The sequence below is a fragment of the Leucopleurus acutus genome (genome assembly GCF_964270905.1).
Source record: "Leucopleurus acutus genome assembly, chromosome: 1".
Taxonomy (NCBI): domain Eukaryota; kingdom Metazoa; phylum Chordata; class Mammalia; order Artiodactyla; family Delphinidae; genus Leucopleurus; species Leucopleurus acutus.
This window is the reverse complement of record NC_139142.1, coordinates 39,251,564-39,323,652: the sequence shown is the minus strand read 5'-3', so window position 1 is coordinate 39,323,652 and position 72,089 is coordinate 39,251,564. Positions and strand designations below refer to the sequence as shown.

The following is a 72,089-nucleotide window of genomic DNA, read 5'->3' as shown; positions in this document are numbered from 1 at the left end:
TGGTTTGATGAAACACCAATACCATAGAAGAATTAGGTGCCCAGTGCTTCTGATGGAGCAAATTGCAGGGTTGGAAGACACAAAGGTTTAGAGCCCACCTAAAGGAAATACATCCTGAAGTTCTCGCAATAAACTGCATTGTGCATTGACATCAACTAGTTGGAACAAATGTTAGCGCAGCTCTTTTTCTCACTATTATAATTCGAACCACCCATAATATCATAGCAAATATGATTACCTTTTCGGAAAATGTAATGTTGATAAGGAACAGTATGTGAGCCTTCTAGATGGCTTTCTGAAATAAACTAACAAGATTTGTACACCTTTTCTTTTTTTTTTTTTTTTTGCGGTACGCGGGCCCCTCACTGTTGTGGCCTCTCCCGCTGCGGAGCACAGGCTCCAAACGCGCAGGCTCAGCGGCCATGGCTCACGGGCCCAGCCGCTCCGCGGCATGTGGGATCCTCCCCGACCGGGACACGAACCCGTGTGCCCTGCATCGGCAGGCGGACTCTCAACCACTGCGCCACCAGGGAAGCCCCCTGTACACCTTTTCTTATATAATTCATTTTTCAGAAAGCAAAGGAGACAAATTTAGCAAAGAAGATCAGCAAACACAAAAAACAGCTTATGTACTATGGTTTGAATTTTCCAGTAACTTTATGAAGCCTCATTTCAACTTCAAGTGAAATTGTGATAAATATGCAAATTTAGCGACCTTTACTGAAAAACTGGAAATAGTTTATTTTATTTCATTTTTATTTTTTAAAATTTTTGGCTGCACCATGTGGCTTGCGTGATCTTAGTTCTCCCACCAGGGATGGAACCTGTGCCCCCTGCAATGGAAGCACAGAGCCCTAACCACTGGACCTCCAGGGAATTCCCAAAACTGGAAGTACTTTTAGTTGGTTGAATGAGGAAATGGTTCCAAGGTATGCAGGAGTTGATTGAAATAGATGGATTACTCACTGAGAATAAGCTTAGTGTTTTTCAGATAGTTTAAGAAGTCAAACTTCTTACCAGAAAGCAAGCTAGAGCAGCATGACTCAAGGGCCAAAATCCAGGAAAAAAAAAATCCATTGTTTTATAATCCCACATGACATTTTGTTAGTAAAATTCTCCACTTGTTTAGGCAGGAACTCCAATTCTCTAAAGTATTTCTGAGAATCCCAGAGGAATATCTCACATGCATCAACTAATTAGTTCAGGTCGTTCACTTTCCATACTATGGCTATCCTCTGCCATGCTGGAGCTCTGCTGTGGTTAAATGCCAGCTGGAGATCTGCTTAAATGCTGTTGCTTAAATCTGCTACATTGATGTTCTATACCAGATCCTTGCCAACACTCCAGCTACCAGTGCCCTCAACCCTTGCTGAGTGTGATAGTACAGCAGCAGTGAGCTGCAAAGTGAGAAGGAAAACAATTTTCTCTCTGTATTATGCTGTTTGAGGGTCTCAAAGCAACATTCTTAAACTCTAATGTGTTTTCTAAAAATCTAGAAAAGCTCTCTTCAATCTCTTAGCTTATATTGCTAAATCCAACCCACACCAGACCTTTCTCCCTATAGGGTAATTTGTATTTGAGATTCAGGTGTCCCTTGATTGTAATTTGCTCCCGTTGCTTCATAATCTATAGGTGCATATATATGCCTGAAATCCAATATTAACACTCATCCAAATTATTTTTCCAAAAGGTTTATCAGCATCTGTTTAAATCAAATCAAACAAAATATGCACAAATAGGTGCAGGTAGAAAGGAAGTTGCCTATCTCTGCCCATAGCTATATCTGAATTTCAGTTTTGGCCCAGCTAGGATGCCCTAGTACCTTCTCAAAGGAAATGTAAAAGTTTTTCTGGACAACGTTTTACATATATATGTGGAAAAAACTAAAACTAGGATTCAGGATATCTGGATTATAATCTTATCTCTGTAACTAATTTTCTTTGTGATCTCATGCCATGAACCTATTTCTTAGTGAATTAAATTAGTTTCGTAAGGTGGCTTTGACTATCAAATAGGATGATGGATGTGAAAGTGCTTTGAAAATATTAAATGTACTAGTGAAAGATGAAGGATTCTTATTCTTATTAATTAAAATTTTGGTCTCTGACTTTAATTGTCCACCTACTAAGTTATGACATTCACTCTGTGTTCCTCAGTTTTATTCATTTGAAGATGTGAGATAAATTATTTTAGATGAGCTTTGTCATAAAATGTTAGAGCTGGAAGGAGGGACTTTGGAGATTCTATAGCTCAAATCCCTCATTTTTCAGATGAGGAAATTGAGTCCAAAGAAGGGCAGATTATCTAGATAACAGATGGGGTAAAATGTCAGGCACCCAAGATACTGATGCATATAGTACTGATTTCATCACATCAAACAAGAGTGCTCTCGAGACATTATGTCTTCTTTTTCAGAAATTATTCATTGAAGAGTTGTCTACCATGCTTATTGCCCAGACCTCCAAGTAAGATATATGATATTTATTCACACCACTCCTTATTCCCAGAGCTTTCACAGACTAGTGCTCATGGAGCCCAGTTTTTAGGAGGTCAACAAATTGGTATTTTTGACTTCCTTTTCTGTTCTGGGCACTAGTCAAGGCACTGAAGATTTAGCATTTAACAAGACAGTAAACCACTTCCAGAGATTATATTCCACTGAAATACTAAGCATAAAAATGATACATGTGTTAAAAGTAACCTGTTCTCTCAAGCTTGTAGGAGACACAGCTAATACTCTTTTTGGCAGTGTATTCCTTTAGTTGGAAGACTCTGTTGAATCACTGCTTCTCCATATTGGATTAATACTCAAGTTTCAATCTTCCTAGAGGTAGTTTCCAAGTCCTTAAACTGTTAAGAATATGTCTATGCCCATTTATGATAAAAACCCTCCAGAAAGTAGGCATAGAGGGAACTCACCTCAGCATAATAAAGGCCATATATAACAAACCCACAGCCAACATCGTTCTCAATGGTGAAAAACTGAAAGCATTTCCACTAAGGTCAGGAACAAGACAAGGTTGCCCACTCTCACCACTATTATTTGGCATAGTTTTGGAAGTTTTAGTCACAGCAATCAGAGAAGAAAAAGAAATAAAAGGAATCCAAATTGGAAAAGAAGAAGTAAAACTGTCACTGTTTGCAGATGACATGATACTATACATAGAGAATCCTAAAAATGCTACCAGAAAACTACTAGAGCTAATCAATGAATTTGTTAAAGTAGCAGGATACAAAATTAATGCACAGAAATCGCTTGCATTCCTATACACTAATGATGAAAAATCTGAAAGAGAAATTAAGGAAACACTTCCATTTACCATTGCAACAAAAAGAATAAAATACCTAGGAATAAACCTACCTAGGGAGACAAAAGACCTGTATGCAGAAAACTATAAGACACTGATGAAAGACATTAAAGATGATACAAATAGATGGAGAGATATACCCTGTTCTTGGATTGGAAGAATCAACATTGTGAAAATGACTCTACTACCCAAAGCAATCTACAGATTCAATGCAATCGCTATCAAACTACCAATGGCATTTTTCACAGAACTAGAACAAAAAATTTCACAATTTGTATGGAAACACAAAAGACCCCGAATAGGCAAAGCAATCTTTTTTTTTTTTTTAAAGGAAGGTTGTTTTTTTTTTCCCTATAGATTTATTTATTTATTTATTTATTTTTGGCTGTGTTGGGTCTTCATTTCTGTGTGAGGGCTTTCTCTAGTTGCGGCAAGTGGGGGCCCCTCTTCATCGCGGTGCGCGGGCCTTTCACTGTCGTGGCCTCTCTTGTTGCGGGGCACAGGCTCCAGATGCGCAGGCTCAGTAGTGTGGCTCACGGGCCTAGTTGCTCCGTGGCATGTGGGATCTTCCCAGACCAGGGCTCGAACCCGTGTCCCCTGCATTGGCAGGTGGATTCTCAACCACTGCGCCACCAGGGAAGCCCTAGGCAAAGCAATCTTGAAAACAAAAAATGGAGCTGGAGGAATCAGGCTCCTGGACTTCAAACTATACTACAAAGCTACAGTAATCAAGACAGTATGATACTGACACAAAAACAGAAATATAGATCAATGGAACAGGATAGAAGGCCCAGAGATAAACCCACGCACATATGGTCACTTTATTTTTGATAAAGGAGGCAAGAATATACAATGGAGAAAAGACAACCTCTTGAATAAGTGGTGCTGGGAAAATTGGACAGCTACATGTGAAAGAATGAAATTAGAACACTCCCTAACACCATACACAAAAATAAACTCAAAATGGATCAAAGACCTAAATGTAAGGCCAGACAGTATAAAACTCTTAGAGCAAAACATAGGCAGAACACTCTATGACATAAATCACAGCAAGATCCTTTTTGATCCACATCCTACAGAAATGGAAATAAAAACAAAAATAAACAAATGGGACCTAATGAAACTTCAAAGCTTTTGCACAGCAAAGGAAACCATAAACAAGACCAAAAGTCAACCCTCAGAATGGGAGAAAATATTTGCAAATGAAGCAACTGACAAAGGATTAATCTCCAAAATATACAAACAGCTCATGGAGCTCAATATCAGAAACACAAACAACCCAATTAAAACATGGGCAGAAGACCTAAATAGACATTTCACCAAGGAAGACATACAGATGGCCAAGAGGCACATGAAAAGATGCTCAACATCACTAATTACTAGAGAAATGCAAATCAAAACTACAATGAGGTATCACCTCACACCAGTCAGAATGGCCATTATCAAAAAAGCTAGAAATAATAAATGCTGGAAAGGGTGTGGAGAAAAGGGAACCCTCCTACACTGTTGGTGGGAATGTAAATTGATACAACCACTATGGAGAACAGTATGGAGGTTCCTTAAAAAACTAAAAATAGAACTACCATATTACCCAGCAATCCCACTACTGGGCATATACCCCGAGAAAACCGTAATTCAAAAAGAGACGTGCACCACAATGCTCATTGCAGCACTATTTACAATAGCCAGGACATGGAACCAACTGAAATGTCCATCAGCAGGTGAATGGATTTAGAAAATCTGGCACATATATACAATGGAATGTTATTCAGCCATAGAAAAGAAGCAAAATTGAGTTATTTGTTGTAGTGAGGTGGATGGACCTAGAGTCTGTCATACAGAGTGAAGTAAGTCAGAAAGAGAAAAACAAATACCATATGCTAACACATACATATGGAATCTAAAAAAAAAAAAAAAATGGTACTGATGAACCTAGTGGCAGGACAGGAATAAAGACATAGACATAGAGAATGGACTTGAGGACACGAGGGTGTGGGGGAAGCTGGGGCAAAGTGAGAGTCGCATGGACTTATATACACTACCAAATGTAAAATAGATAGCTAGTGGGAAGCAGCAGCATAGCACAGGGAGATCAGCTTGGTGCTTTTCGATGACCTAGAGGGGTGGGATAGTGAGGGTGGGAGGGAGGCTCAAGAGGGAGGGGATATGGGGATATACGTATGCATATAGCTGATTTACTTTGTTATACAGCAGAAACTAACACAACACTGTAAAGCAATTATACTCCAATAAAGATGTTAAAAAAACAAGAATATGTCTATGGAAGCCCACATGCAATATGAGAACCACCTTTATGTTTCACATCTACCTTGTATTGAATGAAACACATATTTTGCTTATACCCTTGGTGGCATTCATCTCCTGAACATGCAGCAGCACTTGGTTGAGCAGAAGGAGAAAAGAGCCAGCTTTTAACATCTGTGTCTGGCCATTTTATTTTCGCTCAACATTTTGGAGCAGACAGAATTCATTCAGCTATTTTATCCTCTGGATTCTTCTCCTCTGGGCCAGCTGACCATTAGCTGCTATATATATTCTTTTGGTTGGAATAGTGAAAGCAGGGTGTGTAAAGCTCTGAGAAATGGAGCTGGGACCCAGGAGCCAATGGGCCATAGACAGAGCTGAGATGAACAACTAAAGGCTAGGGTGTAGACAACATTCTGGTGATCAACTAATTGATGGGTGAAATATAGTCTGGTGAGAATGATACCAAGTAAAGCGTCAGAAGTTAGAAGAGTGGATCAGTGGACAGGTGGTGAGCCTCATTATGACAGTATAAATTTTTTTTTTTTTTTTTTTTTTTGTGGTACGCGGGCCTCTCACTGCTGTGGCCTCTCCCGTTGCAGAGCACAGGCTCCGGACGCGCAGGCTCAGCGGCCATGGCTCACGGGCCCAGCCGCTCCGTGGCATGTGGGATCCTCCTGGACCGGGGCGCAAACCCGCGTCCCCTGCATCGGCAGGCGGACTCCCAACCACTGCGCCACCAGAGAAGCCCTGACAGTATAAATTTTAATCAACTTTACTGAGATATAATTTACAAGCAGTAATATAAATCCATTTTATGTGAATTTGATGTGTTTTGAAATATGGATCTACTTGTGTATCCACCACGACACCAATATAATAGTTTTCAGTATGGACTCCTGTTTTCCCACCACATAATCTTCTCAGCTATGTCCTCCTGCAGGTCCTAGGATAGCCAAGCTCTGGGATTGTCTTTGCTCCAACAGAAAGTATCAAGGAAGTACGAGGTCAACAAGACCTTGAGATAAACTCTTGTCCCTGAAGCTAGTTGCCACAGATATTGCTAACAGGATTGAGAAAGGGCTTGGAGAACATCCATGAAGCAAGTATCATAGATGTTCTGCTGCTTGGTCACATGGGGAGTGTGGAGGGAACAGTCAGGTCATGGATCCGGATGCTTATCTGTCCAAATACAAACACTTTTAACAACTAATTGGATTGTTTTCCTGTTGTCCCTCACAATCCTGGAAGAGTGGACAGGAAACGAGAATGGAAGTGAGGGTCGGGACTAGAAGGTGTTGGTTGAAATAATGAGAGAAAATGTCTGTAATTCTCAAGATCCACCCCAAACCTTGGCACATAGTACATGTTCAGTATCCTGAGCCCTGATAATAAGACAATGCTGTGAAGCTTTGTCTTCCTTGGTATTGCCCTGTAATTCACACTCACACAGGAGAGTAGCTAACCTGTCTTCGCAAGTCCATGCATTATATAAAAACCAATTTCTTGCGACTGCCTCTGCTTTTTCATAGGCAAGTTCTGACACACTTAACCAAAGAACCTTTATAAGTTTTCCAATATGAGAGCCAAACAGCTAATGTTTCTGCATTACCCACAAAAAATCAAAGGGAAAACATCATCCACCCAAAGTTTGGAAAATATGAGTTGCCAGTATCTTAGCACACATGGAAAGAAAACCAAGCTAGAATAAATAGTCAGTGTAAGATCCTTCTTCTCTTTCTGCTTTAATTTTTCTGTCACAGTTTTTCAATTAAAAATGCCTATTCTATCTTAAAAAAAAAAGGTTCTGAAGAACCTAGGGGCAGGACAGGAATAAAGACGCAGACGTAGAGAATGGACTTGAGGACACGGGGAGGGGGAAGGGTAAGCTGGGACGAAGTGAGAGAGTGGCATGGACATATATACACTACCAAATGTAAAATAGATAGCCAGTGGGGAGCAGCCTCATAGCTCAGGGAGGTCAGCTAGGTGCTTTGTGACTACCTACAGGGGTGGGATAGGGAGGGTGGGAGGGAGATGCAAGAGGGAGGAGATATGGGGATATTTGTATATGTATAGCTGATTCACTTTGTTATACAGGAGAAACTAACACACCACTGTAAAGCAATTATACTCCAATAAAGATGTTAAAAAAATGCCTATTCTAAAATAAATAAATAAATAAAAATGCCTATTTTTTAAAATCCCTGTATAAAAAAAAGATACAACTTGTAGTGGAAATTATTATTTAGGAGAAAAATACCTTTTAAATGGCGTGTTCACTGGCATTTTAATGTTCTGGTAGTGTTTTCCTCCTGATAGGAAGCACAGTTGTTTTGGAGAGGATGACTATATTGCACAGTATCTAAAAGTAAGCACTTCTGTCATAAGACTTATTTTGGGATTCTCTCACCTACCTTCAGTCATCTGACTGCCTGAATTACTATATTAAAAAAAAAAGTTTTCCTTGTAGCATTGAAACAGAGTTGGATGGAGTTGCACAGAAATTCTGGAAAGTTACAGTCTAGCAGGAGCTATCGTTTAGCAGGGTTTGGGCAGAACTTCAGCAGACTGTATATAGAACTTGAAGATTTTCTCCTCTAGAGATGTGTGAGCAAATCTGAATTTTGGCCCCAAATAAGGAATAATTATATAATATTAATTCATATCACAACTATAAATGCTCAAAATCTAGTAATCGAATTCTTAAAACTCCTACTTTAGAATGCTTAGATTCATAGAGTACTTTATACCCTTCATTTTCATAAAAATCAGAATGAGCTAAGCTGGTTTGAACCAGATTTTGAAATTGTTAGTTATTTACAATGAAGAGGTTTCATATCCTTGCAGCTGAAAAATAGAATGTATGATATGCAAAATCAGAGTAGTTGCTGTAGAGATAGTAGGACAAAGGAAAGAAAAAATAATTTTTTAACTGGTTAGAATAGTGAGTATAGGTAGAAAGCGATTTTCTCTATTTGTAATTCATTTAAGGTTGATAGCTTTCACAAACAGAAATTGACATGGTAGCGTTTTCCCAAAGCAAACTATAATATAAAAGTTTGTCTTTCCAGCTGTTGAATGTCTCTGCTAACCTAGAGAAACCCAATTTTATTTGTAATCAAATGTAAAAGATCTTTTTCATAGATATTAACGTTACATTAGTTTTACTTTAAAATTCTTGTGATTTTGCATTCTGCTTCGTTGTACATCTATTTATTATAAATATTGAAATTATTAGATCTATACAAATGGATAAAAAATAACCTACAAACAATTTTGTCACATGGAGTAAATTCGATGGGTGGACAAAGTCTATACTATTCCATCATTTGTACAAAAAGGAAAGGACACAAGACAGAATATTTGGTATATTAATTGAATATCTCTGGGTAGAAACAAATAATTGGTAACAGCAGTTCCCTCTACAGAGAAAGAAGAGGGAAGAGAAGTCAGAAGAACTTTTTTATATTTGCTCATTTGCTGTATTTGATTTTTTTCTAGCCAAATGCATAACATATCCACAAACACACACGTAGTTATATTACTCAACTTTTCCTCATTCTAAAATTGATACTATGCTTTTGTCCTCCCCACCCCTGACTTCCACAGCTTTGAGCATTCTTTGCCACACGGGTATCACAGTTTGAATAGCATAAAGGAGTGGCATGGTTCCACTGATTCTTAGCTTTGTGACTTTGTATTTTTAGCTCTTTGACCATAAGCTTAGTGAGCCATAATAGGACCACCAGAATATCTATCTCATAGGGCTGTCCTAGTGCTTAAATGAAAGAGCACACCTAAAAATCCTAAGCACAGTGCTTAGAATAGGGCTGCTGTTCAAGAGATGATTGTTCTTGTGTACTGGTTAGCATCCTACATTCTGGGGCTGCCAAGATGAAAGTTCCTGTCCATCAAAACCTCTCCACACTCTATAATGGCACACAAACCTGCATATTAAGCAAAAAGTATATGTCTGGCCCATAATAGAATGGCTACAATATATATTGAATCAGTGAATGAAACAATGCTATATTTTAACTATGCTAACATGTTGGTGTGGTCTGGGATGGGGGCTAGGAAGTGGGCAAGACAGATTCTTAATAAACATCTTTCTTCGGTTTATTAAGGTACCAACTTATATACAGATGAAAAAAAGTTGAAATCCTGTAAGTAGTTATTTGGATCAGGAGGTAGTAGTACCATTAATTTTCAAAGACAAGACTATTCTTTTTTCTCTTATGTCTTTCCTTTCTAGAAATGAAAAACCTTATGAAGCTGTGGCTTTTCAGAATCTTTCAACTAACTTTGATGTTGGAAAAATATCCAAATATCACGTTCCTTTCTATTCAAAGGGATGCTTCATCAAGGTTCATTGCTACAAATTAAAGCCTTTTGCTTTGTTGAGGAATATATGAAAACTTGACTTTGGAAGAGTATTCCCTTTTTCTCTTATAATTAATAGACTATTTCTTATAGTAGTTTTAGGTTTACAGAAAAATTAAACAGAAAGTTCCCATATACTCCCTCTTCCTCCACCTACAAACCCAGTTTCCTCTATTATTGACATCTTGTATTGGTGTGGTACATTTGTTATAATTGATGAACCAATATTGATACATTATTAACTAAAGTCCACAGTTTACATTAGGGTTCACACTTTGCGCTGTAGATTTCTATGGGTTTTGCCTAATGCATAATGTCATGTATCCACCATTAGGGTATCATACAAAATAGTTTCACTGCCCTAAAAATCCTCTGTGCTGCACCTATGCATCCCTCCTCTCCTCCCCCTAATACCTGGAAGCCACTGATATTTTTTCTGTCTCCATAGTTTTGCCTTTTCCAGAATGTCATATATCAATAGCTAGAATCATACAGAATGAAGCTGTCCCAGATTGGCTTCTTTCACTTAGCAATATGCATTTAAGGTCTTCCTTAAACATGCATTTAATGTCTTTCGGTGGCTTGATAGCTCATTTCTTTTTAGCACTGAATACTATTCCATTGTCTGGATGTGGCCTAGTTTGTTTACCCATTCACTCATTGGCAACTTTTAGTTGCTTCCAATTCTTGGCAATTTTGAATAAAGTTGCTATAAATATTCATGTGCAGGTTTTAGTGTGAACATAAGTTTTCAACTCATTTGGGTAAATATCTAGGAGCATGATTGCTGGATTGTATGGTAAGACTATGTGTGCTTTGTAATAAACAAACAAACTGTATTCCAGCATGGCTCTACCATTGTGCATTCCTAGCTGCAATGAATGAGAGTTCCTAGTTCTCCATGCGCTCAACAGCATTTGGTATTGTCAGTATTCTGGATTTTGGCCATTTTAAGTGTGTAGTGGTATGTCATTGCTATTTAATGTGAAATTCCCTAATGATATATGATGTTGAGCACCTTTTTATAAGCTTGTTTGCCATTTATATATATTCTTCGGTGAAGTATCTGTTCAGAAATTTTATGCAGTTTTTAATTGAGTCATCTATTTTCTTATTGTTGATTTTTAAGAGTTCTTTGTATATTTTGGATAGAAGTACTCTATGAGATAGGTGTTTTGCAAATATTTTCTCCTGGTATGTGGCTTGACTTTTCATACTCCTAGCAGTGTCTTTTGAAGAGTAGAAGATTTTAACTTAATCGAGTCCAATTTAGCTATTTTTCTTTCATGGATCACACTTTTGGTACTGAAGCAAAGGTCACCTAGATTTTCTCCTATGTTATCATCAAGAAATTTTATAGTTTTGATATTACATCCAGGTCTAGGATCCATCTTTTTAAAAAATATTTATTTATTTATTTGGCTGCGGCAGGTCTTCGTTGCAGCATGTGGGATCTTCATGGAGGCACGCGGGCTCTTTTGTTGAGGCGTGCCAGTTTCTCTCTAGCTGTGGCATGAGGGTTTATCTCTCTCTAGTTGTGGCACACGGGCTCCAGAGCATGTGGGCTCTGTAGTTTGCGGCAGTCGGGCTTTCTCATTGAGGCGCGTGAGCTCAGTAGTTGTGGCACGTGGGCGTAGTTGCCCTGCAGCATGTGGGATCTTAGTTCATCGACCAGGGATCAAATCTGCGTCCCCTGCATTGTAAGGCGGTTTCTTTACCACTGGACCACCAGAGAAGTCTCTCTAGGATCCATCTTGAGTTAATTTTTATGAAAGGTGTAATAAGGTTGGAGTCTAGATTCATTTTTTTGAAAGTGGATGTCCAGTTATTCCAGCACTATTTGTTGAAATGGCTATTCTTTCTCCATTGGATCGCCTTTGCTCCTTTGTGAAAGATCATTTGGTTATTTTTGTGTGGGTTTATTTCTGAGGTCTCTATTCTATTTCATTGTTCTATTTTTCTACTCTTTTGACAATACCACTGTCTTGATTACTGTAGCTCTATAGTAAATCTTGAATTTTGGTAGTGTCAGTCCTCCTACTTTGTTCTTCTTCAATATTGCATTTGCTGTTCTGATCTTTTGCCTTCCCGTATAAACTTTAGAATCAGCCTGTTGATGTTGTAAAGTAACTTGCTGGGTATTTGGATTGCATTGGGTCTATAGATCAATTACGGGAAGAACTGACATCTTAACAGTATTGAGTTTTCCTATCCATGAACGTGAAATCTCTATTTATTTAGACCTTTGATCTCTTTCCTTAGAGTTTTATAGTTTTCCTCACATAGGTCTTGTACATATTAAGTTAGATTTGTACCTAAGTATTTCTTTTTTTTTTTTTTTGGAGCTAATGTAAACAGTCTTTTGTCCCCACAGCCCCCCTGCCCCATTTTACTGAGATATAATTGACTTACAATATTATGTAAGTTTAAGGTGTGCAATGTAATGATTTGATACATGTATATACTGCAAAATTCTTATAACAGTAAGGTTGGTTAACACATCCTTTACCTCCCATAATTACCATTTTGTTGTTGTTGTTATTCTTATGGTGAGAACATTAAAGCTCTACTCTCATAGCAACGTTCAAGTATACAATACAGTATTATTAACTATAGTTCATAATGTTGTGTGTTTTTAATTCAAATTCCAATTGCTCATTTCTTTATTTAGGAAAGCAATTGACTTTTATATATTAAACATATCCCACAATCTTGCTATCATTACTTATTCATTCTAGGAGTTTTTCTGTTTGTGTTGTTGTTGTTGATTCTGTGGAATTCTATTTATTGCCCTTGTTCTTTGTTTCTTTTTTGTCTTCCACTCTCTTTCTGCCTTCTTTGGTTTTAAAAAGAGGCTTTCCAGATGATTCATTCTATATGATTACATTTTCTCTCCTCTCTTGGCATATCAATTATACTTTAAAAAAATCTTAGTCGTTGCTCTAGAGTTTGCAATATACTTTTATGACTAATCCAAGTCCACTTTCAAATAACATTATACTGCTTCACCAGTAGTGCAAATGTCTTTTAATAGGGTTTTCCCAATTCTTCCCCCCATCCCTTTTAATAGTGCTGTCACTCATTTCACTTATCTATAAAGTATAATCATCAACTATACTTTTACTATTATCTTTCTGAACAAACTGTTATTTGTTATCTGTTAAACCAAAAATAAGAAAAATTTTTAAAAATTTATTTTACCTTCATTTATTTGTTCCATAACACTCTTCTGGTTTTTATGCAAATTTGAGTTTCTAACCTATATTACTTTCCTTCTTTCTGTACAACTTCTTTCAACATTTCTCGTAAGGCAGATCTACTGGCAACAAATTTTCTCAATTTTATTTCTCTTTCATTTTTGAAGGATAATTTCACGGGGTACAGAATTCTAGGTTGGTGGTTCTTTTCTTTCAACAGTTTAAATATTTCACCCATCTTTTCTTGCTTGCATGGTCTCTGAAGAGAAATCCAATGTAATTCTTACCCTTCCTCCTCTATAGGTAAGGCATTTCCACTACAGCCCTCTGCCCCATGACTTCTTTCAAGATTTTCTCTTTTATTTTCTGCAGTTTGAATACTTTTTGATATTTTTCCTACTTGGTATTCTCTAAGCTTCCTGGATCTGTGGTTTAGTGTCTGTCATTAATTTTGGGTAACTATCAGCCATTATTTCTTCAAATATTTCTTTGTTCCTCTCTCTCTCTTCCCTCTCCAGTATTCCCATTACAGTTAGATTACATCTTTTGTAATTGTCCCACAGATCTTATTCTTTTCCATCTTTTTCATTAATTTGTTTTCTTTGCATTTCAGTTTTAGAAATTTGTATTGACATATCTTCAAGCTCATTCATTCTTTCCTCAGCTATGTCCAGTCTATTGATGAGCCCATCAAAAGCATTCTTTATTTCTGTTACATTGTTTTCAGTTTCTAGTATTTACTTTTGATTCTTCCTTAGAGTTTCCATATCTCTGTTTACTTTACTCATCTGTTCTTTCATGTTGTTCTTTTTCCATTAGCACCCATAGCATATTAATCACAGTTATTTTAAACTCCTGGTCTGATAATTACAAAATCTCTGCTATATCTGAGTCTGGTTCTAATGTTTGGTTTATCTCTTCAGATTATGTTTTTTGTCTCTTAGCATGTCTTCTAATTTTGTTGTTGAAAACCAGACATGGTATATTAGGTAAAAGGAACTTAGGTAGATAGGCTTTTACAATAAAGCTTTATGTTTGGCTGGTGAGGAGATAGGCTATGCTACTTTTTGCTGTAGTTGTGGTGTCTGAAGCTAAAATTTTCTCTAGTGTCCTTGTTTTTGTTTCTCTTATTGTTTTCGGATATCCCTAGTGATTCTTTAAATAGGGTCTGAGTCTTGCAGTTCTTTTAGCTCTAATCCCCTGTTATTACCCAGGAGCCTTACTGATGTGGTGGTATGGTATGGTAAGGTGTGGACGGAGGGAATGCGTTCTATAATCCTATGATTAGGGCTCAGCCTTTTTGTGAGCCTGCGTTGAGTATTTCCCTTCTCTCATGTTGAAAGCTAGAAGGGGCTGGAGTTGAGTGTTCCCTTTCCCTAAGGTAGGTTAGGCTCTGGTAAAATAGCTTCCCTTGAGGACAGATCTTGTTAAGAACAGAATGCTCTGAAAGTATTTCAAAAAGGTAATTTCTTCTCTAGCTGTGCAAAAAGCAAGAGATTTTCCTCAGACCTTCACAGTGATTATCTGTTAGGCTCCTGGAGTTGAAACTCAAGAAAGTTGTGGGGCCCCTCTAAGGCTGAACCCCCTTTGTAGTTTTTAACTCTCAAGCTGGTCCACACAGAGCCTCCAGCAGTTCCTCACTTGCAGTTTAAAGTGTTCCTACTGATATTGGCTCCAACTGTGATGTTGACTTCAGCTTCTGGCTTCCGCTCCTGGTAAACTGTGATCCTCTGGTAAGCTTTGATTCTCTATATCTGTCTATCTGTTCCTCCAGGTTTCAAGGCAGCAGTTTGCCCTGTGACCTCATTTCCCTGGTGGATCTAAGAAGAGTTGTTGGTTTTCAGTTTGTTAAGCTGTTTTTTCTTATTGCAAGGATGGATTCTTCCAAGCTCTTTTTCAGAAACTGAAAATCCTTTGTAAATTTATGCTTAAAATGTCTATCATAACTGAAAAGTGCTAGTGTCAAAATTTCAGTCTATTCTTATTCTCCAGAAATTCAGACAAATATACATATTTATTTTCTGTTTTGATCCTTGAAAGAAAAAATAAAAGACTTTTAATGTCCATTATCTGCTAAGCACTTCCTTCCAAATGATATGCTTTTTTGTTGCTCTTATAATAGAATAGATCAAGATGGAGGAGAGGAGGAGCACTAAGGATAGTAATGAATCAGGAATTACTTATCGGGCTTCCCTGGTGGTGCAGTGGTTGAGAGTCTGCCTGCTGATGCAGGGGACACGGGTTCGTGCCCCGGTCTGGGAAGATGCCACATGCTGTGGAGCGGCTGGGCCCGTGAGCCATGGCTGCTGAACCTGTGCGTCCAGAGCCTATGCTCCGCAACAGGAGAGGCCACAGCAGTGAGAGGCCCGCGTACCGCAAAGACAAGAATCACTTATTGACCACTAGGTCTTCTTATATAGTTTGATACATTCTAAATTATCTGAATCTGATGTGTTTCACTCTTTAAAAGGCTCAACGCTCTATGTTATTTAGTACTAATCTAGATTTCAAGTTTTACCCTGCCTCTTCCTGAGTCACTGCCTAACTTACTCCTATAAATATGGGTTAAGGGTCAATTGAGTCATTCGCAAGTAATCTTTCAGCCTACTTAGAAAGTTCTGCAAAGTGGCTTGGAATGAAATTTGGACACTTACAAAGATTAGAAAATAATTAAGTAAGGTTGTTCATTAAGGTTTATTCACATTATAATAACTTAAATGCATTTATTAATGGGTGTTTATAAGGAGGATAATTTAAAATTTTACCCCATAGAAAGTTTTGCTTTTTAGAATTCTGTTATTTAACAGGATTGATTGAATTAGGGAACACTATTTAGCTACTTTGTAATTATGTGAAAACAAGTTGAATATTACCACTTTCCATGTTCATATGTGTGAGTATACACATATATATGTCTACATACACACATAAAATACCATATTTTATACATTTTTCTGAAAGCAAAATTGAACTTTGAGGCAAATGTAATGACTATTCAAAAATATCTTTTGCTGATCGGATTATCATTCCGCTTTAAACTTTTTTAAATGACTTAGATTTGGTATTACAAAAGGCTCACTTTTTGTTGTTGTTGTAATAAACACTATACACGTTAGCTATAATCACTGGCCAGAGAGAATTTCTCACCAGCATAATGAGAGGAAATGATTGAAGATCTCTGCAATCATGCTCATACACAAGGGTGGGAACATTATGGGCAGTTCCACAGTTGAAAACAGAGAATATATGTGAATTTATATTAACATAATTGGCATTCTTAGGAAGTTAAAACTGGCTGAACTGTGGTAGAAGCCCAAGTAATTATCACTAGCAGAGGCACAAATTTGGGGGTAATAATAATGATAAGAATAATGAAAACAAGACCGCCAACAATACTAATGGCTAACATTTGATAGCTTACTATGTGCCAGGTATTGTTCTAAGTACTTTACATGTATTATCTCATTTAATCATGCCCAGATTCTATGGCATAGATATAAATTAGTAAACTGAAGCACAGAGAGGTTAAATGACTTGTTAGAAAGTGTCAGAGCCTGTACTCAAGCTCACTCTTGACTCGCATCAGTGTTCTTAACACTGAGTTTTCAGAATTTTAAATTAAAAGGTTTTTAACTTACAGAATTATTCTTTCCACAATAAAAAAAAAAACCATGAATAATTGTTTATGGTCCTTTCCTTTTTTCAGGCATTTCCCATGTTACTTTTCAAGAAGACTTATCATTCAGTGTTGTAGATCTGGAAAAAAAAAAGTAGCATTAAGATCAATCTTTAACCATATCTCTGGATCTGCTGACCAGTTAAGAGGTGCTATGTGAATTGATTTTTGTCTTACCAGAGTTTAATGCTTATGCTACGTGGACCATTGTTTTTACATGACAATATAATTGAAATCTACTACAGATATCCACATTAATTTATAACCCAAAGCTAGATTGTAACAATATAACTAATAAGGCAAAGATGAGAAGTAAAATAATCTAGTGCCAGCTAGAGATATGTGTGCAGTGCTTCTTTGTTTGGCTCAAAACACGTTTCTTTTTCATTTAAAAGACTGACAGGCTTGAAATGTACGCTTCAAAAGCCAAAAAGTGATTAAGTCTTATCCAGGAGCTTGCAAAGTCATGCTAGCAAACAGGCAATAGTGGCTGCCACCATATCGAGTTGAGGTCCCCTGCTCAGGTCTCGGTGCGGGTTTTGGAGTCTCCTTTCTCTTTCCTGTCTACACAGTGAACTCACTTCAAGGTGGTAAGTCTCAATTCAAGGTGGTAAGTCGTCTTCCCCTTTTTCTAAATCCACCTAAGATTATTTTCCACTCTTTGAAAAGTACCAAGAAAATAAATCTCAACCTAAAACCATTTTTCCTACTCTTTTTTTCTTTTTTTCTGAAATTCGGGCTTATGCTCTTTTATTAAAGTCACATATCTATTTGTAATGCTTAAAATAATTTCAGATTTTAAGAGTTCCTGCTACCTTAACTACTTCCCTTGAGAGGTTTACAGCAAGAAGAGTTTATTTTATATTTTTACTCGTATTTACGCAGTAATCAAACTTCATCACTGAGAAACTTAGGGGACAAAGAGAGTACCCTAGTGTTCTATGGCAAAGGCTGCGGTCGGTGACATGGCCCATGGTTGGGTAACCTGGCAAGAAAGACCCCACCGTAACACAGCTGAGCAAAGGGACCAAGGGTTTGCTGCCACGAAGCGAAAAGTCTGCTTTTTTAAACTGAGACTTGGCAGAGCGCGCGGCAACCCTGCACGGCACAGCTGCCGGAGAAAAAGACAGCGGGAGACTTGCTGCTCCGAGAGCAGGAAGTGCGATGCAGGCTTGGGACCCAAAAACCGAAATCCCTTCTCAGCAGCGCCTCCCAAAGCCAGCCAGTGCTTTCCCTAGGAGAAGGCGCAGAGTCCCCAGACCCAGGCTGGCCGCACCCCCATCTCCTTTCTCTTTCCTCCGCAGCGGCACACAGACGAGCACGTGAGCTCGGCAGCTTGTCCCAGCTGTGCCTCAGCTGACCGCCTCCTGATTGGCTGAGACAGACGTGGGCTGGGGTGGGGACTGGCCGCCTGCGTCGCTTGCCATTGGCTCTCAGGGAACCCGCCTCCCCCTCAGGTGAGGCGGGCTTGCGTGTGCGCGCCCTGTGCTCCGCGGGCGGGCGCGCCCCCGACACTCCCTCCCACCCCCCGCGCGATCGCGCGCCCCCCCCGCGCGCCTCCGCCTTTGCCCGCCCCCTGCCGCTGCCTCAGCTCCTCAGTGCACAGAACCGCCTCGTCTGAGGGGACGCGAGGATCGCCCTCGCTGCTGCTTTCGCCAGTGCGTTGGGCCGGGCCCTGACAAACAAGCCCCAGGGGAGGCTCTTCGGAGCCGGACCTGGACCCCTGCGATAGCCGTCTGCTCTCCCGCCTCTGGTCTCACGAAGGGTTTCCCGCCTCGCACCCCCCACCTCTGGACGTGCCTTTCCTCCCCTCCTCGCGTGTGGAGGGAGCCAGCGCTTAGGCCGCAGCGAGCCTGGGGGCCGCGGGCAGTGAAGGCATCGCGGTGACCGATTCGCCATGGAGGGCGCCGGCGGCGCGAACGACAAGAAAAAGTAAGCCCACTCCCCCAGCCGGCCGCGTTCTCCGCCGGCCCTCCCGCCTGCCCGCCCGCCCGCCGCCGGGGGCTCGCTGGCCGGCCTCCGCGTTCCGGGGGGCCGCCTTTTTGTTTCTGCCTCTCTCCCCTCCCCTCTCTCTCCCCCAGCCTCGCCGGCCGGCCTCCCCCACTGTCCACGTCGCCATCTTGTCGTGGGGGGTGGGAGACGCGTCGAAAGTGCTTTCGGGGGCCGGGGGCCGGGGGCTGGGCCCTGCTCGCCTCCCCTCGCGGCCGCCCGGGCCTCGCACCGCCCTCCTTACCCGCCTCAAACCCCCAGCCTGCCCCGTGCCCCACTCCGGGTGGACTTCCCCGAGCCTGAAAACCCCGGGAAGAGAAATGAGCCGCAGCTCAGTCGCCGCCGCTTGCACCCGAGCTTCCGCTCCTTCCCGCCCCCATCCTCTCAGGTTCCATTGAAAACTCGGCCCCGGGGCGGCCCCTGCACGCAGGTCCTGGCTTCCCTGTGGGCTCGGGGCCCTGGGTTTCCGACCCAGGGACTCGCGTGGTTGGATGATCTTGCCCCGCGGTTGTCCGGCTAGGCGTGTGTCTTTGCCTTTGTGCATTAGGGATTTGCCGCGATGGCCTGGGATGCTAACTTTTTAGTTTGCACGTGCAGGTTTGGTTTGGTTTGGTTTGGTGTGGTTTTAATCGCCTTGAAAAACTTGCCTAGAGCGAGAGTCGGAGTAACAGGAATTTAGGGGAATGGCAACATTTTAATGAGAACATAAGAATTGGATACTTTCTGTCACCTGTCAAGAGAGCCCAGACTTTATAAGTGAATTATATGCTTCATTTATTCTTGGAAATATTTTAGTGAAAACGTAGCGGCTGGCTAAATTCAGGCAGACACTTTTAATGAGATTGAAAGAAAAGTATATGATCAGAGCAATTGAAATGCAGTAGTAAAATGTTGCAAAGTTTTTGGACAGACCTGCCTCATTTTCCTGAAATTGAAGTATATTAAAATATACCCGAAGTAAATAATCATCCTGTTAGAACTTAATGCAAGTTTTAAAAACACCTTGAATTTTGAGTCTTAAGTGGTACATTATAGGATGAAGAATTGTGAGTCCAACCAGTGGAATTAAGTGACCCACCTCCACTCCCACCTTTTGGTCCACTCTGGTATTTTAACCTTTGAGGAAATTATTTTAAGGAATTGAAGATTTATGGTAAGAGTTCTGGTTAGTAGGCTGGCTTTACTGTTAAGTCCTCCCACTCGTCTGGGAGAGATTAACTGCCCTAATCAGCATCAGCAGAAGATAAACTTGTTTATGTTCTTGCTATTTTGTGGATTCCTTTTTGGTCTTTATCTAATGGAATGATAAGTTTGCAGTTTGTATACACCAGAGGAAGCACGTATTAAATTCAAAAAGTGAGAAAACAGGTCTAGATTTCCATTCCAAGGGTTGCCAGGAATTAATTGCAATTAATTTTGTAGAAGTGATTACAAGGTTTTTGATGAAATGATGAGGCTGCTATATTGTAAACCTAAGGCATATCATCTCTATGTATTGCCAATATTCTGTCCTTATATGCTGAATCATATTTAATATTGTGCATGAAGTTATGCACCAGTCACTCCCTTTTTGTATGCAGTGTTCTACTTATTTCTCCTTTGCAGTTCATCAGTTGAGAGGAGCATAAGCAGCTTTAATATAAATGAGTTAATTAGCTACTGTGCTTCACTCCCAAGTCTAAACTAGTTCTTAGATTTTCCTCAGTCACATTTGTTATTTTCAAAATATTCTCATTTGAAAACTTAGCAAACTTGGATCAGATTTAATGTTTCTTAATACAGAGGTTCTTAAAACTGAAAAATTAAGTTAAACAATAAATGGTAGCTACTCAACAACTTTTAGATGTTGTTTGTTAAAGATGTCTTTTTTTTATCCTTTTCTAACTAATAATTTTAAAACTTTTTGAAAAGATAACTGAAAGATTGAGGGGCAGAGATTTTTCTCCTTAGAATTTTTCCATTTTAAGTGAGCCTGTAGAGTGCAGGTGGGGAGACAAATTTGTCATTTTTAAAGGAGGGTTAGGAAATTCAAAAGCTGAAGGATTGGAAAAAATCAGAACAGAGGTTGGGTATGGTCATAATAGATTTAACATAGGGAATTTCATGTTGATTCCTTAATAGTAGGGATTGGACTTAATTAATAGCACATTAATGTTGATTTTTAGATTTCAGTGGAATGTCAAGAGGTTCATTGTTCTCGCTTTCAAGTTTCAGGCCAGACTCCTTCAGTGTTTTCCAAAACATAGTTATTGGATCATTAAAATCTCAGAGAATGGACTTTTCTTAACTTCCTTCTTTAACTTTGGTCATTAAAAATCAAGAAGCTCTCATTTACTAGTAAACTTTTTTCTTGTTACAATTTTACTTTGATTTCCTCTTGAAACTCTTGAAGAGGTTGCCTGGTGGTTAAGAGCATAGGATTTATTTGAACCTGACACCTCTGAGTCTAGCCTTTTCACTTGTTAGCTTTGTGAGCTTGGGCAAGTTACTGAATGCTTGTGAGCCTATTTCCTCCTTTTGAAATGATGATAATAATAGCAACCATCTTAGTGGTTATTATGAAGATTAAATGTGATAATGCCTAGTGCTTGGTTTAGGAGTCTTGGTAACATTTTATACTTGAAAATAGGTGTTACCTGTTAAAGTTTTAGTTTAAACTTCCACAACACTTTAAAACTCTTTTTTGCAAGTCCTTCCAAATGTTTCTTTGTGTTAGTTCTCCTTCTCCCCACTTTCTTTTCTATATCTCCTAAAAATGAAAAGACTCTCATTGGATCCATAACTTTAAAGGGGATTCTTTTCAGTTAAAACAGTATATCCCTGGATTATGTTGGCATCTAGCGTCAATTATTCTTGAGCATCTGATCTACTGTCTACCTTAGGCCCCCTTTTTTACATTTCCTTACTCCCTTGTTTCCTCCCCAAACAGGCTACTAAAAATTTCCTCTGGACTTTAGAGACTAGAGTCATAAACACATATACTAGTCAGACAGTTCATTTCAGCAGGGTATGTGCAAGGCACTGCAGTCTTAGGAATGGCAGTAACTTAAAACATTTTTATTTTGTCTTGATGCCACAGTTTGGAGTAGAAAATTTTATAAATATTAATCTTTGCTAAATATGATGACTTGATAAAATACTTGTGGTAAAACATATGAGCCTACATAGTAGAAAAACTGTACTTTACTTATGAATTTCTCCAGAGGTAAGATCTTAGGCTTTTACCTCAAGGCAAGGCTTCAAGCCTGTACGGTTTGTCTGATTTTTGTAGCTTGATTTGTATAAAATTTATATTAGTGCACTCTTCCATGTGTATGTGTTTACTGAATTATCATGTTGTTTTAGATTATGTGTGGTAGTTTATTCCTGCGGTCCACTGCAAAGCATTTTGTGCAGTTTAGATAACATCCAGTCTTTCTACCTATTGACTTCCATTGTCTTTGCAGCTCTAATGGTGTTTGGGCTCAAGGTAAAGATTTTGTGGTTACATTCTATTTTATGTTAGGAATGGTGTATAGGAGGCTGAGGAGGATTAGTCTCGACTGATTTTTTTCAGAAGAACTCATAATAGTTTACTGTGTTTGGTGGTGAAATAAAAAACTTACCATGCATGGATGTTAAAGATTTGGGTTAGATTACTGTGCTTTATAGACATGTCCTCTTAAAATATAATTTTAAAAAATTTACATATTTAAAATACTATATTCTTTTCTTGTCTGAGATGGTTAACATAGGTCTGTTTTTCAAGTAGGAGAAAATAATCTGACTTAAATGTGTTGTTGGATTAGTTTTCTATTAAGATATTGATTTTAATTCATAACAAGAATGCTCTTTTTTCTTGTTTCTTTCTCTCTTTTTTTTTTTCAACATTGGGACTAATTATCCAGTTGGTGGATTTTACCCAGCCTTCTGCTATTTGTGATGTATGTATGTATGTATGATATATGTGTTGTGTATGTTTCTGCTTAACTAGAGGGTTCGTAAAAGAATTTGTAACTAAGACGAGCCAATCTTCTTGTTGCTCAGTATTTTCGGTGAAAATATAGTGATAATTTTTAAATCTACTATAGGCCTTGGAATTTTAAAGATAATTGTATCCGTGTCTCTTGGCGCATCAAAAATTAACTATTTTGTATGTGCATTGAGTTTTATATTAAAACTTGTATTTTCTGCAGTAAAAAGTAATAAACCCATATCTGTTTGCCAGACATGACCCTTTTAGGAAAATATAATGTATAAAATCTAAATCTATAAAAACAAACTTTAATGATTACCTCATGACTTTTTTTTCCTCCATAGCTTTTGAAGTGATTGTAGGGTTTTTTTAAGTTGTGGTTTTAAAAAACAACATAAAATTTCCCATCTTAACTATTAATAACTGTACAGCTCAGTAGTGTTAATTCACATTGTTGTGTAATCAATCTCCAGAGCTTTTTCACCTTGTAAATTTGAAACTCTGTAACTATTAAACAACTACCTCCAATTTACCCCTCTCCCTACGCCGCCCCCCCCACCCCCGCCGGCAACCGTCATTCTACTTTGTTTCTATGAGTTTGACTACTAAATACCTCATATAATTAGAATCATACAATTTTTGTCTTTCTGTGACTGGTTTATTTCACTTAGTATAATGTCCTCAAGATTCACCCATGTTGTAGCATATGTGAAAATTTTCTTCCTTTTTAAGGCTGAATAATGTGTATTAGATTTTATTTATCCATTCATCTTTCGATGGACACTTAGGTTGTGTTGACAAAAATAATCAATAGACAATCTATAATAGAAATAGGAAAGGGTTTTCTTTGAACCGAACTGAGGACTATAGCCCAGAAGACAGCCTCCCAGATTACTCTGAGAAACTGCTCTGGAGAAGCATGGTTTTAGCATAGTTTTATGACTTGTCAGAACAAAAAACATCAAAAACAAGTCAGAGATACATTCCTTCAAGGTTTCAAAAAAAGCAGATCAGCAAGTACACAGCGAGTATGGCCTTGGCACCTGGGATGGGAGTCTTATCATCGAAGGAGTACCAGCTTTGGCATCCCAGAAAGGGAGGCATTTAATCTTTATTTTTAACATGGACATTCTTTACTTCTGGTCACTGTGCCCTTTTCTGTAATAATTAAAGCAGATGTACAGTGTATATTTTGTAGGCCACAGTCTGTTCTAGTTAGCATAAAATTCAAGTTAACTTATGTATAAGCCAGAATGATTTCCCCACACCTCAACATGTGAACATTTCTTTTGTCAGTTGCTTCCATTTGTTGACTATTGTGAATAGTGATTCTATGAACATGGGTATGCAAATATCTCGTTGAGATCTTGCTTTCACTTATTTTGGATGTATACCCAGAAGTGGATTGCTGAATCATATGGTAACTTAATTTTTTAAGGAACTGCCCATACTGTTTTCCATAGTGGCTGCACCATTTTACATTTCCACCAACGGTGCACACGGGTTCCTATTTCTCCACATCCTTCCCAACACTTGTTATTTTCTGTTTTTATGGTAGTAGGTATCATAATAGATTTGTTGAAGTGGTTGTGTTTTTAAAGGTTAGTTTGTGAATAATTAAACTTAAAACCAACAGCAGAGAACAGTTGCCACTGGAAGCTTTATCAGAAGTGAGATTAAACAACTCTAAAATGAGAATTAAGTTTTTCTAGTGACTTAGAAAGATTTGATGTGCCAGTACTTCTTCAGAAAAATACTTACTGTTTAAAATGGTCTCTACCTGTTCTATTGTTGATAAAGTCCCATTTCATTAGTAACTTTGTTTTAAAGAGCTTAAAACTATAATTGAAATGACTTATTTTTATAAAATAACTGTTCCCAAGATGTTATCTTTTAGTTGTTCTGGTGATCTCACCTGTTATTTATGCGTGTCCTCATTTAAAAATTTCACTTGGTTATAATATTAAACATAAAAATTATTTCCAAGTATGATTTTCAAAATTTATTGTTTTGTAAATGGGACAAAAATTAGTGATGGAACATAACTTACCGTAGTTCTTGTAGTTCCACCAGTTGTTTTGAAAGTTACAATATATTTAAAGTGTCTCCTAGCTAATATTGCAGTTTTCACTCATTAGTGACAGTTCCCTGTGCTTCTCCACTTTTCCTAATAGTTTGTGAGAATTTCTTTTTCCAACTGAATAATAGTATGGTAAAAATAAACAGAAGGTTTAAAGGCAGAACATTTAAGTCTTTGAGTTGGAATATATTTCTATTCTTATATATAGATCTTTTCTCATGATTTCAGATGCTAAGCAAATTTATTTAAAGTGACCCCTTCCCCTTTTTTCAGTTATAAAATTGAAACATGTTTCAATGAGCAAGATCACAAATAGACTGAATTTGAAACTTGTGATGGAGAAGAGATTACTGGCATACAGTGACCTCCTAAGTATTTGAATGAATAAATGAACAAAATGAAAGGATAATTGAATGAACAAAGAAAGCAGAGGACGATTTTAAGATTTTTAAAAGGATTTTTTGGAAGTCATTATTGCTCTTCTATGTTGCACTTTTGATAGGAATTTTTCTTATGCTGGGGCATCTCTTGTGCTACTTTAGAACTTTCTTGAATCTCGAATTGTAATTTTTCATCACTTAAAAACATTTATAGTATCTATTAAAACCAGGTCAGAAAACACTTTTATTAATAAATATAGCTAGGTAACATGTACTGGCCTTGAAAAGATCTCAATACCCTATTTTAAGGTATGTTAAAGGTTAGTGCCTGCCAATTCTATGTACTTAGAACACTGAGTAAAAAGTTTACTAAGAGGCGTGTATGGCTGGGGAAAATCAGCTAGGCAAATGTGGAAAATATCTTTACCCTTGTTTCATCTTTAGCAAACATTTCTTAAATCTACTCTAAACTTCCAGAAAGTTTAGACCAGTTTACATTCTCTAGCAGTATTTGAGAGTGCCCTTTTCTTGTACTTTATCATCATTAAAGTTTGTTTTTAATATGAAACACTGGCAGTTTGTAAGTGTATTAGGATTCTTTTTATTGCAAGTGATGAAACACAGCTCAAACTAGTTTGGGGGGTGTGGGCTGGGAGGCTGTTACTAGCTCACACAATCTAGCTTTGGTTTAAGGGACAGTTAGATCCAGAGTCTTAAGTGATGTCCTTAAAGTGTAATCTCAGGCTTTCTCTTGAATATTACTTGGTTTATATTTTGCTTGATTTGCATGTTGGCCTCATTCTGCCATTGACAAGCTATTAATATGGTATGAATTATGGCCACTAAGCATTCCCATGTCTGCATCCATACAGTTTGTGATGATAAAAAAAAAAAAGAAACTCCCTCTGTCTTCTAGTATCCACATATCAGTCTCTTGGATGAATGCCCGTTTCCCTGCTTGGACTATTCATTTTTAAATGTCAATGGGGTTCCCTTATTACATGAGTCAAATGTCTTTTTGTAGATTATTTGATTGTCTTGATGTAGATTATTATCTCCTTATACAGGACTCTTGATCAATGCTGGGCTATAGGTTTTTGTTGCAAATCACCAGAATTCATATTCTGCAGAGTTCTCTATCAAATCTAGTTGGTCTACAATTGTTCTTGCTTTGGGAAAGCTTAAAATCTCTTCTCTGGACTAAGGCTTTCATTTCTTTAAGAAAGATGTAGTAATGAATGACTGATGGCTAAGAGGTTTGGCTCTAGAGGCTGGCTGCTTACTTTTCCACTTAAGCTGTGTAATCTTGCACAAGTTGCTTTACCTCTTTAGGTCTCACTTTGTTTATCCGTAAACTAGGGTAAGGGTAATTGCCTTATAGTATTGTTGTGGGGACAAAAGAGATATTAACCCATGTGGAACACTCATAACAATTCTTGGCACAAAGTAAGGGCTTAATAAACTAGAAACCAATTATATCCATATTATTATTATATTTATTAAGTTGTTTTCAGAAGAGTTTCACTCCCTTGAAGTCTCATGGTATTATTTAGAATCCTTCAAACCTTCTTTAGGACAGTCTGACAAAGGCTGATGTCCTTTTGAGCCAAACCATCAGTGAACTTATAATAGTAGTAGAATAGTTGGTAGTGCTTTTCCTCTACATTGCTATTTTTCCATGAATGTCTGGCCTTTGAAAATTAAGTGAAGATACTTGTTTTTTTGTGTAGACAGGTTATTCTAAAATAATCATTTTTTACAGTGATAATAGTAAAGGAAGAAGAATATTCTCAAGGGTATTTGTGTGGTTGTTACAGGATGGGAAATTAAGAAAGCCTACTTTTCATGCTCTTTTGATGTCAGAACTTCATTAAATGTCTATTTAGTCTGTTTGCAGAGGAGAGTTGGAAATTGCCTACCTTTGCAGGTAACATAGCTAAAATGTTTAAATGAGTTATGTGTCAAATCAATAGAACCTTCATTGTGAGTGGAGGAAGGGATATTTTCTTGGATAATATGAAGAAGTTGATTTATCTCAATGATTCAAAAATTTTTTTCAACCCTAGACCACTACTCTAGCACCTAACCGCCATGGCCTGTAACATATTATTGCACATTCATTTATTCAGCAGATATTTGTGCATCTAATTTGTCAAGCAGAGCAGTGAATTGTTGATGGCTCAGGCCATAGTTGAACATTCAGTTTTTGGTGTTAATTGATTCATCCATTATGTGTTCCATGTTTTATTTTTTAGTACAGTGTGATTTAAGTTTGAGGTTATTGCAAAATAATTGACTTTAGGATTGAATTTTTTTATTTGTTTTATTATTTATTTTAATATCAGCCATCACAGGAGTATCTTCTATAATTATGTTTACAAATTTGCCAGTCTGCTGTGAGAATTTTCTTAGACACACACAAAAAGCACTCTCACATTTTTGCAGCTTTAAATGTTAGAAAGTTCTTTATCCCAGCATTTCTCAACCCTGACTACTGTTTAGATCTCTTCTGGAGCAAAGTAATCCTTGTGAACCTTTGAGATGTGCCCAGTGACCTCAATCTGTGTGTACCACGTTTAAAAATGTAACCCTGTTCCTTTTAGTGATCATTTGGTACCAATTTGATCATAAACAAACGCAACTTCAAACACAGAACGTTTCTAACAATGATAGAGATCTATATAGAGATCTTCTAGATGATCCATAACATGCTTTTTTCCTTTTCTTTTTCTTACATTGCCACCAAAATGAGAATAAGATTTAAAAATTCTTATAGCTTACCTTCAGCACTGCTTAACTCTATTGAGCAAACCCTGCCATGTTGTAACTCCCACTTATTACTCTCTGGAATTGCATAAATTATGAAATCTGCCTTCTGTGTGACATCCTTTTCAAATATCTGAAGGTAGTTATCATGTCTCTTCCTTCTAATCCTAAGTAAAACCATCCTAAATTTCTTTAATCTTTTAATTTAAATTTAAAAATTATATGTTAAGCATCTGATGTGTGGAAAGGCATCGGCCGTATTAAATACAGAGGCATCATTCCTAGGTGGAATCTGAGAGCTGCCACTTAATAATAGTATTACTTATCCTCTTTTTATAGACAAAGAAACGGGATCAGAGGGTTAGTTGAAATTTTAGTTGGTAACATTGGATAGGATGGATTGGTGTAGGTGGAAAATCAAGACATTTGCTTCAGAAGAGCTTCTCTTGTCATCGTTTCCAGAAACTTCGTCATGGTCAGGGCTTAGAACTAAACAGGAAAAATCTTCAGGGTGTGATTTCTGTGTGTATACTTCATTCCATGTGATTTTTTTCCTACTCTATAAGAAAGAACTTGATTATTATAACTTACGTATCGTTATATTTAAGCAAATAATTAAGGATACATTTTTCTGAATATACACATGCATAAAGTTTAATGTCACTGACCTTGATTTCCAGTCTCAGTTCTACTACTATCGGAAAGCATATGATAAGGGAAACAGAAAGGCATTTACAAGCTGAGAGGGAGGTAATGCTAAGGGAGAAGGGTAGTAGCGTAGGTGACGTGATTTCGGGAAAGCCATTAACACACAGCTGTTACTCACGGACAGTGAGTCTCAATCCTTTGATGTTTGTGGCATTCATAAAGAGTTTAAAAGGTGATTTATAAAAAATTATTACAGAGAATTGAAAAAATGTCGCACCATTATCACATTTTTCATTTGGTCATCTTTAAAGCCTAATTATGCTCTGATCTTTTTGAGGAAAATTATGGTTTTTACTAAGCACATACTTTATTACTGGCTTGTCATTGAGTGGTACCTCTAGCTTCTTATTCCCAGCAATTGTACTTCGTTCTACATAGTATTGCCCAATCCACTCAGTTCAGTGTGCCTGACAAACACAGTTATCATGGTATGTGTAGGTAGCTGCAGCTACAAATAAATTTTTCTGTTTTCAGATTTGCTGGCTAACCTGTTAAACTTCTGCTATAAGATCTGCTGATGGTTCTCAAATTTCTGTGGCTTAAGAATCACCTGGGTGTTTAATTAATATAAGGGTTCCCAGGTACCCATCCGCAGAGGTTCTGATTCGGTAAATTTAGGATGGGACGCAGGAATGTGTAAACTTTACAAGCACCTATAAATGAAACACAGACCTTGAACAGCTAGGATTGCTCATCAGAATCACCTGGAAGATTCTTTTTTATTTTTACTTTTTAATTGGACTTCGTCTATTTTTTTCTTCCAGTTTTCTTGAGATATAATTCACGTAAAGCACTGTATAAGTTTAAGGTGGACAGCATAATGATTTGACTTACATACATCATGTAATGATTACCACAATAAGTTTATGGAACATCCATCATTTCACATACATACAAAATTTTTTAAAAAGAAAAATAGTTTTTTCTTGTGATGAGAATGCTTAGGATTTACTCTCTTACAAACTTTCATATATAACATTACAGCAGTGCCAATTTATTAATCATGTTGTACACAGAAGACTGTATTTTAAACTGACATGCCAAGCCTACAAGTTGAATTTCCAGGATTGGGATCTAGGTACAAACATCTGGGGGGAAAAGTTCTATTGGTGATTGTGATGCAGACCACAGGTCAACCATTGATTAATTTTGTGTAAGTCCATATTGTATTTTATAGTTACTGAGTTCTAAGTATGTGGCTATGTTAATGTCTTAGAGTCTGGATATGTTTTCCCTGTTTGTAAAGCATTTGGGCAGATTTTTAAAGAGAAGGTATTTAGTAGACAATTTTTGAGTGTTGATGAACAATCTTTTACTTCTCTGGGCATTTTTGAAGGACACATAATGAAGTATTTTCTTAGAGCAGAGGGGCTCAAGGTATTCTCCAGACCAGCATCTTTGGTATTATCTGCTAATTTGTTAGCATTGCAGATTCTCAGGCCCCATCCAGCCCTTCAAATTGGAAACTGATTGTGAGGGAAGCTAAAGTTTGAGAACCTCCATCTTAGAGTAATAGCTTCACATTTTTAAAATTTATCTAGTACTTTATATATTGTAGGGGATCAAAGATTTTTTGAGAGGCTCAATACCAATTCTGAACTGGTATTTAAAAAAAAATCACTAGTTTAAATCACTAGTTTTTAAATCACTAGTTAAGAGTAATCTAAAAACAAAAGCATGTTCTTTTTCCAAACAGAACTTCAATACACAATCATTAAACAGATATAAATGTATTAGCTAATTAATTTAATTAGTGCATAGATAAAACATTTACATATTAATGCTATCTCAGATGTGATACAGATTTCATTTTCAGAATGTACCCTCTAATATAAAAGTGATTCTTTTTCCCCCTATTTATTTTACTGCAACATTAGAAAATCGAATGTTAAAACTAAGCATTTTTGTGAGGTTATTGGAAAGTGAATAATCCATCTTTCTCTAATTGTGGACATTTAAGAGATCTTAAGTTAGTAAGTTAGTAAGATAATTATCATCTAAACCAAGAAATTTTAAAGCTGCTTTCAAAAATAATACAAGTATATGTATTCTTAATATTTTTTGTTATAAACCATTTCACCTGCCTTTTGGAATTTCAAATTAATTACAAAATGATGAATTTTCAAAATCTGAAAATTAGATTAGAATGAGAAACTGAAAATACTGAATTATATTGCTTACTCAGTTTTACTTTCCATTCCCTGGAAAAAATATGATTGTTCTTGCGTTATTCCAAAATGAAGAAAAAATTTAACTTGTTTTCAGTTAGTCTTTTTAGAAGACAAGTTTAAAAGATGACTACTTTCAGATTTTTCTGACAAGTGCAGGTGTCAGTGTTAGTGTTAGTTCAGTGGTGGATATTCTTAAAGAACAAAATAATCTGTGATCCTGCCATCTTGAAACTGCTATTGTTAACATGTGTAAACTTTGCTAACACTTTATATATTGTATCTTTCTGGTTTTATCTGTGCATTTATAAGTTATACATTTATTTATATACATAAATATGCATTATATAGACACAGAAACGGATTCATACTCAAATTTTGTTGTAGAGCCTGCTGTTTTTGCATACTACTGTATTGTAACATCTTATATAAGTACAGATTAATTTTTGTAGACTTTGCCTTGTCTCCTAAAATTTTATATTACTTGGTTTTGTGGGAAGATTATTTCTGTGGCTAATGTTCTGTCAGTTAGGGATTGACCCTGGTAACGACTATTGAATAAAGACAAGAAACGAAGACATATTTGTCCTAGAATATAAGCTCCATGGGGGTAGGAACTTGGTCTGTTTTGTTTATTGTACTATGTCCCATGCTGAGAACAGCATCGGTCTCATAGGAGATGACCAAGAAACATTTGTGGAATAAATGAATACATTCTCTAACATGAGTATCCTAAAGGTTCATTTTTAAATTTATTGATTAGAATTCAGAGACATTTTTCTGGAGAAATTAATTATAAATAATAGCTAGCTAACCGTCCTGAAAATTTAATTTGAAATGTCAAATTTTTGTTGATTTGTCCATTAAGAGGGATTTTAAAAAATTAAACATTATCTGAAGTATTCTGGTTTTACAGCAATTACTAGATGGAAAATATAACAACAAATCCTATTTATGATGAGAATACTCCTAATAATAAATCTAAAATACTTGTCTAAGGCTAACCCCCCGTTGGAAAAAAAGCCAATAAGATTAGAAATCAACTTACTGAAAACTTTTGTGTCTTATGATAATAATTACAACACTTTCTGGGAAAAGATTATAGAAAATAAAAGGAATCAACTCTCATGTTTCCAGCTGGACTAGGAAGACATAAATGTGATAAAGGTATTGATTTAATTGGTTAACAACATTAACTATAACTCATGCATTTTCCTGACATAGATTGCAGTGATAAGGGAAGTAATCTTAAACGTCAAGCTTCTTTTTAGCAGATAGGTATTCTAGTTTCTCAGCTCTGTTCCTATGCTGTAAATCTCTTCTCTGTCAAGATCACTTACTCTCCTTGGTGATGGTATCCGTGCTATTCACTGTTACACCGCTTGGTGAATTTTTTTTATTTTTAGGTTTTTTTTTTTTCCATTCTAACATCTAGTATGGTTACTTATATTTGAAAGTGCATATCCAGATAATTGCAGTAAATCCAAATAGTATGCCTTGTTCCCAGTACTGACATCGTTACGCTGTTTAACTATGATTGTAATCTATAGGATCACAGGAATGCTGGTGAATCACAAATTCAGTGATACCAAAAAAGAATGTTGAAGGGGCAGTTAACCTTCCATGGACCGAAGTTAAAGTCCAATAGCAGATTTGGGCCAAATACTTAAAGCCACTTACACACATGCCTACTAAGAACACAAAACTGAACGAGGCAGTCTCCTGCCTCCAGGAAGATTTAAGGACTGTAGAGGAACATAAATATAGCAAAATAACCAGAGTGGTCAGATCTAGGGGACAGGAGCAGTTTTTGGAAGACAAAACAGAGACAAAGTGATGATGGAATTGAATCTTGAAAGTTTCTCACATAAATTTACCAAGTTACATATTGAGAAGGATACCCCAGCAGAGAGAGTGGAATGAGTGAGCCATAAATGAATAACATACTATGCTTTTGAGTAACTACAATGTGGCCGAAGAAATGTGGGAAATGATGAGGATGAAGAGATGGGCAGGAAACTAGCTAAAGGAGGGTTTCATCTGAAAATAATTAGACTTTGTCCTGTGTACCTTTGATGGGATTTTAAGCAGGACATAATATCAGAGTTCTTCGTTTGGAAGTATCATTGTGGTAGTGATTTGAGGGCGAAATTGAATGAAAATGACAGTGCAGATTAGTTCAGTCAGTGGTTCCTAAATCTCCCTGTGTATCATATACATTTTGGGAGTTTTAAAAAACCCAGATTTGGGGGCCCTACTTCAGATCTACTGAATCAGATTTACAAAGGTAAGGCCCAGAAGTCTGAAATATTGACTGTCCCCAAGTAATTACAGTGCAGCTAGATCAGCATTTGGGAATATCGCATTAGGTAACTATTTCAGTAGACTAAGTGGGAGGCTGGCTATGCTCCATGAGGGCTGTTCTGCTTATCACTATATTCCTAGTACTTACACAGTGCATGGTACTTGATAAATGCTCAATAAATACTTATTGAATGAATAGTTCTTGAATGAAGATGGTTATTCTGAGGTTCAGGAAGGCCACTTCCCATCTAGTGTTTTGGTTCTCTAAAGAGTTATGATAATTAAATGAGCTAATATATGAAAGCATTATATTTATGTGAAAGCAATACACAGCGCCTAGCACATAGTAAGTGCTCAATAAATGTTAGAAGGGGGAAAATTCTCTTCATCTTTTCTCTCATGGTACTTTGTGTAAATAGGTATCTTGGCAATTGGTTTATGCCTGACCAGAGCTCCTGAAGTAAGTATGCAGATTGGTTTTACTTTGGGGATCTGGATGTTAAGCAAATAAAAAAACACCAACCATAGTGAGCTTAAGATGTTCAAATTAAGTACAGAGATGCTCCTCTGAACAAATTAAAAATAAAGTCTAGTGGGAATGTATGAGTTGATTGGATTACTGATTCTCTCCCCTTAGTGGCTGGCAGTACCCATTAAAGGGTGCTTTGCCTTGAACAGGTAGTCGGTGGGGCAGAAAGGATTGTCATTGTTAGATGCCTTTCAGTTAGAATTTTGGATTTATAAGCAGACTCCAGGAAAGAGCCTGGCCATGAGTTCCTCTGAATAGCTTAGGGTCAGGTCCTAAGTTCCAAAGCCAACCCCTATACCTCTCTTTTATGTCTTTGGAGATGTAAAGTAGACCAATTTTGAACTTTATAATAATGCCCTGGACTTATAAATATTTATCTTGGTTATTAAAATGAGTTTCTGAGAGGCAGCATAGTCTAGTGTTAATAGCATGGTTTCTAGAGCCAGACTGCTTAAGTTTGAATATAGGCTTACCATTTATTAACTGTGTAAACTTGGGTAAACTATTTATCCAGGTTCCATTATCTGTAACATGGTGATGATATAATGGTTTAAATAAGTTAATAGGTGAAAAAAGTTTAGAATACCACTGTGTACATAGTACGCACCATGTATAGATGTTTAGATTTAAAGCTGCAGGCCAAAATGCCAACTAAAGAATGAAAATTTCCTTGGAATTTCCTCTGACCTGAGACATTAAGAAGTACAGGGCAGCTAAAACAATGAGATATACAAATTTCATATCTCAGCTTGGGAAAAATTAAAACAATAAAAAAGACCCATAATATATATTACCACAGAACACATGGGCAAATAAATACACATTCATGGGTTGGCAGAGACAAAAATGGAAACAGATCTTTTTGGAAGGGATAACTTAAATGCCACATCCTTTAGATCATGGAATTTCACTTCAGAATGTCTATCTTATAGAAATACACAAGAAGTGCAAAACAACAACAACTTGTACCTTCAAGGCCAGAAAGAATTTTTAAAGCCGCAAATAATAGAGCTGAGAGATTTTTTTTTAATTTATACCTTAACTTTATTAGAAATGTCTGTTCATCTGTTAACATTTCGAATGATTATGATCTAACTTCAGTTCTTAAAGTCACCAATATTTACAATTAGGAATGCCAACAGGCTTTTCTTGTGCAATTAGTAGACAACACAGATGAAATTAACATATATGCAATTATTCTGTGTTCTTATTAATCTGAAGAATAATAGGCTTTCTCTGTGAAATGGCTATTGCTTATTCATGAACTCTGTACACAAGAAGCTTAATAAGACAGCAGCTCTAAATGTATTTCCTATACAAAATCATATGAGGATATAACTACTAGCTTCTTGTCCAGTACTGTATGCTAAGTAATAATGAAATAGTAAGTATGTGAAAACTATAGTACCACAAAGATTAAGCTGTACTGCTAGTTTACTCAAACATTGATTCTAAAATGGTCATGGAAATGGGTAAGCAAACTATTCAAAAGACAGAATTTTTACTGTACTCTTGACTTCTAGTGTGACTATCTTTACTTGATCTGTACTTAATAAAAACAACATAGATGGAATTGATAATTTAGAGAATAACAGTGCCCTTATTTGCATGCTAAAAATCTGCCTGTTCTGGTCTACAAAACTTTTATTGTGCCATCTAAATAGTAAGTAAATAAATAGTACAGGATTCATCTTTGTGGGACCTAGATTCCATGCTCTACCAGAAATAATTTGTGGTCAATAGTACTGTAATTCTGTGGGGTATGAACTGATAAAAAGAGCCTTCCTGTGAGTAGACAAGAAGCTGGGCAGTTCAGATGCTAAAACTATTAAGAATTTTGGAAGTTTTAGCTTTAAGCTGAGAAATGTTTTAAGAGCTCCTGTAGTCACATGTGAAGAACATCAGATAAATTTCTTCATTAAATCTTTATTACAGGTCTCCTGATTGCTTTATGTCTAGATTGATTATGAATAGAAGACATACTGATTTTCATCACCTTCTTCATCTAATTTAGGTTTGTCAACTCTTGAGATATCATATTACTTGTTTTATTGAGGCTTACTTTTTTTCCAAAATCCTGGCTCATGCTCAAATTCTTATTCTTACAGTCTTCACTAGCTTAAATATATTATCCTTTAAATGTTCTATCCAAGCTCACATTTCTAATGGATTTGTCTTATAAAACTTGGTTGCCATATCTTGGACATTCATTATCTTCAAAGTTCTGAACAATACATCTATTTCTAAAGATATAGAGATAATCCATCAGCATGGTTAGCTTGATCAGATGTCCTTTAAAAGCATATAGCATGTAATATAAGGATTTAAGTTTTTCACCAGGTGTTTCAGTTGGGTAGTAATTTGTTGGTAGCTTAGATTTGGTTGAGTAATTTAAAAGAAAGAGGGCTTAGTAAATCTGATGAAAGTTGCTGATTAAATTCTGATCACCTGGACTAATTGTGGCATTTGAACCAATATTTAGGTTTATCATGAGATCATTGATCATCACTGTTCTTTTGGTGATTTTACTTGAACCAGATAGAAATCTGTTTCCCACTCCACTGCTGCCTCTTACCTGCCAATTCAAAAGGGAAAAGAAGTGAGAGAAACAGTATCTGAGATGCTAGGGCCAATGGGGACACACTAGATGTCTCCCCCACCCCCAGGAACTTCAGTACATGTATAAGATAGGTTTTTTAAACTTTTATTATTGTACATTTTAAAGTTCAAATTTAATACATTTACTTAAAATCAATGAGAACAATGAAGTTCTAATGCAAATAAAAAATAAAGTTGTAGACTGAGGACACTTGGATTTTCATGTTAGACTTATAGCATCGAATATATTTTTGTGTTTTTAAAAAATTCTACAGCATTGAGAAAATCCTGATTCATATAGGTCAGTAGTTATAAGTAGTAATAATTTTTAATAGCTCACCTTCAATCTCAAGATACTCAAGTTAAATTGATCTAGTTGCTTGAATTGAAATTTTTGTATCAAAGTTCACTAATAATAGCAAATGTTCACATTCCTTATTAAAGTATAAAAGTCAGATGAGCACACAAACGTGAGCAAGTGCTAAAATTATATCATCACTATTGTCACAACACCGCTGCTGGAATTTCACTTTGTAATTATACAGCATAACAGGAGCATACTCTTGAGAATGAAGAGCCTTGCTTGTTTTTGAGAATGTTACTTCTACGATTGAACCTCGTAACTTTGTAGATCATTGGAGGGAGGAGAGATTTAAGGTGGAGACAATCATGTACTTAATTCACAGAATATAAGGAAGATTAAGTGAAATAATGCTGGCAGGGTTCTTAGCACAGTGCTAAGTGCTCAATAAATGGTAATGGCTATTTTCAACATTTAATAAATAATTGATTTAATTGGATTAGGTTGAGGGTCATAGGAGAGCAGCTGAGTATTTGAGGTAGAAGCAGCATTCTCCATTAAGAAGATAAAGCCTTGTGGAAGAGCAGAGACTTAAGTAAAAATTTAAAAAAACCACCTGTGTTGAAATCCTGTCTCCTACAGCATGGCTATTTTTAACCTACTGAATCCCAGTTTCCTCATCCGTAAAATAGGGATAATATTTAACCTGTTTACAGGTTGTTATGAGAGAACTAGTACAGGATAGTGTTTGACACATAGTAGGTTTTAATAAACAATAGCTATTAAAGAAGAAGCTAAGGATAGAACCAGGTTAGCCTTGTTTACCTTCAGCTGGGTCAGGAGGAATAGGTAGTGCTACACAGTGAAGCAAAGGAAGATGGCTCTGCTTGGATGACTTATGAAAATCTTTCTGACTGATTTTATTCTTGGAAGAGTTCCCTAAAGATGTATGATTATATTGACACCCTTATTAGTTTTTCTTATACTGTTCTCTTAAATTCTTAGTATTATGCCACATCATTTTTTTCTTCCATACGCCTGCATTTATTTGGTACCTTCTGTGCCAGTAATACTGAATAGATAAGGGGTTGCTAAAGGAGCAAGCAAGCTGAAAACAGTAGCTGATTATAGATGCTGATATAAATTCCTGTAGCTCACAGTCAGTATTGCTCATGTGGTAGCATAGAGGGAAAAAAGTCTCTAAGTTGAGACTACTTTTGAATGGCTATGAAAGTGCAGCCTTAGATATACAGGCTACTTTTAAGATTTTGGCCAAATCAAAAACATCCTCTCCAATTTGATGTGCCAGGGAGGAAACACTTGCTTTGGACAGGTGTGAAGCTTCACCTTGGACTTCTTGTGAGAGTTCCTTTTGTCTGCAGTAATCCAACAATTTGTGTAGCTGTCTTTAAAAAAATGCATTTATGTAGTAGGATAAATCTCTATATATAAATTTAACTACATGGCATCTTCTTATCCTTTCATGGTAAGCAGAAAAATGTAAAATGAGTTTTATTCAAGCAAACGCAAACTAACGTATTGTCTTTTTTCTCTCCTCCTCCTCCTCTCTTTTGTTAAATAGGATAAGTTCTGAACGTCGAAAAGAGAAGTCTAGAGATGCAGCCAGATCTCGACGAAGTAAAGAGTCTGAAGTTTTTTATGAGCTTGCTCATCAGTTGCCACTTCCCCATAATGTGAGCTCACATCTTGATAAGGCTTCTGTTATGAGGCTTACCATCAGCTATTTGCGTGTGAGGAAACTTCTGGATGCTGGTGAGTTGTTTTACAAGGACATGATAGGTCTAAAAATTAGAAATCAGAAGTAATTGCAAATTACTTTTAGAAGGTGGTCATACTCTCACTTCTTTTGTAACATGATATCCTTTTTATTACCTGCCTTTAAAGCTTCATTCAGGAATTTTAAGGTATTGGCCTCCCTCCCCCTCTTTTTCTCTTGCTGCACTTACCTACCTACCTACCTGTATCTAATGACATGACCCGTCTCTTTTCAGTGGTTTGCCTTGCTTCATTAGTTTAAATAATCATTAAAAGCCCCTGGAAAATCTAATTTTAGTCTTCCTGTCCTCTGGCCTTGACTGTGTTTTGTGTTAAAAGAATGACAGGAGAAAAAATTTAAATATATAGAAAAAATATATGCTGCATGTATTAAATAAAGTATCTGGGGAAAACTTTATAAAAACATCTGAATATTACTATCATTTAAGTATAACTTTTTAACTAATTTTTTTCTTCTTGTGCTTTTCTTAGGTGATTTGGATATTGAAGATGAAATGAAAGCACAGATGAATTGCTTTTATTTGAAAGCCTTGGACGGTTTTGTTATGGTTCTCACAGATGATGGTGACATGATTTACATTTCGGATAATGTGAACAAATACATGGGATTAACTCAGGTAAAATACCCACATATTAAGAGCCCTTCTGTATGTGTTTATGATTTTATGTTATAGGTCTAATTTTTTTTTTAATGTTTTTACAGTTTGAACTAACCGGACACAGTGTGTTTGATTTTACCCATCCGTGTGACCATGAGGAAATGAGAGAAATGCTTACACACAGAAATGGTGAGAAGAAAAGTTTATTGTTTGATTTATTGTGACAGGTGGTTTTACCTAATTGGATACTGTCACTAATTTAAAAATTTTGCTGTTGTAACCTAAGGCCAAACCTCATTTCATGCTTAATAAAATGTTACTCTATTCTTTGTTAAGTCCATGTTATTCTATTTTTTAGGAATTTCATAAAAATACCTAAATTTTTTAAAAAGCCCACCTAATCCATAAATAATTATACAAATATAAGAATTGATAAAATGGAAAAATAAATGAAAATCAGGACCAAGGAAGTTAATTTAGAATGTAACTTTAAGGCAAGGGGAAGTCATAATACAAATAATAGGATTTTAGACAGTTATTAAAGTTGAGGTGCCAGTTTGGGCTCAAGCTTCTAAATGCCCAAGAAAAAGAAAAAGTTTCCCCAATTTTAAAGAGCATAACTGCTGTCTGACCCCTCAGGTTGTTCACAATAATTTGAGACTATGCAGTTCAGTTAGAATTTATTATGGATGCCTCCACATTAGCAGTAACAAAAAAGACCTGCTCGGACCTTTAACTCAGGAATGAATTGTTAAAAATAATCAAATCTTCCAAGATTTGGGAGAAAAGTACCTTGTGAATTACAAAAACTGAATTAAAGTCTTTTCACAGCTGTGCCTTCTTAAATAGAGTATATAGATCATAACTTGATCTTTCTTTCATGACTCAAAAGTTACCACACTAAAAATTTGTCATTTTGCTCTGTGGTTGTTCTTTGCAGCTCTCCCACTTAAGTGTAAGTTTGTTTGCTTCTACATTAAACAACCTCATTTATATTTCTTTGTTAATAATTTTTTATGGTTTTCTGTTTAATCTCACCTCATTTATACTAATAGTTAACCTTTATTGAGAGATTACTCTGTGCCAGGACACTGTTTTCTGAATTTTATGTGCTTTAACTCCTTTAAAAACCCTGTGAGGTTAACTGTTTCTGTTTTACTGAGGAAACTGAGTTACAGAGTTATTGAATAACTGGCTGAAGATTACTTGGTTAGTAAACAGCAGAATAAGGGTTAAACTAAGGTAGACTGGCTCAAGTCCACACTCCTTAGTACTTTAGAGCTCTTTTCATGTTCACCAACTCTCATTACATTCTACTGCCATTTCTCACCTTGGAGCCCTCTTCTGTTATTTAATTTCATGCCGTGTTCTTACTGTGAACTTGGAAAGCAAATGAATACTTTTTAGAATTCTGTGTAAAGGAGGAGTAAATATACTCTAAGCAAGGACCTAAGTGGGCCGTTGATGAGTTTAATATAGTGTTTACACTTTGAGGTTTGTATTGGCAGCTCAGTGCTTCCCTTGGGCTAGACTATAAATGCATGGATATATGGAAGTCTTGTTTTGATTTGGTAATGATGCTAATGCATTATTCTAAATCAGATATAGTCTACTTATTATAGCTTAAATGTATGTTTTTAACCAAATGTTTTTTTAAAGCACATGAACGTTCAAAGCACATGTGCTCTCTTATAATAAATTTGTGATTTAATTATGAACATTTAAAAAAATCATTCCTAATGTTAATGAATTTTTGATATCTTGTTGGGAAAGAAAAATGCAGATTTTCACTTTTAGCAAAGTGGGGCTGCTGCAATGCATCACATTTTGATGATACACTAAGAGCCTGTGGTATTGTTTATACAGCATAGTCCTATTTCATTTAAATTCTAAAAATAAGATTTAGAGTTCATTAAATTATTATAAAATATTTATTTTTATAGGGCTAAAAACTTAGTTGTTTAAAAACTTTTTTTCATTAGGAAAATGCTAGTACTTTTCACTTACCATAGTTTTTAAATTTATTAATATCTTCATGTCCCAGTTCAAAGGCTTTGGGTTCCCAAAGGTCAGTCCAATTCAAGTTTAGATTTTGAAGGACTGAAAATACCCCAAAGAATTTACATGTGGATCTCTGCTGCTACCACAACGCCCCCCCCCCGCCCCCGCCACACACATCCCTAATACCATCACCAAGACCACTGTGGTTCTTGTGTCTTTTTAAAATCCACTTTCAAATGCTTCTAGGGAGGGCAAATTCAGTCCTATTTAAGTAAACCCAAATAACTTGTATCAGCACCAAGACTGCCCCAGCTTGCCTATATTCTGTAATTGTGAGTATGAACTAGAACTCTTCTTTCTCAAGAGTCCAGTATTTCTAGCTAAGCAGCCTAAATTTAAACGTAGTATCTTGTTTCTTTTCCACATGTTACTTTTCTTTCAATATACTAGCCTCAAAATCTCCAGGTCTTTTTTAAAAAGTTCTCTTTTCCCTTATTTCCATTAATCTTTGAGTTTTTATAGATTCTACCTCTTCACTTGTCTTTTGTTGCCCTTCTTTTCACTTCTACTGCCTGCTGCTCAGCCCCTCATTACCATCATTGTATTCTAATTCTAACACATCATATATATTGCTGCTAGATTAATGTTCCTTAAGTTCCTATTGTGCTTCCCAACTCAAATTTTTTAGCTGTATTTTGTATATGTAAGGCTGAACTGCTCATTGTGGCATCCATAGCCCTCTATAGTTATAGCCCTAACCATCCCTTCTAAGTTTGTCTCATTACTCCTCTGCATGTACTTTATATTATAGTCAAAATGGACTATGCACTCTTCCCCAAATATGTGCTGTTTTTTCTCACCTCTCTGTTTTTCGTTCTGTTCTTCTGCCTGGAATACTCTTCTTATTCATCTCTACTTACTGAAATTCTAATGTCTATTTTTCTAAGAAGGACTTTTTGGTTTCCCCTTGACTAGATTTCCCCTTGACTAGAAGTTATCTTCTAATCTCTCTCTGTACTCCTTTAAAGAGTTCTTGTAAGCCTTGGGCGCTTACTCTACATCATATTGTTGTCATTGGCCTCACTACGTATACTCAATTTTTAACTTCTTCAGGACAGGCATTGTGTCTTGTTCATCTTTATATTGCCTGAAGTATCTAGTCCAGATCCTGAATAATGAATATTTTTGTATTTGTTGTGAATCAGACTGATCAAGGAAGAGGAGAAATCAAGTTGCTGTTTGTTTAGTCACCTGAGTCTAATCTCATTTTTTTAGTTATCTGAGGCTTGGAATGGGAGTAAATAGACTTGAGTTTATTTAAATCTAACTTTGCTTTGAAAAGTCATTCAACATGTTTTTTTTTTTTCCTAGTAACAAAGTAGAGATAATTTCCTGCTTGCTTTACAGGAAGATTTAAGAAAAATCAGATATATAAAAATGTTACTTGCTATTGAAAAGAAATTTTCTGTTTTAAAAGTTCTATAAATATACAGAATATTTATTATAAATTGAGCTAGCACATCTAGTAAAAGTTTGGAGGAGTTTGCTGAAGTTCTTTTTTTGGGTGTGCTTTGTACACTGATAACACAGTTATAGGGCAAATTCATATAGTGTTTATATTTCTTTGTAATTTGACCAACCTTACTGGCTTGAATGTGAAATGATTAGGTGCTATCCCAAATATGGATTCTCATCCCACCAACTCAGGGAATCACTACTACTGTGAACCCATTACTTACTAGAAGTGTGTTAAATCCCTTGGGTATGTTAAAATGCGCAAAGCAGTCGTGCTCATGTTGACACTTTTCATTGAATAGCACCTAGGTGCTGGGGACTATGCTATTCTTACTGTAATAAATTTGTGTGTTTAATTATGTTTTTTAAGTTTATTTCATGTTTTCATTAGGCCTTGTGAAAAAGGGTAAAGAGCAAAATACACAGCGGAGCTTTTTTCTCAGAATGAAGTGTACCCTAACTAGCCGGGGAAGAACTATGAACATAAAGTCTGCAACATGGAAAGTAAGTAAAAATGATCTGTGAATGCACTTGATTTATAGATAAATTAATACATCTTGACATTTCTAATATTAAGACAGCATTAGAGGAGTTCCCTGATGGCTCTGTGGTTAAGAATCCGCCTGCCAATGCAGGGTACACGGGTTCGAGCCCTGGTCCGGGAAGATCCCACGTGCCGCGGAGTAACTAAGCCTGTGTGCCACAACTACTGAGCCTGTGCTCTAGAGCCTGTGAGCTGCAACTGCTGAGCCCATGTGCCACAACTGCTGAAGCCCGCATGCCTAGAGCCCGTGCTCCACAACAAGAGAAGCCACCACAACGAGAAGCCCGCGCACCGCAACAAAGAGGAGCCCCCACTCGCCACAACTAGAGAAAGCCCGTGCGCAGCAACAAAGACCCAGTGCAGCCAAAAATAAATAAATAAATAAAATTAAGATGGCATTAGAACTATGAGGGAAAAACTTACTGTTCCTTGGCATTTATAGATTTAACATCCAAACAGTGTAGTAATTCACCAATTTGAGGCATGAACTTATGTGCATTGTGATGCTACTGGCTTTGCCAACCACCCAGTGTTTGAATCTTGATAGAGATTAATTTTCTATTCGTTGTTGTATCATTTCTTTGCTCAGTGTTGAAACACAGTCATCAGATCAAGAAATAACCATCAAACAGTGACCAGATGAGTGAAAAATCAGCTCAGATTTGTATGAAGGCAAATTTTTTTGAAGAGTAATCTTATGGTGCCTGAGGAGTAGGTCATGGGTGGTGTTGTAGGGAAAACATTTATTGATTTTCAAAAATGTAGTAATCTACTAATGACAGTAAATTTTATCAAAGCTTACTTGCCATGTCAGACTCAACTGTCTCTGCATTTTGTTTTTTACTAGCATAAATTTTTTTAAAAACTGCTTTGTTTTTCTTTATACATAGGTACTTCACTGCACAGGCCATATTCATGTATATGATACCAATAGTAACCAATCTCAATGTGGGTATAAGAAACCACCTATGACATGCTTGGTGCTGATTTGTGAACCCATTCCTCATCCGTCAAATATTGAAATTCCTTTAGACAGCAAGACTTTTCTCAGTCGTCACAGTCTGGATATGAAGTTTTCTTATTGTGATGAAAGGTAAATGAAATATAAAATATAACTTGAAATTTTTAATTAGTCCACAGAACTTTTTTTAACTATTAACTGTAATAAAGACTATGTATGCTTTCTTCCACTTAAGTTGAATACAACCATACATCCTAGAATTTAGTAAAATTAACTTTATAGATTAATTCAGCCACATTTATTGCACATTTATTATGTACCATACATACTTACTCTAGCAGGTGCTATCCCGAGATTATTAGGATGAGGTCTTTTTCCTTTAGGGGTTCTAATTTATTTAAAGAAAAGATAAATATATTTTAGAGATATACAGTGCATAATTTGAGGAAGGATTACTTCTGTTTGTGGATTAGAAAGGAAAGTCTTTGGTCATCTCCTCATCCTACGTATTTTTCCTGAGCAGCTCCATCCTTGCCCATGGTTTCTATTGCTGTTTCTCAAATTTCTACTCATAACTATTTCCATTTAATTGCCAATTTGATATTTTTATCTGGATATTCTTCTGTATTATAGACTAAATATTTCTGTACTTGACTGAAACACTCCTACCCCTAAACAACACTTCAGAAACAGCTTTTCCTCTTTTAATGCCTATCACGATTAATATACCACTGTAGACACATGACTCCAGCAAACATTGGGAAGTCGTCCTTAACTTTTCTTTTGCTTTCATTATCTACACTCAGTTGGTTCCTAAATCTTAATAGATTTACTATGTACATATACCTCCTGATCCATTCCTTCCTTCCACTCTTGCTTTCCTGCCATTGAGTTCTTCAGCTTATTATTACCTTTGGCTTGAACTGTTGCCATAGTCTCCTAACTGCATCTCTGCCAACAGATTTGTGCCCTTTTAATCTCATCCAGGTTTCCAAGAAGTGGAATTCCTCATGTGAAAATCATATCATGTCATGTGAAAATGCCTCAGTTGCTTCCCTTCATCTTCACACACAAAAAAACTTTTGTTTATAAAAAATATTATAAGAGCAGGAGATTTTTATCAAAGGAAGACATACATTTTGAAAAGCTGAAAGAAAAACAGACCTATGCAATATATCTAAACTTCTTAGCATGGCAAGCAAAGATATTTATGATCTGGCCCCTGCTGACTTCTCCAAATTAATCAGGAGAAGGGGAAGACCCCTTCTGATGCGGCCCCCAACACCCTGCAGCCAGAGAACTCCACATGCACTATTGTCTTAGTGCAATGATGGCTTCCTCAACTCCAAACACGTACTTAGCTTCCAAGAGCCACCTACTGCATCTACTTGTAGAGCTTTCCTTGTTTCTTTAAAAAACTACCATTCCTTATACATATTCTGTCATAACCTTTTTTCAGCTTTTGTAATTATTTGCTTGGTTGTCCCATTTTTTACTATAAGACTGTGTAACACAGTGGCTGAAGGCATAGGTTCTGTACCCAGACTATTAAATTCTGACTTTGCTGCCTATATCCAGATGATCTTAGACACATTACTACTTTTCTTTGAGCATCAGTTTGTTTAGAGTATAATACATGTATCTGTATTATCTTCAACTTGAACATTATGTGAGAAAACCAATTTGAAGCCCTTAGCTCTAACATGAAGTGGATAAGAAGCCCCAGCCCTACTGGACAAGAAAATGTGACAGAGCACTGGCTTTGGAATCACATAATTCTTGATTCAGTCCTGGCTTGCAGTCCTGGTACTTATAGTGTGGCCTGGGTGTTACAACTTAACTGTTCTAAATCTCATGTTCCTTATCTGTTAAATAAGGGTCACGCTTCAAAAGGCCGTTGTAAGGAGTTTGTTGAGTGCCTAGTACGCATAGTGACCGCTTCACCACTGGGGTTAGCTTTAAGAAGAATGAAGACAGAAGAGCTAAGAAGTATTTTATGGTGTTTACTGCCTGTATTTATGTCAATGTATGATAGAACAGAGATGGCCCATCATTTTTTTAGGAATTATTTTTTATTTTTTGAACTCAGTATGAAGTATAGGGGTGGGCTGGGGAGAAAGAAAAGTGATGGAGCTACAATGAGAAAACAAGAAAGGGAGTGACATTCCCCTTCTGGTTATCTTAGAAAATAAGCAAAATGGTTGTGGCAGAGGGGTAAAGGCAGCCTGCTTAGAGACCAACCAAGTAAGGTTTTGAGTCTGACCAGGAGATTGTTATTTTCTGGTTAGAGCTCTTTTTAGGAACTTCTCACAGCTATAACCCCTAAGAACCAAGATATAGAAAAAATTTTACTCAATTTTGAGAAATTCTAACATATCAAACTTCTTATATCCAAAATGTCCCACAAATGGCTATTATTTATTATACTAATTTCCACTTATAATCATTCAAACATTTGAGCATCTACCATGTTTGTGGCACGACAACTGGCACTAAAGTAGAAATGAAGTTTAATTCCCACCCCATGATACTTAGAATGAATGAATCCTGTACTGCACAGTTGCTTTAGATTACAGGTTTCCTAGTCCATTAAAAACACTTTTTGATTAAACTTTCTGGATCACTCCTCCCCTTTTTGGTATAAAAAGCTATGTAATTCTCTAACGTTAAATTATCTTGACCTTTCTCCCTCAAATATGAATACAATTGACCTAGGAAAATAATGCTGTTTGTATTTTGATGTTTATATTTTAGTGATAGACATACCTCAGCTCAGATTGAGAAGCACTGATTGACAACTGATTAAATCAGAGCTCCTTAACGTGATACACAAAAGCTCTCATTAATCTGATCCTCCTGCCTACTTCTCCAGCCTCACCTCCCCACTTCCCCCTGCTAACCACGTCAGAGTATTTGTTGCCTGTACAGTGTCGACCATTTTCTCATCTCTGGCTTTGCTTGTAGTGTACCTTCTTTGCGAAATGGTTTTGCTCTCTGACTCTCTTTTATACTCAACTCATAAGTCTCCTATAAGAAGCTGTCCCTCACCGCCACCATTCCTTATCATGGATAGGGCTGGTTCCTCTGATTCCTGCACGATTCCCATCACTGCACTTGCCACATAATTTCATAAGTACTGTGGTAAGTGCACCAGAAAATTCACCATACTTTGCCTTTGCATTTTCACATCTAGAACAACGCCAGGCACATATGGGAATATAAAGGTTTAAATAATGAAAAAAATTTAATTCCATGAGAGTTTTATTCAAACATATAACCTATATGAGACCAATTAAAATCATTTTTAAAGCATAATTTAAAGAAATAGGATTTTTGGGTTTTTGTAACAGTAGTTTCCTTTGTAATGCTGCCACCTAGTGTAGATGTGTTTAGAGATATCCCTTAGTAAAGAATTCTGGATTTTGGCTTAGTTTTGTTTAGTTTCTGTTTTTTTCAGCTATTTATCTGTTTGTTTATTTTGGAATAAACTATGGCAGATCTTGCCTTAAGGTATGACAACACAAACAGTATTACTTTTATACATTTTTTAGGAGAAGGATATCTCCCCTGTGTGTTTTCTGGAGTTAGCTGGTTTTTTGGATACAGTGCATTATATAACTTCTGCTTGTGCCTCAGTTAGAAAGTCCTTTGAATCCTAAAGTCTGAGAAATCAAAGAACTTAACTCATGTTTTGCTCCCTGAAAAGGAGAGAATATTTCTGTTTAGCATGGTGCTAAGAAGACAGCTTTCTTTTTCTCATGAAATGGACTCCATTTCAGACTGTGGTTAGAGGAAGTCATAAGATCTAGTCTCTGTTCTAAAGGAACTGCCAGGGAACCAGAATGGGTAAATGGATTATTTTCCAGTTCATTTTCACTTTGATATCACAGTTTCATCTGAAATGAATTCCTATAATTTTATGTAATTTCAAAAACTAAGTACAAGAGTATCTCCCCAAACCAACAAAATATGAATTTATTTAGTTCCTATATTAAAATTTTGTGGTAGATATTGATCCCCCAAAGTGTGAAGCCTTGCCTAGAGGAACTGTTATATAAAGAATCTGATTTTGTATACACACACACAAAAGGAATATGGTTGTATGGTAGAATAATGCTATGGGTTTAGTCTATAATTTAAATTAAATGTCATTAACTACTTTTAAAGCTTTTATCATTTAATTTAGCAGACCTTCATATCTATCTATTACATTAATTAACTGTCTTATTAGCAAAAGTGTGTACAATAAAATGTAAAAATAGGTAACAGATAAAAAGGTTAAATAGGATGAACCCTTAGGGCTTAAAGAAATGCATGGTGCTGCATTTAGTAACTGTAGAGTTACTATAGGTGAGATATAAGTTTATCTAAACAAAGAAGAATGCTCTTTATTTTTGAAAATTCAATTGTCCATAAGATTAAGGCATATCAGTTACTCTGGAGAAGCAAAATGTCCTTCATTAGTTAGTTTCTGTCATTTTTATTCTTACTTACATTTTTTATTTAACAGAATTACAGAATTGATGGGATACGAGCCAGAAGAACTTTTGGGCCGCTCAATTTATGAATATTATCATGCTTTGGACTCTGATCATCTGACCAAAACTCATCATGATAGTAAGTATAGATATTCTAATTATTTAACTCTTGCAATTTCTACTGTTTGGTTATATATCTAACTTTTTGGTTAAAATTAACCAGTCTTCCTAGACCACACATTTTAATAAACCACTTCATAAGTGATCTGGGTCATTAAATCTTTGTTTTGTATTTATTGTAACCAATACCAGTTAAAGCAGAATCATTTAATGATATATAAAACTACCCTGGCATTTTACAAAATCTAAAAAATATGTATCATAGAATATAGCATCATTTTCAGAATTCTTACCTAAGTATTCAGAACGGTTAGCACAAAGAACGCACTGAGAAAATAACTGTTCAGTGAATCAATGAATGCAAATATGATCAACATCATGCACTAGTTAGTGGAAACAGGTACACTTGACGTAAGACATAATGCTCAGTTTTACTCATATGAATGTTATTTGAGGATCCCATGATAAGTAAAACTTTGGAATTTCTCAATTGCCTGTTTAACCTGTACCTAAACATGACTTCCCAGTGTGATTGGGAATGCCTGAATGTCACTGAGTTAGCATGATTAGCCTTGAACTGCAAAACGGGCCTAAGTCCACAGTCAGGGTCCCAATACTCATGATGATACCATTGTTACTATTTATCTAGTACTTTCTCCCAAATCAATAATTAAGATTGCCTAAATTGCCAGAAGACTTCAGCATGATATCAACTGAGATTCAAATATGCTAGCACATCTATTTGAAGCATCTTTGGTTCTCTGGAAACTACAGCAGGAATTTAAGGAAATGATAGCAGTGCCACTTTGTTGAATGTTCTCTGTGGAATCAGGGTTATTCATTCTCTAATATTTCTGATACTTTCAACCTGTAAGTAGTTAAAGGAATTTTAGTCACTGCTGTCCCTCATCCCTGGCTTTCATCTTATTTAAAGTGAAGGTTGGCAGGAAAGGAGTTTATTGGGGGGATTAGAAGAATGAAATAGGTACATTTTCAGCTATGCTGGGGTGTTTTCTCTGTCTCTCAATTTAAACAGTTAAAACTGATTCTATTAAACATTTCTCCTTTTTTCTAAAACAATGATCAACATTCAGCATCTATTCATTCGATTAAAAATTCAAAGTTATTTTCTCTACATGACTCTTTTCCTTTTCACTCCTAGTGTTTACTAAAGGACAAGTCACCACAGGACAGTACAGGATGCTTGCCAAAAGAGGTGGCTATGTCTGGGTTGAAACTCAAGCAACTGTCATATATAACACTAAGAACTCTCAACCACAGTGCATTGTATGTGTAAATTATGTTGTGAGGTAAGCTTGGAAAATAAATATTTGGGGGGAACAAGTAGTAAGTCTTTGAATACTCTCTTTTCTTTTATAGAAAGATTATAAATGTTCACTGAATTTTATTTTATTTTCACATTTCTACCTAATTATGGTTTTCAGTATTCTGACCTGAGTTTCTAGGCCAGCTATTTTAGTGATTCCACTAATTACCATCAGTAGCTATTCATCCCCATCCTTTTTTATTCCCAGTTTTTAAAAGACTTTGAAAAAAATACCAGATCTCCTATGGATTAATTTGTTCTAGTCATACAGCTATCAGCATAAACTATCTCAAGGCAGCTATGTTATTTTTATAAGAAGAATTCTGGCCCTGGAATAGTTAGGTTTGTATCATACCTCTGTCCCTCATTAGCTCCATGACTTGGGGAAGTCTCCTTACTTCTCTGAATTTCATCCATTTAGGAATCCTTGCCTCAAAAGGTTAAAATGAGGATTAACTGAAATTCTACGTGAAATTACTGTAAAAGGCTGTATGTGTGACACATGGCTCATGTGTATTCATGAACTCTTCTCTTAGATGATTGGCTTGTGAATATTATGGATATCATAAACTAATCTTTCATTTGATCTATTTCAGTAAGCAATTGCCCACTTCTAGTCCATCTTCTACATTACCACCAGGCTGAGTTTTCTTGCATGGATATCTGATCATCTCATTTTCCTTAGAGTTGTTTTAAAGATCCCTTTATCACCCTCAAGATAAACCCTTGCCTACTTGCGTAGCATCATTTGTCATTATTTTCTGTACTCCCATGCTTTTGTAGATTTAGCCTTCTTTCTAAAATCTGTGGCCACCTCTCTTAGGAAGACTTTCATCATTTGGTTTTTATTTTTGCCACTTCTGACACCATCCTTTAATGTTTTAAAATTAGGCAAAAGAGTTCTTTTGTGACCTTCCCATTATATAAGAATCACCCACTTGGAATGTCCTTCTTTTCCCCTATCCCAGTCTGTCTAACAGATCCTACTTGAGTCCAAGTTTCAGCTTACTGGCCTCTGTGACACAAACCTTCTCCATTTTAGCAACTATCACTTTGTATTTCAGTTGTTTGCACACATACTTTCACAATGGGTTTTAAACTTCCTGAGGGCAAGGGTTAGATATTTTAAACTTTGTATCCTCAGTTCATTTCACATAGTAAACACTTAATGTTTGTTGATTAAAGGAGCAATAAAATTAAGCCAAACATGAAGATGGAGCTGTTGTTCATCATCTCTCTTCAACTCTATCCTGTAGGTGGTATCACCAGATCATTTTCTTACCACCAAGGAAAAAACAGTGCCCCTCTTAGAAGGACCTTTGTCATTTATATATCTTTATATTCTAGGGCCATCCTTAGGTCATGCTTCATATATGAATGTCAAAGAGTTCTTCTGTGCCAATATCCTTACATGTGGGCACAAAAGATCTGCTTATCGTCCTACATGTACTTGACTGTTACATTTCTTTGTCACCACCAATCTTCTCAAAGGAATAGCTGAAGTTTCTTAATTGAAATTAGTCAAATACCTGAATTATCTTGTATTGTGAATTTTAATAGGTCTTTATTTCATATTGGTATTTTAAACCCTGAATGTGACCAGGTAGGCATGAGAGATGTTTTAAGGCATCTTAAAACGTTCCTTTCCATAAAACAGAATTTTGAATTTTTTTGAGAGACAAGGCCATTTCAGAGTCCTTCTCCCCCCACATTGTGTCAAGTGCTCATTTAAGAATTACTAATCTCTCTTTTTTGACAGTGGTATTATTCAGCACGACTTGATTTTCTCCCTTCAACAAACAGAATGTGTCCTCAAACCAGTTGAATCTTCAGACATGAAAATGACTCAGCTATTCACCAAAGTTGAATCAGAAGATACAAGTAGTCTCTTTGATAAACTTAAGAAGGAACCTGATGCTTTAACTTTGCTGGCCCCAGCTGCTGGAGACACAATCATATCTTTAGATTTTGGCAGCAATGGTGGGTCTTTAGTTATTTTGTTAATTGCCTAAACTATGTTAATTGCCTAAACTTTAACATTTTTTGTTGGTAATCATTTGGACATTGTGGTCTTTGCCCCTGTAATTTCTCAGCATTCCTGCTTTTGCACATTGTTGGAAATTGTGCTTCAAAGTGTTTTTAAGGTATTTCTTTTTCCCACTTTTAATTGTTCACTTTTAATAAGCTCTGCTATTTCTATAGCCTACTGTCATATTTTTTCACAAGTTAGCAGGTATACTGCAGTAGGCATAAGTTGCATTAAAGGATAAATAAGGAGTCATACCAGAAATCAAATATTGAAAAAGAAAACTGTAATTTCAAACTAGGTTAAATTTTAATGAATAAAAGGTATGAAAAGGTTGGAATTGAAGGAGTTTTTATGCTATATAGATTATAGAAGTTGTCAGTAGTGGATTGGAAAGAACTTAGACTTATGGTTATACCATAATATCTGCAGACTTCCGGATTAAGTAAAATTTGGTAACATTTTTGTTACTTGAGTGAACTAGATAAACCTTTTGTAAAAGGGGGCATACATTTCTGTATATGTTGAAATCTAGATAGTCTTTAAATTGACTAATTTTTTCCCCTACAGACACAGAAACTGATGAACAACAACTTGAGGAAGTTCCATTGTATAATGATGTAATGCTCCCCTCATCCAATGAGAAATTACAGAATATAAATTTGGCAATGTCTCCATTACCTGCCTCTGAAACTCCAAAGCCACTTAGAAGTAGTGCTGACCCTGCACTCAATCAGGAAGTTGCATTAAAGTTAGAACCAAATCCAGAGTCACTGGAACTTTCTTTCACCATGCCCCAGATTCAAGATCAGCCAGCTAGTCCTTCTGATGGAAGCACCAGACAAAGTTCACCTGAGGTAGGTGTCATGATAGAACAAGAAAAGGATAACTTACAGATTTTAATGTTTAGGGACATATATATAAATTTGAACCACATGTCATAGTTTTGTTTCTATGAATTTTAGCACTTTTAAAATTACTACAAAAGCTATGCCTGACTTAGACCTCAGTCCATGTTTTAGGCTCAAAGACAGTCAGGAACATGGGAATGAGCTGCCTTAACATAAGGCAAAAGGTAAAACATATGTTGCTCCTGTGTGTATTTATATCAGTAGGACAAAAAAAGTCTTGAACTTAGATATCCACAGAGAACAATACTGTGTGCCTATGACTGATCTAAGCCCATTCATATTACCCTTTGAGTTGGAGAATTATCCAGTGGCAAAGGGCTTATGATTAGCAAGGCTTAAAAGGGAAAGGACTCTAAGCTCTTTGCCCAATTTAGCACAATTTCCATCACTATTTTGACATTCTGGATAAGAGTAACATGAAAGTCTCACCAAGTCTTACTCAGAAAAATTACTTAGTAACTTTTTAATTCAAGTTCTGTCTTGATACTAGTTTTTCTATAAACAATAAAAATAGTCTTTAAGGGCTAGGCTGGGCCAAGACTGAAGGTATCATATAGGGCTCTATTTCTCAATCTAGAATGATTTGATTTCAGAGCTCCCTATGTCTAAAAACATGCTCATGAGTACGGCAGCTCAGATTTGAATATTATGACTTGATAAATGAGGCTCAAATAAGCCTAAAAAAAGTGGTATATTATTTTACATTAAATATTTACTGACTCAAACTGGCAAGCTAAAAGTAGGAGATTTCACATCTCATAGCCTTCTAGAAAATATATCCTACTCTCTGGTTGCTCAGTTTGCCTAGCACAAAAATGTTCGAGTCATTTTGTTTTTAATCCATAAAAAATAAATCTAACAAAAATGTTAAGATGAGGGAAGCAAAAGTTTATGCTTAGAATACATAGCTATAGTTTTTTGGTTAGAATTCTTGCTGAAAACTAAACTAGTACTGCATTCATTAAGGTGAATACAAGTAAAGAACTTAAGTCTCCAGCCCTATCCTCGCCTGCCCCCCAGAGTAGCTGTGAGATTTTTAGGTAGATCACCACAGCAGTATGGCCTCTCAGGACACAGATTCCAGTGAGTATATCATCTGGTTATTGGCCAGTTAGGTACCATTTGGGAGTTGAATTATTAGGTGAGTTTTATTCTTTAGAATAAGCAGATAAATGCATCTTTTAATCTTATAAATGCTGTTATATTACATACAGTTAGAAATGGATGTATTGACAGAATTATAAGTGTAAGCTCAAAAAATCTCATTTCTCACTAGTTAGATAAAATTTGATAGAAGAGACAGACTTTGTTGTGTATTCTCTGAGATTAGGTTTTCACATTCTAACAACCAGCAAAACATTTATGTAAGCTTCTTCAGGGAAAAGTAAATATATTAATTCTTTTTACAGCCTAACAGTCCCAGTGAATATTGTTTTGATGTGGATAGTGATATGGTCAATGAATTCAAGTTGGAATTGGTAGAGAAACTTTTTGCTGAAGACACGGAAGCAAAGAATCCATTTTCCACTCAGGTATATGAACTTGTTTATTATATATATTATTCAAAACTGGCTTTGGGTTTAACTTGTTTTTCTTTTATATGGTGCGGCCATTGTAAAAACTCATGTATTTGTTGTTTTAAAGGACACTGATTTAGACTTGGAGATGTTAGCTCCTTATATCCCAATGGATGATGACTTCCAGTTACGTTCCTTCGACCAGTTGTCACCATTGGAAAGCAGTTCTACTACTCCTCAAAGTGCGAGCACAATTACAGTATTCCAGCCGACTCAAATGCAGGAACCTCCTATAACCACCAACACTACCACAGCCACCACTGATGAATTAAAAACAGTGACAAAAGATGGTATGGAAGACATTAAAATATTGATTGCATTTCCATCTCCTCCCCACGTACCTAAAGAAACTACTTGTGCCACAACATCACCATATAGTGACACTGGAAGTCGGACAGCCTCACCAAACAGAGCAGGAAAAGGAGTCATAGAACAGACAGAAAAATCTCATCCAAGAAGCCCTAATGTGTTATCTGTCGCTTTGAGTCAAAGGTATTTATATGTAACATTAAAGTTATAGTTTGTTATTTTTAAGGAAACATGTATGATGGTAAATTATTTCTAAATGTAGCAAACTTTCCGATATATATGCTTTAAGGAACATAAAATTGACGTACAAATTCTGAACTTAAAACAAGCACTCAAAAAACCATTTCTAAATTAGCTTGTGTATTACTTTATAGTCATATCACTTATCTAAATGTAGGAGTAGAAGGGTCTTCTAATACCTCTAAAAATAAAATCCAGCCAGTAAGTTCTGTAAATGTACAAAAATTGGCCCAGTTTCTTGTAATTGCTTAAATCAGACTCATTAACTATCCTTACTTGTCTCCATAGCTTGGAGCTCTTTTTAAGCTTACCTGAAAAAAAACCTTTCCAACTTAAGGGTATTTCCAGTTCTCCAATCCAAATTGAACTTGATGGTCTTCAGTCCTCAGTATTCAATATAGATATTTATAAGCATTAAAAAAAAATTGATGTATAGTTATAAATTGCTTTTATTTTTCCTTTTTATTTATAGAACACTAGCTATATCATAGGTTAAATATTTTTTAAAAGCTATAACAAGAATATAAGCATGTGTCATGGCATTGCTTCTATGGAGCTAGTTTGAGCAAACATATGGACACTATCCAAATTTTAAGTTATAATTTTTGTGTATAATTTGTAATAGGATTTGACACATTTAAAATTTAGGCTGTAGTCAGAGGAAACAAGTCAGTGGAGCAGTGTGTGGAGGAGAGGAATGATTCCTCTACAGTGCCTAGACTGAGTCAGATATCAATAGCAATAGGAAAAAGCACTGCCATAGCCAGAGCTTATGGCTTTATTCTCCTGCCCTGCATCACTGCTTTGACCTAGAATGCTAGGAGAGGCCTTTTCCCAGAGCTAGGAAAAGATCTTAGGGCTTTAAATTAACAAAGAAGTATTTAACATTATTGTTTTACTATTATCACCAACCGACTTTAGAGCTCCTCTGGGAGGTGACAGTGCCTCGGGCATTTCTGTGTTACTAATACTTAACTCAGTACCTAACATGTAGCACTTGCTTCAATAAATGGTTATTAGATGGAGAGAAGAATGAACATAGCAGTAGAATTGGCAGTGATCTGTAATTTTCAGTTACAGCTACAGAGAACCATGGGCTGTTTGGTTTTCTGAATAACTACGTACTTGTCAAAACCAAAGTCCAACAAACATCTAGTCATTTTAGCAATTTTTTTTTACATTAGTTCCAAAATAGTATGTACTAAACACTTTATGAACTTAACCATTCAGAACTATATGGAGGCTTTTTCTTTACTACCTCTGTAGGTAATTTGCAAAATCAAAGTGCTACGGTAAACCAGACAATTTGCAGCTTTTAGAGCAAAGATTAAAAATAAACCATTAAAAGTACTACTACTAAGATGATATTTACATGATAGACTGAGTTACGCTTAATAAAGGTAACATTTATATAAAAATTTAAAAATCTGCCTGTCTATATATTGATGGTTCCATAGAATTTTTTAAAAATACAAAACAAGACTGCATGTAGGAGAGCCGTTAGAGTAGTACATCCCTTACCCGTATGCCATTCTCAACTAGATGGGACAGCAAGGAGCTATTGTGATTATGTTGGGGGTGGGTGGGCGGTTCTTGAAAAGGTGAAACAGATATAACAAAATCGATGTACTTGACACATAAAACAGTTCTTCACTATTTAGTATTAATTTTAGATGCAGATCAAGTTTGATAACCAGATCAATACTGAGGGCAAAATGGCTTAGTGGGAGGATCACTGGGAAGGAGACTGGGTATCAGGAGACCTGCAGTGTACTTCCATATCTGCAGCTAATTAGCAACAGAGCAAGTTACCTAACAAGCCTCAGGTTTCTCATTTATAGAATGTGTATTATATTACCTGTATTATCTTGGGGATTGGAGTGAAGATACAGTGAACTAATGAACATGCAATGTTTTATAAACTGAAAGCGTAACACAAATGTGAAATTAATCTTTTATTACAGTAGTCCCAAGAATATCTGTGTATTAGGTGGGATGAAAGGCCAATATTTAACTCTTTGACATCAATTTAGTTCTGTTCAGTTCTATTTTCTAAATAGGGAAATGCATATTTTAGGAAATTTTGTTTTAAAAAATGAACTTGGGCTTTCAAGGTAATAAACTTTAGTAATCAGGACGGTTCTCTTATGTATAACATTATATTCCTTAATGTTGGAAAATAGGCATTATATATTTCATTTTAAAAAAGTAACTGGATATTTTTTAAATAAATAAAACAACCATATTTTATTAAAAAATATTTTTCAGAACTACTGTTCCTGAGGAAGAACTAAGTCCAAAGATACTAGCTTTGCAGAATGCTCAGAGAAAGCGAAAAATAGAACATGATGGCTCACTTTTTCAAGCAGTAGGAATTGTAAGTGTGACAGTATGTTTGCTTTTCTATTCTAGCTAATGTGCTATTTCTAAGTTAGATATATAGGTAACTCCTTGTATCTTCCAAATACTAATGTTACATTTTCAGAAGTTATACATTGTTTTTTTTCACTTGTACACACTCTTTCTTAAAAATACAAACATTTAATGAATCCAGTCTTGGTGTAAAAATTCCAAACATTTTGAGTAAGTACAGTTCTCCCCTCATTCCACACCCAGTGTCACCACCAAGTCTCTTTCTCTTCCCTTTAGGTTACTTTCCCTTCTTACCCACAGAACAGTCAGTGCTGGTGTAATCCATACTGATATTTTCAGACCAAATTAACAGGAAAGCATTTACACACGTAGCTGTCATAATGACCGGCAAATGAATTCACCGGTAGTATGAAGTAGTATGAAGAAAAAGAATTTAAAATAACTTAGGGCAGTATTTAAGAATCTTGCCCACATATTGTTAGCAAACTTACACTGATTTCAAAGTTTTGACTTAAAAAAAATTCAGCATAGTAAAATTGAAATAACTTTACTGTTTTTAGGGAACATTATTACAGCAACCAGATGATCGTGCAACTACTACATCACTCTCTTGGAAACGCGTAAAAGGATGCAAATCTAGTGAACAGAATGGAATGGAGCAAAAGACAATTATTTTAATACCCTCTGGTTAGTTTATTCTTTCTGCCCTTGAACATCACAAAGAGAATTAAAATATATGAAACTTTTAGTTAGGAGCTTTACTCCAATTGAGAGTGATTTTCACTCCTTAGCAGGATTAAAAAGTAAGGTTGCATTTTATTTGATCAGTAATAGCTATTTCAAGATGGAACTATGAATTTTTAGTAATTATCTTTGATCTGAGTCTGTGTGCTATCAATATTGAATAGAAGCTGAAGCTTGCACATTTTAATGCCTTTTTCTAAATTGGTTTATCACGCTTTGTGCCTTCAAGGTACCTTTAAACATTTGTGACATAGCACCAGTAACAATTTTTTGCACTTTCTTGTTTACACGATTGTGGTTTTGCCTAATAGACTAAAACCCTTCTAGCGCTTATTTGCCTTATTTTCCCCAATACCTAGTGCATAGTGGCTGTTTAATAATATTCATGGATTAGATGAATAAATACTTAAGTATCTTTGTTTTTCAGATTTAGCATGTAGACTGCTGGGGCAATCAATGGATGAGAGTGGATTACCACAGCTGACCAGTTATGATTGTGAAGTTAATGCTCCTATACAAGGCAGCAGAAACCTACTGCAGGGTGAAGAATTACTCAGAGCTTTGGATCAAGTTAACTGAGCTTTTTCATAATCTCATTCCTTTTTTTGGACACTGGTGGCTCATTACCTAAAGCAGTCTATTTATATTTTCTATATCTAATTTTAGAAGCCTGGCTACAAATACTGCACAAACTTGGTTAGTTCAGTTTTGATCCCCTTTCTACTTAATTTACATTAATGCTCTTTTTTAGTATGTTCCTTAATGCCAGATCACACACAGCACATTTTCACAGTTCTTTGGTATTTAAACCATTGCATTGCAGTAGCATCATTTTTAAAATGCACCTTTTTATTTATTTATTTTGGGCTAGGGAGTTTGTCCCTTATCGAATTATTTTTAATAAGATGCCAATGTAATTTTTTTTTAAGAAGGCAAGTAACCTTTCATCATGATGAGTTTGAAAAATTTTTACTCAGTTTTTTCACATTTTACATAAACAGTAATGATTTGCCAGCAGTACATGGTAGCCACAATTGCACAATATATTTTCTTAAAAAAATACCAGCAGTTACTCATGCAATATATTCTGCATTTATAAAACTAGTTTTTAAGAAGAAATTTTTTTTGGCCTATGAAATTATTAAACCTGGAACATGACATTGTTAATCATATAATAATGATTCTTAAATGCTTGTATGGTTTATTATTTAAATGGGTAAAGCCATTTACATGATATAGAAAGATATGCATATATCTGGAAGGTATGTGGCATTTATTTGGATAAAATTCTCAATTCAGAGAAATGATCTGATGTTTCTGTAGTCACTTTGCCAGCTCAAAAGAAAACAATACCCTATCTGTAGTTGTGGAAGTTTATGCTAATATTGTGTAATTGATATTAAACCTAAATGTTCTGCCCACCATGTTGGTATAAAGGTATTTTGAGCAGATTGTGAACAAGAAAAAAATCATGCTTTGTTAGCAAAATTGCCTAGTATGTTAATTTGCTCGAAATTTGATGTTTGGTTTTATGCACTTTGTCGCTATTAACATCATTCTGTTTTCATATAGATTTCAATAATTGAGTAATTTTAGAAAAGCATTATTTTAGAAATATATAGTTGTCACAGTAAACATCTTGTTTTTCTATGTGCATTGTACAAATTTTTCATTCCTTTTGCTCTTTGTGGTTGGATCTAACACTAACTGTATTGTTTTGTTACATCAAATAAACATCTTCTGTGGACCAGGCCCCCTTTGATCAGCTTTTATGTTAAAACAATATTTGCTTTAACACCTCCAACTCATAATATTGTTTACCAACAGTTTAAGTATTTTATGAATATTACATTACTCTTGTTTATTTCTACATTTATCGTATTGCCATCACCTTAAGTTATACTGTGTCCCTAAATGTAATGTTAAATAATAACAAACCGTAATGTTCCACTGTGAAAAGTATGCTTTTAGAAAAGAAACTTGTCATTTATGAACCTTTAATTTATTAAAGTAAAACAAAATTTTAATGTTCTAATATGAATGGGATGAATGAAGCAAATCCTGAACATTATAGTTACATAATGTTGTATGGGCTAGAAAGTTCCTCTGAAGCAGCGGTCCCCAGCCTTTTTGGCACCAGGGAACGGTTTCGTGGAAGACAGTTATTCCATGGATGGGGGGTGGGGGATGGTTTCGGATGATTCAAGCGCATTACATTTATTGTGCCCTTTATTTCTATTATTATTACATTGTAATATATAATGAAATAATTATGCAACTCACCATAATGCTGACAGGAGGAGGAGCTCGGGCGGTAATGCGAGCGATGGGGCGCGGCTATAAATACAGATGAAGCTTCGCTCGCTCACCTGCCGCTCACCTCCTGTTGTGGGCCTGGTTCCAAATAGGCCACGGACTGGTACCAGTTTGTGGCCCAGGGGTTGGGGACCCCTGCTCTAAAGATCTCCAATCTATTGTCACTCACAGATAAAGAAATTTAGACCTCAAATGATAAAGGATTTGTCCAAGCCTTAAAGGTAATAAGTGGCAGACTGAAGATTTAAACTTAGGTCTTCTGACTCTAATATGAAACTAGAAAAACGTTGCTTTGTTTTTGTCTTAATGATACTGTATATTTAAAATTTTTTAAATAGCTTTTTTCCCTATATTTTAAAAATGAAATAGCGTTATTTCTTTTATGATTGTAAAAGTAATACATTCCCACTTAAAATTTAAAAAATCAGACAGCACAAAAAGATATAATAAGAGATAGTGAATCCCTGCTCCTAGAAGTAACAGCAAATTATTTTTATGGACAAATTACATAGGCAGTGCCAGAGCCTTAGGCCCTGTATCCTGAGGTTAGAGGAACAAAATATCCTGGACAAAATTAAGCCACAGATCTTAGGAGGCTGTTTTTATCTGAGAATGAAGAGAATCTGATTACAGTTACATGAAAATATGGGAACAAAAGTTTACAATATTAAGACTCAATCTAAGTTTTTAGGGGCATATTTCACTGCAAATACTATGATCCAAAGTGCTTCTGCATTTAATTACAGATAGTACTAGAGGTGGTATTTTAGAATAAAGTAGTTGCTTAATATTCCCGGGTTGAAATTTAAAATTCTGCTCATTTTGTTAGCAAATTAACTTAAGCTGAAATCTAGAAGTTGATCGTTTTCAATTATTAGTTAATGGTCAGATCTGTAATGACCACGAGTAGGAAAATGACTTGTGGAGCAATGATTTAGATGAGAAAGCCACTTTAAAGGATGGTAAAGCTGGGAGAAAACAAGTATCCACCCCTTGGTCATTCAGAAAATAAGTCCCCTGGAGTGCTTGAAGCTGTTTTAAATAGCAGAACCAGCCTTTCCTCCCAGCATTGTGCCAGCCTCTTTGAGACCGTAACAAATGTCTTTATAATGCCTTTAGCCAAGTATAGCTCTACCCCAGCAGCTACAGTCCTGTATTGTCTCCCTTCCTGATGAATGCCTATACTTCTTCCTCTGGCGGTGCTGTGAGTGAATGACCACAGTATTATTTTCACATCTGAAGAAAGTATGGCAAAGGAGCTTAGTGTATTTTGTTCATTTGTTCTAAGCCTCACTATTAACTCTGGAACTGAAAAAGATTTCCCCAGGGAGCCTACCATTGGTAGGTACGACTTCTTTTAGATTAGGAGTTAAAATGAATCTAATGTCTTTAAGTGCTATATGCTAGACTTTGTGCTAAGCATTTTGCATGTTATCTCACAATCTTCAAAAAAACACTATGAAATAGTACCTGTATCTCATTATGTAGATGAGAAAACAGTCTTGGAGAGATGGCCTATGATTCAGAGTGTCTGAGCTGGTGAAGTGCTAGCCAGTCCAGTAGAACCTTACCCCTTTTCCCATTAACTGTTTAAATGGCAAATAGAAAGCAATGAGGGTGTAGGGAACTGAGAGTGGGTGTCCCCTGAGAGTGAGTGTAATGAAATCATAGAGGACACTGAGGGGATGTTCTATGAGAGGAATGGCAAGGCAAATGGAAATGAATGAAAGAGGTGTTCTGGTGCTATTTAGTGGGTTTTGAGTTTGAGCTAGAGATTTTGGTGGTTACGGAGACATTAACTCAGGTAAATGAGGTGGTATATGAAATGCATGTTGATAAACTAAAAGGCCAGATGAATATATGGTATGGTTCTGTCAGCGCTGTGTGATTTAATAGCATGCTAGACACGTTTATTTTCTTTTAAGTTTGTATTAACCTCACAGCTACCATTCTAAAGTTTGATTTCCCCCTACAACCTCTAAAATGCAAAAATGATGAACTTAAAGTTACTGGCTTTGCAGAAACGTCAACATTCCAAAAGTTCAAATTTCCAATGTAGCAACGTCAAAAACAAGTTGCAAATAATACAAAATCTTTTTTTTTTAACGGTGTTTGGTTAAATAAAACCTTTGCAAACATGTTGCTATGTGGAACCAACAAAAATGTAAAAACAATTTTACTGGGGTGTTTTTTAAGTCTGCCACTAACCACTTTGCTCATATTTCCTCCCTTTAAATAGCGCTGAGCCTGTTGTCCCAGATCATTTTACAGAGAATTAGTTCAATCTGTAGGATGTGAAGTGAAAGTCTCCCTGTAAAACAAAAACTACACCTTACCTCTACCCTCCTATGAACACCTTCGGAGCTTTGTTGTGTTCACATCTTTAAGAGGTTTGGACATAATTTTTATTCTTACCTGTAGTGGACGGCATTATCCAAGACGCTGCTCAGACACCCGATCTCCTTGTACTATTTAATTTCTTTTATTCCTTTGTCTTGGCTCCATTCCGGCACGGAGAGGAAAGACAAGTGCCTGAGAGCGGCAGTGATCAGACCCTCAGCGGGGAGAACAGCAAGGATGCGGAAGGGACCGGCACCACTTCTGTCCCTGGAGCCCTGGTGCCTACATGATGACGATGTGAAATGTGAGCCGCCCGGAGAAACTTCTCCAAACCCCGCCCGCCGCGCTTCAGGCCACGCCCCAGTACGTGCTGGGGCTCAGCACCGCAGCCCCGGCCCCGCCCGCGGCCGGGGACTGGGGGCCGGCGCGAGGCGGCAAGAGTGGCGCGTGTGGCTGCTGCTCCGGGCTCCCGCCTACGTGTGGGAGCGCATGTGGAGGCACCGCCCCTCCCGGCTTTAGAATGCGCGCGCGCGCGCGGACGGAAGGGCCGGAGGGGGCTCGTGGGCCCCGCGCTGCCCTTTGTCTTCCGTGATCTGCTCGGTTCGGCTGCCAGCCCTTCCTGAAACTTGGCCGTTTTGGATGTTGGAGTTTGGGGGGCGGGGGGAGATTTGAGGGAAGGAGAAGTGAAGTGTTGCTGTAGGTAGAGCTGTCTTCCGAACTCCCAAGCAGATGCTTTGGAGTGTTAAGCTGTGCTCTGTAGAACAGAGAAATGTCGAGGGGTCGCCTAACAGATTGCGTAGCTACGCAGCAGTTTAAAAAGATTAGTCCTATCTACTAATCTTACCAAAAACAGAGACGTTATGTGTACATTTCAACATATTACCCCTAAGGCACTCAAAGGCTTCGTTTATTTTAAATAAAGCACTTTGAGATATGCTTGATTAAGTAATTAAATGGAAACTAGCTGCCCCGGGTGGGTTTTTATTGTTGTTTTGTTTTGTTTTGTTTTGTTCTGCTTGTCGTGTTTTTTGAATTTATTGTGTGTCTGCACCCTGAGAATCCTTTGGGAGAAGATAATCTTTTTGGAAAGAAGGGAGGTGAGTTTGGAAAACAGAAAAGCTTGGGGCATTAAATTTAGTCTCCTGTAATTAGGTTATGATTGCGCAGTTTGTTGTAAAGTACGGAGCTAGGTATTGTTTAGAATAAATAACCTCGATTTGTATATACACAGCTGACTACATCTTATATTTTATTTTAAATTGTTTTTTCTCAGGAAAATCCATTGTTCGTGTTTTCTCAAATAGAATTTCCTAAAAAGTAGGACATTAAAAATTCTCTTTTAATTTTAACATTTAAAACAAGTGGCCGAGGTGTTCTAAATATTTTTTTCCTAATAAAAACTGAACTGTAGCCTCAGTCACCGTGTTTGTACTTAATTAGATAGGTGTTATTTAGGGAGAATACTACAACTCTTTTGGTCTTACGGATGCTTAATAAATCATTGTAAACTGGTGATTCTTCACGGAGGAGAAGAGGCCAGGGGATTGGAGGAGTAGGGTTCTTTAATGTTAATCACAAAAGCATTTTTTAAAATTGAGAAACATCATATATAGCCTGACAAGTAGTCTAGGACGCTGTTAAGTCATATTTTTTAGAGATCTTTGAAATATTAAAACATGAAACATTTTTATGTAGAGATCCTTTCCATATATTTCTGGATAATATTACTGGCTCTTTAAAATGGCTTTTTTTTTTTTTTTAATGGTTCCACACACAACTGCTTATGACATACTCTAATAGGAGTACTGGACAAGCTTTGGGGTAAGCCATTATAAGCTGTTGCCTAATTCTCCAGCCTACTGGTAGAGTATTTAAAGCAAAAACCTAAATGAAGTAAGCTACGAACATCGCAAATTAGAGAGGAGCCAGCACAGCCTGGGTAGATGCTTTTCCTCTTTGTAGGCAAATCCAACTGCAGGTATTTGCCATCCCTGTGAACTTCACCTTTAGTCCTTCTGCTTTCTTACTTCTCTTTCTTTTTTTCAATGTTCTGTGCTCATTTATGCATGTTTTATCTCCCCTACCAAACTCTTAGTTCCTTCAGAGTGAGGTTCCCATCTGATTCATCTTTGATGTTTCCTAAAACCTTGCACTCTGCTTGCACAAGGACAACTCACATGATTGAAGGTAGGAGAGGATCTTGTGTGACAGAGACCAGAGAAGAAATGATCAGAGGAATGGAATGGGGAAAACAGGACCATTTTCTAGCTTCTCCAATGAAATCCATTTATTCAAAGAACAATTACCGAGGGTTGACTGAGTCTAAGATGTTTGTGATGTTTTGAATGTTTGTGGTCCCTCAGAATTCATATGTAGAAACCTTACCTCCAAGATGGTAACAGTATTCGGAGGTGGGGACTTTGGGAGGTGATTAGGTCATGAGGGTGGAGCCTTCATTAATGGGATTTGTGCCCTTGTTGATGAGGCTCCAGAGAGCTCCATCGCCCCTTTGGCCAAGTGAGTATACAATGAGAAGTTAGGAATCTGCAACCAGGAATAGGGCTCTCACCAGTTAGCACTAACCGTGATAGTATTCTGGTCTTCGACTTCCAGACTCTAGAACCATGAGGAGTAAACTACCCAGTTTATGGTGTTTTGTTTTAGCAGCTTGAACAGACTAAGGGTTATTCTGAGACCTGTAGGTGATAGAAATATTCTAGAATGTGGTGCCTGCTATCAATGGGTTAATTCCCATTCTACGAGGTTCTAACACGTTCAGCTATAATTGGGCAAACACAAGTGAAGTTTGTATTGGTCATTAAAGATGTTCTAAGTCATCATTACCTTACCTAGAGTTATTACCAAGGTAATATAACTCATTATCATCATCATTACCTAGAGTTACCTCTAGCTTGATAGTCCATGTCCAGGCCAGACTGCTCCCCACAGGCATGTCAAGTTTGGCCTCTCAAAAACTAACTCCCCATATTACTCAGCCATAAAAAGAAATGAAATGGAGTTATTTGTAGTGAGGTGGATGGACCTAGAGTCTGTCATATGGAGTGAAGTAAGTCAGAAAGAGAAAAACAAATACCATATGCTAACACATATATATGGAATCTAAAAAAAAAAAATGGTTATGAAGAACCTAGGGACAGGACAAGAATAAAGACGCAGATGTAGAGAATGGACTTGAGGACACAGGGTGGGGAAAAGGGTAAGCTGGGACGAAGTAAGAGAGTAGCATGGACATATATACACTACCAATTGTAAAATAGATAGCTAGTGGGAAGCAGCCGCATAGCACAGGGAGATCAGCTCGGTGCTTTGTGACCACCTAGAGGGGTGGGATAGGGGAGGTGGGAGGGAGACGCAAGAGGGAGGAGATGTGCGGATATATGTATATGTATAGCTGATTCACTTTGTTATACAGCAGAAACTAACACACCACTGTAAAGCAATTATACTCCAATAAAGATGTTAAAAAATAAATTAAAATGATGAAAAAAAGTAAAATCCTAAAAAAAGCAAGAACTAACTCCTCATATGCCCTCCAAATGGCTCTTCCTCCTGCATCACCTGCTCAGTGAATGGCGCCACCCAGTCTCCAAAATCAGAGCCCTAGACAAAACTTGTCACTTTTACCCTTATCCACCACAACCAGTCTGATGCTGTCCTTTTCTTAAATGTTCATTATGGAAACTTTTGAACATGTACAAAAGTAAAGAGAATAGTATAATGATGTCAAAGTGTCTCTGCAGTTTGGGTTCTTGGGGAAGTAGACTCCAAGATGGAGATTGCCCGACATTTATCAGGGAGTGTTTTAAGGAAAAACACACGGACAGGAAAAAGCAGAAGTGGGCAGAGGGAGAAACTGAGCTGAGATGCAGTCCCAGCAGAGGCTTTCAGCAGCCACATGGGAGGTGTGGACCTGGGATAGCCCTTGAGAAGGGTACCAAGTTACAGAGAGGGCTGAGGCCCCTACAGTGATCAGTCATTGAATGTGGGCTGCCCTGAGAAGAAATGACCTTTAATGCGGGCGCTTTTCTTCCGCTGAGACAACCCCCAAGCAGGACTGACAGCTGAGGACCACCTGCTGCTGCACTCCCAGCAGCCAGAAGAGTAAGTCATTCCTGAGACATCTGGGTGCCTTATCCAGCATCAGCCGCAGTACCAGCTTCAAAAATCTCAACTCGTGGCTTTTTTCATCAGTACCTTTACGCATCCCTCCCTTCCCCACCCATTATTTTGAAGCAAATTCTAGACATCATATAATTTCATTTGTAAATAATTCAGTATGTATCTCTAAAAATTATATTCTTTTTTTTGACATACCGCAATATTATTATTACACCTAAAACTTTAAACAGTAATGCTTTAGTGTTATCAAATCGTCAAAGTAAGTGACACAGTCTTTTTTTTTTTCTAGGTATTTAATTTACACCATTCTCTACATGTCCACTAATACAGCCTCATCCTTTCTTGCCTGGGTTTCCTATACCTCCCCTGTTATCTGCCCCATCCCTGCTGCACTGCACTGTTGCTAAACCAATCTTCCTAAAAACAAAACTATGGTTATGTTATTTCCATACTTAAAAATTCTGAATGTAAAATAGTAATTGTCCTTGAGGGATGGAGTATCAGAAGACTTTTACGACTAATAAATTCTGTATCTTTATAATATTGTATAGGAAATATGATTACTTCTGTTAACAGAAAACAGATTTTTAAAAATATTCATAGCTATTGATTGTCTTTAGCTGATAGTTCAAATGCTTTTATATTTGGTATTAAGTCCAAAAGTGAGGGTCTGATACACACACACACACACACACAGGAACACCAGACCTCTAGACCAGAGAACCGACCATTTATTATTCATAGAGCTTGTTAATTCTGGTTCCCTGGTGCCCCAATTCCCCACAGGCTACACAGTGAGGGCCAGATATTCAGCTGTATGTGCAGCAGGCTTTGTACTACAAGAGAGGAACCCTCAAATTATGAGACTTGGCGCTTACATGCAGCAGCTGGCACATCTGCCCATCTAAGGAATGTAAACAAATTTCTCTGTGGGGAGGGGAGAAAGGAGGGTCTCTATCTTTCCTTTACAGCCTTGAAATGCAAACAAATGGCTCCAGGGGAGATAAGTCTCTAAACCTCTTCAGAGTTTTCTGTCTTTAGGACTTATATTCAAGCATCTTCACTCAGAAGGCTCAGAATGTACAAGAACACTAAGAATTTCGGGGCGGGGGGGCGGGAATCTCCCAGCACAAAGCATTCCAGACCTTGGGATCTCCTGCCTATTTTTCCAAATACTACAACTTCTTTCTTTTGCATCCAGTGCTGCAGTGATAAAACTTCCTAACATTCTCTCTTCCTCTTTGCGCATTTGCACTTGCTTTTTTTCTGCATCAGCAGCACTCTTCCTATTTTCATCTTCATCTTCTTAATTCTTTCCCTGATTTTTCACAATTCAGTTCTACTTTAGAAAGCTTATCCTCTCAGGGACTGGTTAGGAGTTTCTCCTAGGTGTTCCCATGTTGTGCTGTGCTCACCTCATTCATGTTTATCACACTAAAATTTTAATTATCTTCTTGAGGTGAGTTGTTCTACATTAGATGGTTGAAAACCTGAGTTGCCTTTAAACGCATCCCCAGGAAAATGGCAGTATGAGGAGCCCTATGGACTTACTACCCCGTGAAACAACGATAACTGGTGAACATTTTAGACAACAACAATTTAAAGTTTCTTGAAATCGTTTGAAGGGAATACAGCAGTTGAAGAAACATTTATTCAACAAAACCTACTAAATCTTGGTAGGAACAGCAAGAGTCAGTGGCACCTGAGCCATGACCTGCTGCCTCCCGCACCCTGCTCAGTATGACAAAATCTCCACTCTGGGCGGGCATGGCCAAGAAGGTGGAGCTCACTCTTCCCCCAGATCTTAGTAAAAATGCTATGGATCTCCCTGGGAGAGCCAAGCTGCCAGCATTTCTCATCCTCCTTAGCTTCATGTTGCAAATGTTAAATTAGAGATAAGTACGTCCTGCAGATTGGAGAGATTAGGAACTCCTTTCTTCCTTTCAGACACTGTTCATAGGACAGAGGCCGTATCCCAGATCTAGGAGGCTATGAGTGCTGAGACCCCAGCCACCCTCGCCCCAGCTCACACAGCTCACATGGGGGTTCCATGCCAGGAGAGGCAGTTTGAGAGGCAGAAGCTAATGCCCCCTTCCAGAACCCTGCTTATAAAGCAGGGGTATCACTCTGAAAGACGTGGCACACAGTCCCCGTTCCCAGCTTGAGCATTGGCTCAGAGATTTTGCCCAGGGGGAGAGAAAAGTCCACTAAAACAGAGAACTCTGAAGTTCTCCCCAGAGGAACTGATTTTATTTGGAAGAGTGTGAGAAAATTCAAACTTCAAGGTGCTCTTGAAAACAATGCATATTTTGGTGGCAAGTAATTAAGAGGAGGCTGGTAGCTCCATGCAGCAAGAAGCTAAACTGCAGACCAGCTAGTTTACCAGAGAGAGCCCGAGAAAGAGACAACTAAGAAGAGCCCTCTGGGATCAGAACAAACCTCAAGACTGCATTCAATGGCCATCTCTGCAAAGGAACCTAAACATAATTGAACTCTGAAGCAGTTCATGCCCCAGGACATTGTCAAAAGCAGTAGAACATTGTCAAAAGCAGTAGAACAATCAGCTGGCATTTAGTGGAGTCTACTAGCTGGGTGTGATACCAAAAGAGGCAGACAGCTTAACAGAAAGACCAGGGCAAGAGACAGTCAAAGAGAGCCCTGCTAAAACCACTATCATCACACTGTGGCTGTGTGCATAGGCTCAGGGAATTGATCCACATGCAGGAAACATTATAAAACTTTATTGATGATGCTAAAGATTACTAAAATACTTATAGGATAGGGAGACTCAGTATGATAAAAATGTTATCCTTCTCAAAGTGACATGGATTTAATGCAATTCAATCAAAATCCCAATGGTACTATTAGAGAAATTCGACAAGTTCAATTTAAAATTTATATGAAAAAGCAAAGGTCCAAGAACAGTCAACATACTCTGGAAGAAATATAGCAGAGGGAGGAACACGCCCAAACTCATTCTACAAGGCTACCATCACCCTGATACCAAAACCAGACAAAGATGTCACAAAGAAAGGAAACTACACTCCAATACCACTGCTGAACATATATGCAAAAATCCTCAACAAAATACTAGCAAACAGAATCCAACAGCACATTAAAAGGATCATACACTATGATCAGGTGGGGTTTATCCCAGGAATGCAAGGATTCTTCAATATACACAAATCAATCAGTGTGATAAACCATATTAACAAATTGAAGGAGAAAAACCATATGATCATCTCAATAGATGCAGAGAAAGCTTTTGACAAAATTCAACACCCATTTATGATAAAAACCCTCCAGAAAGTAGGCATAGAGGGAACTTACCTCAACATAATAAAGGCCATATATGACAAACCCACAGCCAACATCATTCTCAATGGTGAAAAACTGAAACCATTTCCTCTAAGATCAGGAACAAGTCAAGGCTTTCCATTCTCACCACTATTATTCAACATAGTTTTGGAAGTTTTAGCCACAGCAATCAGAGAAGAAAAAGAAACAAAAGGAATCCAAATTGGAAAAGAAGAAGTAAAGCTGTCACTGTTTGCAGATGACATGATACTATACATAGAGAATCCTAAAGGTGCTACCAGAAAAATTCTAGAGCTAATCAATGAATTTGGTAAAGTAGCAGGTTACAAAATAATGCACAGAAATCTCTTGCATTCCTATACACTAATGATGAAAAATCTGAAAGAGAAATTAAGGAAACACTCCCATTTACCACTGCAACAAAAAGAATAAAATACGTAGGAATAAACCTACCTAAGAAGACAAAAGACCTGTATGCAGAAAACTATAAGACACTGAGGAAAGAAACTAAAGATGATACCAACAGATGGAGAGATATACCATGTTCTTGGATTGGAAGAATCAACATCGTGAAAATGAATATACTACCCAAAGCAATCTACAGATTCAATGCAATCCCTATCAAACTACCAATGGCATTTTTCACAGAACTAGAACAAAAAATTTCACCAATTGTATGGAGACACAAAAGACCCCAAATAAGCAAAGCAATCTTGAGAAAGAAAAACGGAGCTGGAGGAATCAGGCTCCGGGACTTCAGACTATACTACAAAGCTGCAGTAATTAAGATGGTATGGTACTGGCACAAAAACAGAAACATAGATCAATGGAACAGGATAGAAAGCCCATCAATAAACCCACACACATATGGTCACCTTATTTTTGATAAAGGAGGCAAGAATATACAATGGAGAAAAAACAACCTCTTGAATAAGTGGTGCTGGGAAAACTGGACAGCTACATGTAAAAGAATGAAATTAGAACACTCCCTAACACCATACACAAAAATAAACTCAAAATGGATTAAAGACCTAAATGTAAGGCCAGACACAATAAAACTCTTAGACGAAAACATAGGCAGAACACTCTAGGACATAGATCACAGCAAGATCCTTTTTGACCCACCTCCTGGAGAAATGGAAATAAAAATAAACAAATGGGACCTAATGAAACTTCAAAGCTTTTGCACAGCAAAGGAAACCATAAACAAGACGAAAAGACAACCCTCAGAATGGGAGAAAATATTTGCAAATGAAGCAACGGACAAAGGATTAATCTCCAAAATTTACAAGCAGTTCATGCAGCTCAATATCAAAAAAACAAACAACCCAATCCAAAAATGGGCCGGAGACCTAAACAGGCATTTCTCCAAAGAAGATATACAGATTGCCAACAAACACATGAAAGGATGCTCAACATCACTAATCATTAGAGAAATGCAAATCAAAACTACAATGAGGGGGCTTCCCTGGTGGCGCAGTGGTTGGGAGTCCGCCTGCCAATGCAGGGGACACGGGTTTGTGCCCCAGTCCAGGAAGATCCCACATGCCGCGGAGCGGCTAGGCCCGTGAGCCATGGGCGTTCGGAGCCTGTGCTCCGCAACGGGAGAGGCCACAACAGTGAGAGGCCCTCGTACTGCAAAAAAAAAAAAAAAAAAAAAAAAAAAAGGAAAAGAAATTTCAATACCATTTTAATAAAGTTCAAAATCAACCACAACTAAACAATATATTGTTTAGAGATCCGTACACGTGTGATAAAATATTTACAAGAGAATGAGAAACAAAATAAGGTGGTCATTACCAAACTAATGGCAGAGGCAGGAGAATAGGTTAGAGGAGGAATT

At 36.9% G+C, this 72,089-nt stretch overlaps 1 protein-coding gene across 2 annotated transcripts; it reads left to right on the top strand.

The window, feature by feature from the left end:
* The first annotated feature begins 18,445 nt into the window (after positions 1-18,445).
* Positions 18,446-59,885, top strand: HIF1A (hypoxia inducible factor 1 subunit alpha). 2 transcript variants are annotated; one of them, XM_082848013.1, is made up of 16 exons: positions 18,446-18,764; positions 35,647-35,725; positions 38,193-38,383; positions 38,879-39,024; positions 39,111-39,195; positions 42,914-43,026; positions 43,957-44,159; positions 48,538-48,644; positions 49,788-49,935; positions 51,712-51,932; positions 52,549-52,835; positions 54,299-54,421; positions 54,534-54,958; positions 57,284-57,392; positions 57,949-58,075; positions 58,560-59,885. In XM_082848013.1, exons 3-16 carry the CDS (start codon positions 38,335-38,337, stop codon positions 58,709-58,711), a joined length of 2,295 nt encoding a protein of 764 aa, XP_082704139.1. In that variant the 5' UTR covers positions 18,446-18,764; positions 35,647-35,725; positions 38,193-38,334; the 3' UTR covers positions 58,712-59,885. The 2 variants fall into 2 exon arrangements, with proteins under 2 accessions (XP_082704139.1, XP_082704138.1); XM_082848012.1 differs by lacking the exon at positions 35,647-35,725.
* Positions 59,886-72,089: the final 12,204 nt, after the last annotated feature.

What these genes read in the sequence shown, in the direction of transcription:
- HIF1A (XM_082848012.1), top strand. Translation starts at nt 18,730, where the DNA reads ATGGAGGGCGCCGGCGGCGCGAACGACAAGAAAAA. An exon ending in TTTTCTTATTGTGATGAAAG is followed by an intron (nt 44,160 to 48,537) that starts GTAAATGAAATA and finishes TTTATTTAACAG; the next exon opens with AATTACAGAATTGATGGGAT. An exon ending in TTTTTCAAGCAGTAGGAATT is followed by an intron (nt 57,393 to 57,948) that starts GTAAGTGTGACA and finishes TACTGTTTTTAG; the next exon opens with GGAACATTATTACAGCAACC.